General features: G+C 41.1%; 2 protein-coding genes across 3 annotated transcripts in view; one reads left to right on the forward strand and one right to left on the reverse strand.

Moving 5' to 3' along the window:
- Positions 1–1,887: 1,887 nt before the first annotated feature.
- Positions 1,888–34,897, reverse strand: LOC139623536 (protein crumbs homolog 1-like). The gene is made up of 13 exons (XM_071481813.1): positions 34,634–34,897; positions 22,991–23,686; positions 21,638–21,833; positions 19,485–19,624; positions 18,044–18,229; positions 17,839–17,952; positions 11,894–12,847; positions 10,742–11,283; positions 8,836–9,001; positions 6,545–7,406; positions 5,087–5,203; positions 4,803–4,929; positions 1,888–3,109 (listed from the first exon to the last, which is right to left on the reverse strand). Exons 1-13 carry the CDS (start codon positions 34,701–34,703, stop codon positions 2,888–2,890), a joined length of 4,392 nt encoding a protein of 1,463 aa, XP_071337914.1. The 5' UTR covers positions 34,704–34,897; the 3' UTR covers positions 1,888–2,887.
- A 35,124-nt stretch (positions 34,898–70,021) lies between these two features.
- The window catches only part of LOC139623537 (Golgi-associated plant pathogenesis-related protein 1-like), a 2,787-nt gene continuing 719 nt past the window's right edge, over positions 70,022–72,089 (forward strand). The window contains exons 1-5 of one of the 2 annotated variants that reach the window (XM_071481815.1): positions 70,022–70,149; positions 70,343–70,369; positions 70,466–70,675; positions 71,103–71,180; positions 71,490–71,639. In XM_071481815.1, the coding sequence (XP_071337916.1) occupies positions 70,363–70,369; positions 70,466–70,675; positions 71,103–71,180; positions 71,490–71,639 (445 nt within the window). In that variant the 5' untranslated portion in view covers positions 70,022–70,149; positions 70,343–70,362. The remainder of the gene's footprint in view (positions 70,150–70,342; positions 70,370–70,465; positions 70,676–71,102; positions 71,181–71,489; positions 71,640–72,089) is intronic. The other variant, XM_071481816.1, reaches the window with a different exon arrangement.

Raw genomic sequence — 72,089 nt, forward strand, 5'->3', positions numbered from 1 at the left:
TGCATCTTTATGGACCTTGTTTTGTGCACACTGTCACACTGAAACAGAAAGGACAAATACAAACAGTTCCCACAAGCTGGAAGCAAAAACTGCCCAAAAACGTTCACCTCAGCATGTGGAAAGTGGAGTCCACATACTTTTGGCCACATCATTTATCTAATCTGGGCTGCATGTGAGCAACATAGGGTCAGTTGTACTTGATCAGATGAAATAAAGTCAATGTACATTTTAAAAGTTGGTGCCATTGGCACCAACCCAGCAGCACACGACTGTTTTACCCCTTTAAAGTGACTTGTAACACTACATTCAATGCTATTGACCAGTACTTTACCAGTTCATACAATTCATATTCAGCTGTGACTGCATGTAACTTCCCTTTCACAAACTTCTACAGTGTCAGTCTGAATTTGTGTCACATCAGCACCTTTAGTTAACTGTAAAAACATCCTGGTTAACTGGTTTAGTAAAGTTGGCAGCACTGGTGAGTACAGAGTGAAAGGCAAGTGAGTGGTGGGACTGGAGTACAGATGTGAGACTTTAAGGGCTAATTCTCAGTTTAAGAACTCTTAACTCAGATTAAGAACCCTTTACATGACTATTAAGGTTAAGGTCGGTCTGATCAGTATTTGTGAAACAATGTCCCAAATATCCAAAGTAGGTTTTTCCCAACAATGAGACAAGGAGCTGAATATCAATCTCATGTCTGTGTGATGGAGTTAAGCACAGAGCTGGAGTAAAAACATGGTTAGCCTAGCTTAGTGTAAAGACTGGAAGCAGTTAGCCTGGCTCGGCCCAAAGTTCGAAAGCATGCTGTTTGCCAAGAAAAAGTCCCCCTGTAATTACAAATAGTCATTAGTTCATTTTTACCTTTTACCTGCTTGTGTGCAGATTAAAACAACTGAGACGTAACATGTCCAGCATGAGCATGAGAGGTGTTGGTACAGTAGATGCATGTATTTCACTCTGGGCATTGAACTTCAATACTTTTAGGGCTGAACAAATTGATTTGATTCTATGGAGGGTCGAAGAACACCTTGCCAGTCGATACCAAATTTCAACACCGAAGGAGTAAATCAGTAAATCTCATCAGCATTAGTGAGCCAATAAGAATGCAGCATGCTTGGACCAAGATCTAACAATGTTGGTGATTGGCTGTCTATTTACAAGCACACGTTTCAGTGTGTAAAACTAAAATTTGTACCATTATGTATATTGTAATGTTCTTTGTGTTAAAATGGATTTGGTGTAATTGGTATCGGAAAAAAGTATCATTATGAATTGGTCAAGGTATCAATATCAGTATCAATATCAAAGATGTTTGATCCATACCCAGCACTACTCTGAACACAACCAGGCTATCTCCCCTTGTGTTTCGTTTTTATGCAAAACTAGGCTAACTCTATTTGCTTCCATATTTTACACATACGGAGATAGGTTTGAATCTTCTTATCTCTCTTTTGCAAATAACTGAATGCATGTATTTCCAGACAATGTTGAATTATTCCAAACCAAGTACACATTTTTTTTTCTTCTCTGGTACTTGAAGTTATTCAGTCCACAAATACTGATGTGACCAGCTGTGACCAGGACCAAAAGATACACTTAAATAGTGTTTCCCTTGAAGATATTAAAAAAAAAAAAAAAAAAAGAAAATACAGTGACTTTTGCAACACATTATACACAACACAAAGACATGGATAAAACACTCATAGGATACTTAGTAATAACAAAAACTGGGTAAATTGGTTAGCATGTTAGCCATACAGTGCACATTGACAATATAATACAGCAATTATTAACATAGCAGACATGTTCCATCACCTTTGCACGTTTTCATTCACAGTGAAGACGGACATAGGAGATGAATGAAAACCTGCACATGATGGAAGAGTACTGCCCTCAGCTGAAGAACAGTCTTCTCCCACAGACGTGGACAGTATCATCAAGCACCAGTGCTCAAGACAATATTGTACAAATTAATTAAAAAAAAAAAAAGACTCAGCAAAGAAAAAAAAAATTACATTCCTTCAGACCAAAAAGTTAACATCTCAAATCAAGTTGCGAAACCCATTATGGCGGGAGAGTTGAAGTCATGCAGAATTTGCATTGTCAAGGGAGCTCTAAATAAAACAAAATAAAGACTGAATTTAAAGTAGTTTCTGTCTCCAGACAATCTAACCAGTTAACCAGAAAACCTCTTGTACATGTAAGAAATACTACTACAAGGAATAAACTGGTGAGAAAAGAGCTCCCTTGATAACACTCTGTACTTTATTCCCATGCAAATTCAAATCTAATTCAACAGAATTTGTTTCAAATATATTTTTCTCCGTCTGCACATTTCTCTTCACCCCTTCTTGCCCAAACAGTCAGTAGTGGAATCTGCAGAGGATGGTTTTGAATTCAAATAAGGTTTTTGCTTTGCTAAACCATAAATGATAAATTACTTGCCTCTACACAGCTGCATGGGGGGCGTCAGAGAAATCTAGTGTCTGTGATGTTCAGTCTGTGTGACCAGGCTACATGTCTCAGGACCCACAGGTTTGTCTTGAGTACATGTGCTCCTCTTTGGATTTTGGTCCCATACAAATCAAGCTTGATATCATCTTCAACATTTGACCTCACAAAGGGGAAATCAAGGGTCATACTGTCCTTTGACCACACTTGGCAGCTTGAGTAGCCTCTGGTCTTTACCTTTACCTGTCCACCTCAAAGGCTTCAATGTCAGTAGTTTTCCCAAGCAGAGAATCAGTCATTCACTTATCCTCCATCATGTCTGTGCAGGGCCGGAGAGCCCAGCAGTGTGACACTGCAGAGCATACGTTCTCTAGGCCCTGTAGACAGATACACCCACTGGATGTAGGGCTGTGAGGCCGGGCTGCAGGACTCAGATCAGCCTCTCCTCTGGGGGAACTTTGAGGACACTGCCCATCTCCAGCCTGGCACCAGCCACCTCCTGTGAGCTGGGGCTGTACGTGCCCTCCGACTGACGCTTCTTCCGGGCCGTCATGATGAGGAAGAACACCACCAGGATGCCCAGTAACACACACAGGGTGGTCAGAGGGATGGTCACCGCAAGCCAGGGAACCCGCTCCCTATGCTCCTCTTTCTGCAAGAGCACAGGGTGTAAAGTCAAGTGTCGTTTAGACCAATCAATCAAATCTGAAGCTATACATTTCAATAAGTTGTTGATGTGTGGATTTTAGTCCAGATGTTTTGCATCTCTTTTCTAAAAGGTCACAGTGACTGAGTTTTGCTTGTTTGCACAATTAAACATTTAACAGAAGTTATACAATTACAGTAACGCGAAAAACTAAGTACAGGCCTGAAAGGGGTCATTGAAACAAATACATAAAAAATAAATAGTCCCTTATCAAACAGTGGTGGGCTGTTTTATTTGATTGTCTCTTGCCATTTCATGCATAACATTTATCAAATGTAGTCAAATCAAATTAGTATATTAAAGGACCGGTGTGTAGGATTTAAGGGCAGAAATAGAATATGTTTTCATTAGTGTATAATCAGCTGAAACTAAGAATCGTGGTCTTTTCGTCTGCTTGGAATGAGCCCTTCATATCAACAAGTTTCTACAGTAGCCCAGAAAACCAAACACTGGCTCTAGAGAGGGACTTTTTGTTACATTACCAGGACCTGTGTTGAGATTGTTTTGTTGGAGTTAACCATAAAGACGAAAAATGGAAAGTGAAGCTGCATTTGTTATTTCATTTAGTAAAATTAAGCACTTTATTATCATTTTGAAAAGCTCTCTGTTATGTAGTTATTAACTTATTGCAGCTGTTATTTTCCTTGTAATGATAAAAGACCATACTTAAGACATACATACAATTTTATAATATACATATAATCATGTATACAATTTCATAATTTGTTATTTTTACTATTGTTATACTTGAGGAATTTCTGTCTAACTGGACAGTTTTTCAGTTTTAATAGAATACCGCCCTGTCCTACATGCTTGGAGGGGTCGGGGTGAGGGGATGGGTTGCAATCTGTAACTTTACCACTAGATGCCACTAAATCTTGCACACTGGTCCTTTAATGTAAACACTCTTCATCTTAACATGCTACACTTCAGGACATACACTATGCTGTAAATTCAAAACATTTTAATTTCATTTTCTTTATTATATCTTGCATGTGAATGTTAATATTTTTCACATATATCGTACTAAATATAAGTGTTTGCTGTTTTTGTTTACCATAGATACTGTAGAGTCATGTGTTGCATCTTTGTCTCACTAAATTTTGTTGCCCATTTTGCTGTATATCATGCATACTGTACACAATACTTCTGTATGATAAACTGTATTTTCCATCCTTTTCTCATATACTTATACATGTAAAACATTTATTAAAAACACTGGACCTGGGGAAAACACTATGAGATTAAAGTGTATTGTTATTTTGCTATCCTTTGTGTTTAAAACCACACGTTGTCATGTATGTCTGTGTTGTGTATTATTTCTATATCATGGTTCTGTGGCAGCTTCTGAATCTAAACATGCACTGTAAATTCTATTTATAAGTAAAGTGGAATAGAAATGGGATGTTGTATTAACAAATGCTTATTTAGTGCAGTACACTTGCACCTGAGTGACTGAAAAGAAACTGTGTAATCTACTTGATAATTCATTTCAGATGAACTCTCAGACTCAGAATTACTACTTCAAACAAGTAAATCATTGCAAGTGTGGATTTTAAACCAATGACTGAGTGCATGTGCTGTGCCAGTGAATGAACTCAGAGCCTGTGTTGGTGATGAGAACCTGTCTGTCACTTACGTTGCTCTCACACAGCGTGCCGCTGAAGCCCGGCACACACACACACTGGAAGTGGTTGAGTCGGTCCAGACAGGTGGCGCCGTTGAGACAAGGGCTGGACTCGCACTCGTCTATTTCTGTCTCGCACCTGAAACACATCAGCAGGGTTTTAACACAACGCTGACTGACAGAGCTGCAGCTCACACACAGACGCTCCTCTGACCTTTACACTTGGCCGCAGTTCAGACACATATTCCCCCCCGCCGCAGGTGTGCGGTGAGGAGTGTGCAGAGTGCTGCTCTCACCTGGCACCAGTGTATCCAGGCTTGCAGGTGCAGTTTCCTCCAGAGTTGCCCCCGATACAAACCCCTCCATTTAGACAGTCTGTCTTTGCATCGCATGCCACTGGAGGGAAACGCCACCTATTGGACACACAAACATATTCTCTATTAGAAACTACACTCCGTTGTCAGTTTATTAGGAACACTGAGCTAAAACTAATGCAATCGAATACAACATGCAATAAATCCTCCTCCATGAAGGTTAGAATGTTCATTTTGTGTTGAAACTGTTTCAGAAACGTGTTGATGATCATTCTGGAGAATGTAGTCTCTGATGCTTTTGAATTATACTCATGTTCTGAAACACTTTTTCCTTGATTTCACTGCAGCCAGGTAGTATCCTTTCACCTCTGCTACTGTATAACTTTGTGGTGCAGCCGAGGTGCATGAACAAGAATGTAATCAACTTTTATTTTCTCAAAGAAAAGGGTCAAATGCCACCCCTCCTCTCAAACTGGCTGCACATCAGAAAGCGTCAGGACTTTGTGTGCCAAAGTTCAGTCAGATTAAACTGCAGGACCAGTGAAGCAGGGACACCTCATGACTGGAAGCAAATTCATCTTTCCTGGTTCCTCAGTGACATGAATGGGGAGCAAAATTAGGTTTTGCCACACCTTAAGAGACCCTTTTCTAATTTCCATGCCTGTAGTTTATAGCACAGATTTTTTTTTTGAAAAAATAAAGAGAACTCTCCAAGGCCAAACCAAACAGGCTAAAGTGACGTCTCTTAAACCCTTCCAGAGCCACAGGCTAAATAAAACTCTCCATTAATTTACTTTGTAAATCAGTGGATTGTCCCTTTAATATCTACCACTGTACATCTGCTCATTATTTAAAAAAACAACTTTGTTTTGACAGTATTCCTGTGACTGTAGAATGATCCTGCAAATAGTTAAGGCTGAACAATTAATCGAAATATTATCAAAATCGCAATATGGCCAATATGGGCAGCTGCAGTTTTTTTAATAAAAGTAGAACATGTAACAACAGACTCTAAATGAAGCATTGTGGCCTACAGAATATACAGATTATATTCTCTGGATATAAGGAAATGTGCTATTTTTTTTTAAATATTTTTTTCAGTGACTGTGAAAAACAAAAATGATCACTCCAACTGAATTGTTACCCATATCGCAATTGCCAATTCTCCCACAATTGGCAATTGTATAAATATATATATATATATATATATATAATTATTATTATTATTATTATTATTATTGCATATCATTCAGGCCTAAAAGTAGTTGTAGAAAGAAAAAGAAGGAACTTTCACTCATGAAAGCAACAGGAGGGGAGGAGAGGGGAAATGATTAATGGGGAAAAAAATAATGGGAAACAACAGAAAACATGACTTTTCAGCCTTTTTCCAACCCAAAAAACTCAAAGCGTCTGCAGAGAAACAGAAAGGTGTGTACTCACTGGCAGCGCTTGCCGACATATCCAGGAGGACATAAACATGTGTGAGTTCCCACTGTTTCCACACAGGTTCCTCCGTTCACACAGCTGAACTCCAGACAGTTGTCCACCTCCTCCTGACACTCTTTCCCTGTGTATCCAGGCTCGCAGTCACACTGGTAGTCTGCCAGGAGGTCTTTACACGTCCCATAGACACAGGGACCTGAGGAGCACTCGTTTATCTCCGTCTCACACAGCTCCCCCTCCCATCCAGAGCTGCAGCTGCAGTTGAACTCATAAAACTGGTCCAGACATTCACCCTGATTGAGGCAGGGCTGGGAGTCACAGATTGGTGCACCTTGGCATCCTATGATTGGCTCATGCCCACCCAGTCTGGAGAACCGGCTCACCTGAGGGGTATCTGGTACATTAATGAGCGGCAGGTAGACTCCGCCCACTCTGACCTCCCCTAGACATCCCGTGTATTTCTCAGCCAGCCAGATTTTAGTATCATTTAGGAAGTTGAGGTTGCCGCCAACGCCGAAGCTGCGACCCACTCTCTGCCCATCCACGGTGAGGCACCAGCGGGATGCTGAATGCGTGGGGTCGACCATGGTCAGCTGGACGTGGTGCCACACCCCGTCTGCGATGGTCCTGTCACTTGTGAAGGCCAGCAGTTCTGCGCTGGCCCCACTGTCCAGTTTGACCAGCAGGGAGGAGTTGAGCAGACCCAGGCAGAAAACCTTGGCTTCGCTGGTGGCCCGCAGCAAGATCCCGTTCTCGTCCCGCGTTCGTATGTCCATGGTGATGCTGGTTACAGGGCTCAGCAGGGAGCTGTTGGCAAAATACTGGAGAGAGTTGTCCTGAAAAATGGCTTCAGTTAAACCTGTGGGAGGAAAAGATTGTGTGAGCAGCACTGAAATATTACTCAACTGACCACTGTCACAAGCCTATGCAAATCTTAATTAGTTAAAGGTCCATATTTTACATTTCTCCTGTGTTGATCTCCATCAGAAGATATATTTGTGGTTTTAAGAACCAAAAACCATCTCAGTGTAGTTTTACATCTCCTCTCACAGGCTTCTCTCTGGAGCTCTAATAACAACAGAGAGGAGCCTGTGAGCCTCTCATCTGATTGACTGACTGTTTTCTCAGTGACTGTTTTGTTGTGACATCACAAAGTTCCAGAAGTCCTGACGGCTGGTTTTAAGGCTCAGTTTCTGAATACAGGCTGTGTGCATTTCTCTGTGGACTGAGGCTTTGATACTTTCACAGTATTAATATAGAACCTAGACCTGCTTTATAATCAACAACACATGGACATCTACCTTCTATAAAATATGGGACCTTTAAGTCTTCTTTTGCTGTCCAATCAGGCAAAATAACCCTGATGATGTCATCATATTGATGATAGCTTCTCAGTTTGGACTCAGCTTGGGACTCAAGATTTTTAAGGGAAAGCCACCATTAGTGGGGGTGTGGAGATAGAACGGCACTTGGGCATTACCATGCACAGATCTAATGAAATACTGAATCATGGCAATTGTCAGATCCAGCCTTTTGGGGGAAGGGACAATTTTTTTTGCTGTATTGATTTTATATATTCTTTTAATCTGTTTTCACCAACTTCATTACTGAAGTACTGTTTTAAAAGGCCATTTCAGAAATACTGCCATCTTGGATTTTGACCAGCCAGTGATGTACATTGCAGGATGCATTCCATGAAAAGCAAGCTGTCAGTTAGAAATATATTCCTCATAGCCAAAACAATCGAAACTCAAAACACATGACATTTTCAACAGAAAAGGGTAGAATTGTAGGTATATAGCCAAAATATCCCACATTGCATTCCACCATCATCAATGGCAGTACAGAATCCTGGATGGTGGTCTACAGCAATGTATAAAAGCCTATAGCCTATTGTGTACTTAATCTACTAAGGCATAAAACAAATCTACAACTAGCACAGTCAAGAGTTCAAATCCCACTGTAGTCACATGAAAATAAAAAGTAAGCTCATCATGATGTTTATATATATTAAAGCTTGTTGTATCTTTCTTCTCGCCTCCTGCAGGACTCTTGGGTCTGAGGTCATGGAGTTTCTTAACTCTCTTGAACTAAGAAGCTTTACCTTTGAAGTCAGTAAGGGTCTAAGGTTGGCAGGTTGTCCGTACCATTTAATGTTCAATGACCCTTCAGAGGCTTTTCAAGACTTTAAGTATAATTAAAAAAAACTAAGAGCTAAACAAATAAACAGTGTGTTAACTCGCTCTGCCTCCATAAACAGAGATAATCACTGCTGAAGGATTACTCACACTCATAACCATCCTGCAGGTCCACACAGCGCACTCCATCAAAACAAGGGTTGTCCACGCACCACAGTCGGGTCTCACACAGCCGGCCCGAGAAGTTAATGGAGCAGTCACACCTGAAGTCATTCCAGGTGACCTGACACCGTCCACCATTGAAACAGGGCTCATCCTGTGCACAGACAAACACAGATGGATGGATTACACGATCACTTGTGAAATCTTTCACCTGATGCGACCGCAGGGTTTAAAGCTGCATAGGACTCAGCGGTAACTCACAGATCAAAGGGGATTCAAAACCTGAACAATGTTAATAGGGATGAGGCATTACAGTGACGCTCAGCTATCAGACGGCACTGTAAGGTGCTAACACAATTAGCATGAGTTCAGTGTCAGAGCCACTCACTGGCTAAACATGGAGCTTTTCATTAAAACTGAATATTCGCCCGACACTTTTCTCCATTTCTAACATGTTGGATATGGTGCAGCCTGATTCATTACATAAAATGAGCAAGCCGTAATAATAATAGTTGGTTAGTATCTCTGTCCACCTCTGGACTGTAATGAAATTTGGTACAGATTCTAGAGCTGTGTTAATTCCCTAAATTTACATCTAGTACCACCACCAGTTCAAAGTGTCTGCGTCCAGTAGCTGCATGTGGACCTGCTGACCATGCTGTTATTTCACAGATCTGGGGAAAACTGCATTTTTTTATTATGCACCTTGGACATAAACCGCAGAAAGACCTAAAATTAGACAAACTTATCATAAACAACTTTAGGGTCATCATAAAGAAAGTGATAAATGAGACATGTACTACTCAAATTGCTGTCATGTCATATATGTGGTATTTTTATGTTTTGTGCTCAATTTAAGCTGCTATTCTGGCCAGGTCCAAAGAGATTTTTTTTAATCTTAATGGGACTTCCTGGTGATATAAAGGAAAAAAATTCAAAGAACAACCAGAACCCTCAGGGTCTTCTAGGACCCTGAGGGTTCTGGTTGTTCTTTGAATTGCTGCTGATATGTTTAGAAGACCAAACATATCAGCATTTTGAATGTCATATTTAACCTCTTTTATTTAACAGTTATTCACTCTAATTATTCTAATTTTCTATTGAGTTTGCTTCAGACATGAAAGGGTTACTGTCCTAAAACCATGAAAATAAAGTTATCATATCAGATTTTTCCTAGCCAGAGAAAAGATTAAGACAGAAGGCCTGAAGCTGCCGCAGCCTCAGGTGTTTAGACAGTGGCAGGTGAATTAACCATCCCATTTTGATTTATAATGGGCAGGTCCAAAAATCATTGCCCTAGGCCTTCTGAAGGCTCAAGGCCAGAGCTATCTAGCTAGAGGTTTAAGCTAGCAGACCAGGACTTCAGTGGGTGAAGGCCTAGTTCTACTACAACTGCTGTAGAGTATCAAAAATGGAAGACATCGACACCACAAAAGACCAAGCTTGACATGTAATTATTTGTATTGTTAAACCTTATGCAGGTTGCACATAAACATGCATTAACTGTAACCATGTGTGTTTCACAGCAGCAGTAATGGTGGTTGTAGTACTTGTAGTGGTAGCAGAAGCAGTAGTAGACATAATAGTAGAAACAGCAGAGGTGGTTGTAGTGACAGCTGAGCAGCAGCTCCAGAAGGTCATTGTCTGAGCTCTTGGGGATAGAAGACCTCTGATCTGAATCCTGTCTGGAATTACCATGGAACCCTAGAAATTATTTTGAATCTTGTAGTCTACAAACAGTCAGATTTAAATATTCTCAATTGTAATTCAGTCCCATTATAAAACTCAGTTCAGCCTTTCTCTATATTTCACATAGATGTCATTTCAATTTAAATTTTTGTCTGTTCTGCATTAACGTGATGATCATACAGCAGACTGTTCATTTCTCTTTTACCTTGCAGGTGTCATCACTTTGACATCCTGGCAGCACGTTCTCCTCCGTGCTTGCCTGGTAAACCTCGACCCTCTCTGGATCGTCCTCAGCGGTCAGGTGCTTGTGGTCCAGCCGGACATCCTGCAGGCAGCCCTTGAAGTTTCCACCCCAGGGGCTCATGCTCTTGCCTACAGGGAGCCCTCCAACATACGCCACATCCCCTGCCTCTACACTCACATTCCCTAAGGCACGGTGGTGCCCCGCTTTGGGGAAGACCACATGGCCATTGTGTACCTTAACAGTTACCAAATTATTGTTGCCATCAGTGGCAAACTTGGCCTCCGACAGCAGTGTGGTGTGAGGGCTGTAAATAGCAACAGTGCCCTCCTTCAGATAGATTGTCAGGTAGGGGTCTCCGTCCCGACTGAGCTGCAGGAGCAGGCCGTTGTGTTTGAGGGAGCGCATTATAAAGGAAATGGTGAAGTTGTTGCCATGACTTTCCGAGATATTGTAGGCAGAGTAGCTGGTTGTGTTCTCACGGCCGAAGGTCCGGGATGGGTACTCTAGGGTGGGAGTGGGAAGCACAAAGTTGTCAGTATCTTATCCCAACACACTGGTATATGCTAAACTTAATTTTATTTCCCTTAAAGGGGCTCCCAGTTTTAATGAAACATCACTAGTATCCCAACCTGGGAAGCTGTTTATAAAGTCTTGTGTGGCTCTGGAGGAGACACCACACTTGTGTGTCTGGGCTTGGACTTGAACATACACATTTTAGAAGAATAAAATTAAAGATATAATGAAAGTTTTTTTTTTTTTTTGGAGCTAGGCCCACAGTAATGACAAACTCTGCAGTTCACCTCACATTTAGCCACTATCAGATCACTTTTTCAGATCTTTTTTGCACCAAACTGTAATTTTATTCGCTAACCTAATTAGCTTTGTCATACCATCACCAAACAACAGCTCCATCACTTTGAGAGGGATACAAAAGGTTTAGGCTGTCTTAAGTATCGGTCGTAAGGTCAAGATCCCGCCTTCAGAAACATTACAACAGTTTCACAGAGACCCCCACCCTCCACCCACATTTCCAGTGACCCATCAGTTGTGGTTTTGCTGTAAGGGTTGAGTGTATTCCTGTCAACCTGTGAGGTATGCTGTGTGTGCTCTCACCTCTCTCACAGCTCTCTCCGTAGTAGGGCCGGTGACACTCACAACTGGCACGAACCCACATGTCCACACACTGCCCGTGTTGCCTGCAGGGGTCCTCCTGGCACCAGTCTTTTTTAGTGCATCCCAGTTCCAAGCCATGGTTCTCCTCTCTGATTAGGTCCTGAGGCAGAAGCAGCTTATGGTCAACATAAAGGTCCTCCATACACCCAATGAACCCCCTCCCACTGGACGTATGGGCTAAATGCTCTTGCGGTGCCCCTCCAACATACAGCTGTTGAGAGGAGCTGGGCTGGAGGAAGATCAGATGGTTGTGGCCTTCGTTCTTCACCTGACACCCTTCCTCACAGCCAGGTCCTTTTACAGCCAGAACCAGTCTCTCGTCCATGGTCACAGAGACCTGGTGCCACTCTCCATCATTGACCGGGCCAGGGTAAACGACCTGCAGCACCTTCCCTGCCTTCACCCGGGCCTGGAGGGAGCCACTAACCAGCTCCAGGGAGATGAACTGCTCCATGGTTCCCCGGTAGTACAGCACCATGTGAGGCAGAGTGCTCTTGAACCGAAGCTGCATGTGGAGCCCGTGGTCGTGGTCATCAGCCTCTCGCCTAGTCCTGTTCTTGGAAACAGGCAGCTGCATGTGGATGTAGCCCTCGGAGTTAAAGGAGAAGGTGGTTGAGGTGTTGCAACGTTCTCCGGTCCAGCCGGGCGGACACAGGCAGGTGTAGCTCTGCTCTTCAGCGTCGGTCAGTATGGGGACACAGCCTGCTTCGTGTTGACACTGATGCTGTTGGCAGCCAACCAGACGGACGTCACAGTCTCGCCCACCCCACGGCTCCTGGCCAGGCTCTGGCATTGGACAGTGACACCTATAGGCGTTGGCGGCGTCTTCGCACGTGGCGCCATTCTGGCAGGGATGGCTGTCACACTCGTTTACATCCACCTCACAGTGTACGCCTGCAAGAGGAGACACACACACAGTTAGTACTTCAACAACAGTGGCTCAGCCACAACGCACACTTTACATCAAAATGGAAATCATCTTTTATCTAATTATTTAATCACATCAATCGATCAGACGACAAGGCGACTGCAGTGGGAGCCTGGAAAGTCAAACTCAAGTAAATGACCTCATCAGTGTCATGTGCAGATCAGGAAGTGACTGGAGGAAATAGGCTTTAATTAGAATTATTAGAGGTGAATTGGATTTGCATTCGTCCTTAATAGAATTAAACCAGTATATGTCGTTGAAATATTGCTCTATACGCCACACTCATGTATATCCACCTGGCAGTTATCTCCCTCATACACACACACACAGACACACACATATAAACACACACACACTCACAAATACATGTTTCAAAGAGAGGTTTTGACTTTTTTCATGTCTGTGTGTAACATTCAGAGAACCCACACACCGTCATACAGCCTGGTTTCTGTGGTCAGAGCCGCCTCATCAAACTGCATTCAACATTAAGCCCTGGCAGCAGCAGTCAACTTGCATTAACATAGTCCTTTAAAATACTCTACACCCAGGGAACCCTAAAGCTGTTCATCCTCTCGCTGCCAACACATCACCGTGACACACCAGCAACCAACTTTCTTCTTCTTCTGTTGTGAAAAAGTGCTGTACCATACTGTACCTGTCAGCCACCAGGGCCCACAGCAGCAGCACAGCAGCAGCAGCATCAACCTCCGTCCCTCCATGATCCACTGAGTCAACGGCCAACACACTGCTCACACTGCTGGGTGGCAGAAGTGACACATCCAGGTGCTCTCTCTCTCTCTCTCTCTCTCTCTCTCTCTCTCTCTCTCTCTCTCTCTCTCTCTCTTCAGCTTACAAAGCAGAAATGCTGTCCCTCCTCCACTTTCTACCAGGCACACAGGCAGGACTGATTAAAATGCAGCCCTGCCCAGTTTTTCTTTACCTCCCACTCCTTCCCCCTCCCTGAATCCATCCTCCCTCCCTCCCTCTCTCCCTCCCTCTCACCCCTTCTCCTCTCCTGTCTGCAGCCCAGCCTGAGCAGAGTGGTAAGCCTCCAGCCTCCAGCTGGCGCCTGTCAGTGTTTGACAAGAGGAATGCAGCGCTGCAGTCCCCTCTGCTCTGTCTGCTGGCCTGTGGATGCCCACTAGTGGCAGGAGCTGCTGGAGGGAAGAGGTGCTGCAGGTTCAGGCCTTCAGGTGGACCAGGGCCTGAGAGCAGCTGGATACATACACACAGTCAGTACTCATCTTTTATTATTGTTTGTATATCTGTTAGTTGTTGTCTTCCAGTTCTGTGCTTGATTATTTCACATTTGATTTATTGCCTATAGCAGGATGTGAACCTGAACTTATTGTAAGACGTTTTAATTAGATTCAGCACTGGTATATTTCAATATGCTCTAGTTCTAATGCTAGTGACAAAGAAATAGGATTAAAGCCTCAGATTTTAAGTTATAATCTGTAAATTTTCCATATTAAAATGTCTGAAAACAACCAGACCTCTGTTGTATATGTTGTTGAGTTGTGTTCTTACATTATCCCAAATGTTTCCATCAATTCTCAAACCACAGAAAACTGTGATTTTAATAATGGCAACGCTCTGTTTCATTGGTCGCCTGTCAATGACATCATATCCTCTGTGCTAATGTGTCAATGTTGTGTTTGTCTGCCAAAAGCTCAAATTGACTTTTATCCAGTTTTAAATCACAGCTTTAAGATCCACTTTTTACACCTTGGTGGTGTTCAGCTCTTTGTCTGAACCAGATGAAAGATTTTAGTCATCGGACATCTGGATCTCAAGTTATCAGAGAAACAAGCTGAGGAAATGTTAGACAGCTCAGCTCCAGCCAATCAGAGACATCCTGCATCTGTGAAACACTGACTTTTAATATGAATATGAATTTTTTCACTGTTTCCACCTGTTGTAATCCCCTGGTCTGTTTGTTCCGGAGAGGAGGAGACCTCTGTGGATAATTCAGCTCCTGAATCCAAACCAGGGGAAACTGACACCAATAGTGGTGAAGACAACAACTCCCATGATCCCATGCTACTTCATGAGAGACCCCTAGTGGCAGACGTTACATACTGTGCATTTAATCTTGAAATTTTGTGGGAAAAACTGAATTCTGACTTAAGATAACCATAGGTCACAAAGTCACAAATATTGTAATGTATCAATTTTATTGTAACATCAGTTTTTAAAGTGCGACTCCTCAGAATAATAATTTTAACCTTCTAATCCTGACCCTTTTCTTCTGAGTTACTAAAGTTAAAGAGACTTCAGAATGAAATTCCAATTTAATAAAATCTTATAATAATAAAATCTTTTTTAGTATTTCAGAGATTGTGTCTTACAGGATTCCTGTTCCAACTTTTTCACTTTGACTTGTGATCAGACTTATACCTGACATTACCTTGACTTTAAGGCTTGTTTACATTTTTATGAAATCATGAAATATCATTTTGTTACACGCTCTTGTTATCATGTTATATATGCTTATTTAAAAAAAGGGGGAAAAAATGACTTGAATCCCTCAATTTGCTTCAGTCTCACAGTTCTTACACGTATCCATTATTTCTGCCTATATCCACATGATGAGAGCTTCATCTGGACATCATCTTCCTCCACAACAACACTTACATTACTCCCTCACAGTATCTGGTGATATCACTGCCTTTGAAAGAACATTATCAAACATAATTCTGAATGATTTCAGCAAATGCATCAGCAGTTACAGAGGTGGACTCATAGCTTATGCAGGTATTTTTGTCATGTGATCTATAATTGAATAAATAACAACACACTTAAGGAAGCCACAATGTTGAATGTTATTGTCTTATAGATATGTAAATGATGTAAGATTGAACCTGTAACTGTAATAACCCTTAACCAGACATTTCTAATGCATCAGGCTTCAAAAGCTCAGTGAAGAGACGGAGGGGTTCATCTCCACTGGATTAACAACCAGTGTGGACCACCTCCTACATGTGGAGGTCAGCCTGTTAATACAGTCATAGTTCTATGCCATATGTTTTCCCGTCTCTGCTGGTCATTAGTAATAGTGATATGTTTATATACGAAGTACCAGTGGAATGAGATGCATCATTTGGAAAAACGCACAATGTTTTGAATCATCTTTGTCTTTTTTCATCAGGCTTTAATTAGTCTCCTAAGAAGCTTTGCTGTAATCTCCCCTCCCCTTGACAAATTTCCCAGGAGACCCCCGTTTAATGCCCAGGATGGATGCCTGACATATGGCACCTTTTATTGGCTTTCTTGTTTTCCTTGCCATATGCCCCCTCATCCCCTGCTATCCTATGCTCTGTTGTGGCCTGAACATCTCGTGGCTAAAAACAGGACCTGTTCACTTTTCACTATTCACTTCTCGTGGTGTTGACAAAAGCTTTGGTTGAATTCCTCATTCCTAACTCCACATCTTACATTTCAAGGGTTCAGCTTTTGGTGCAGTTCCTCCTGTTTTGAGTGATGAGGAGACAAATCTCCTCTAATGAGGAATTAATACTTTGTGAGGCCACAAGGATTGATCAGCAGGAGGAAGATTAACCCTTTATTGTTTGGCCAAGGAGATTCTGAGACCTGGTGTGAGGGTCACTACTGAGACACTGAGGACATTCAGTTCAGTTCAGTTCAGTTCAGTTCAGATCAGTTCAGATCAGATCTTTATCACCCCACAGAGGGACGACCTTTTAGCAGTGAGACAAACATAACAAATGAAAGGTAATAGTAAAGTCCCAGTACAATAATTATTATGACTAATTGTTTTTCTTTGTATATGAAACAGATTTGGTTTGTGACTAATTCAATGAGATAAAATAAAGGGAGGAAAAGTAGATCCTAAGCATCTTGAGTTTGAATTTAGCATATTTATAGTGCATGGAATTTATTTTCTTTATCAAATCTTCTAGCAGTTGTTGCCTGGTTGCTTTGTTTATAAAATGAAAAAAAAAGGAAAAATGTTTATCACAAGTGAATATTTTCATATATCCTTTGGTGTCTAACCAACAGTCCTGTTTTACATGTCTATCCTCACATTAGAGAAACATTGCTGGTTAATAATGTTACCGGCCACCTGTTGCCACGGCGCCCAGTTAGTTCCTGCTGTGCTGTACCAACAAACCAAGAAAAAGAATCTGTAAAATTACTTAATGAATCCATTTACTTTCTTAGTCATTAGTAAAACAAATACTTTGTATAGTTTCTGCTTTCTTACATTGTGCCTCGCTGTGCTACATTTTGCCCAGTACATATAGATATATATATATATATATATATCTATATGTATATAGATATATATATATAGCCGAACCGGGTTGGGGGGGGGCTGGAGCCAATCCCAGCTGGGGGCGGGGTACACCCTGGACAGTTTGCCAGTCTATCACAGGGCTGACATAGAGAGTCACCAGTTAACCTAATGTGCATGTTTGTGTGAAAATGAAATTAAATGAAGTGTTTTAATGACCTGAGTGTTTCCAAACATAGCAATTAATCATACAAATCATCATCAAATCATCATTATCAAAAAACAGTGGTCACCTCTGTGACCTGACTATGTGCTAACACACAAGAGGCACAATCTGGGGCTACATCACACCGCCATACAACCCTACTGACCACACTGTTAACAGGGAGCACATAGGTCCTCACATAGATACCCAAGCCATCTTCCCCTAAACTGTGACAGCTCCATAACCTGAACACATGTTTATTAATGTAACCATGACAAACATCCAGTAGTATGTCCAGGAGATAGGTTGTTTCAGAGGGTAGGGAAAAATGACATATGAGGTTCATATTCAGGTCGGAGGAGTTGTAATATTTACAGTCAGTGGTGCAGAGGATGAAGAGTGACGGGGACAGACACCACCCTGAGGGCTGCCGGTGAGGGAGGATGTTTTGTTAGGAGATAAGAGAAGGGGAGCAGATAAGAGGTTCCTCCTACCTGTGAAGCCATTCGGACACACACACTGATAAGAGTTGACCAGATCCTGGCAGCTTCCTCCATGCTGGCAGGGAGCAGACTCACACTCGTCCACATTGACTGAGCAGTTATCTCCTGCAAGAGGAGGAGACTGATCAGAGTCATATCTATGTCCTCCTCGCTTCACAATGAGAACCTGAAGGGCCTCTGCTGTGAACTGGCTTACCAGTGAACCCGGGCAGACAGCGGCAGATGAAGCCAGCAGCTCCATCGTATGTGAAACTGGCTGTGGTGAGTTCGGGCAGCATCCCGTAGTTCAGGGCATCTGATCGCTGGAAACACTCGCCACCGTTCTCACAGGGATGCTGCTCACACTCATCTACATCCACCTCACAGTTATCTCCCTCATAACCTGGACACACACACACACACACACACACACACAAAGACATGTTTAAAAGATAGGGTTTGACTTTTTTCAAGTCTGTCTTAAGAGTGAGCATCCTGGCCACAACAGCGATGTGATGCTCGGACTACAGTAGTAGTATAAAAGCATTATTGTTGTTATTATATTGAATCAGAATAATTTTTTTGGGTGGTCCATATAGTAGTCAATGATTGACTGGCATCATGTTGATAGATGACGTAACTGAAGAACAGCACTTAAACGAACAGTGGAGATGTGTGTGTTCTGGCTACGAGAGACTATTGTTTGAAGTAGAATTTATGAAGTGTAATATGATTATCAGCTGCTGGTGACCCTAGTTTTCCCCTGATGTCGTCACATTCCCACTCATTGCTTAAAAAAGTGATTAATACATGTTTGTATAGTATGTTAAAATAGTTATCAGTCAGTGGAATCATTCCTTTCCTCCATTCCTAACATTCACACCAACACACACACACACACACAGGATGTAACTTGTTGGTCATTTTATTTGACTGGGACTATTGAAGCCTCATTTTAGCTTCTTGCACTGAGAATGTATCTTGCTAACTTGACCTTTTTTAACTAGATTTAGCTTTAACTTTTAAGACGCCTGTAACAAGTCTCTAGTGACAAAGTTTTCTACTTTTTTGAAGCCCATGCGTAATTTCCAAGAGTATACAATCACCATTTTATTTTACTTTTATCCAATGTACTTTAGTTCTACAGTCTATACAAATGCCTCCTTCTCATTTGTGAAAATACAGAAATATTTAGGTACATATTGATAAGATGAGGGTGCCTGAAACATAAGAGCTAATGTTACAGGTGCTAGGAGTCGGGCACATGGGACTCAATCAGTTAGTACAGGGAGAAGGAATGATTACAGGGACAGATATGTGAGCATCCCCCCCCCCCCCCCACCCAAACTCAGATGAACTCTTTTGTGGAGTTTGATTTATGTGTGGGACTCCTCCAGCCTCCGGAGGACATTCCTCTCGCCCTCATCCCCCTGCAAGGAGGCCAGGACAGGCACACACTGAACAGGCCCTGCTCTAGTTCTTTAAACATCAACAAGCACAACCCTCGATCCATGGTGAGCTCATCACAGACCTGTTCACACTGGGGTTATGTCGACTGTTGTGGTGGTGGGAGGGGTCATGTGTGTAGTTCAGTCAGTTCAGTGATGTTTAAGAGTCGGGTTACATCAGGTCTAGTGTTGAAGTACCTAACCCTGTACCTGGCCAGCAGAGGCACTTGTACTGGTTGATTCCCTCCAGGCAGGTGGCTCCATGTTTGCAGGGGTCAGAAGCACATTCAGGAATATCTTCCTCACAGTGGTCACCTACGAAGCCTGTCCCCTCACAGTCACACTCATAGCTGGGAAAGAGCAGAGGTGCAAATGAGTCTGTCTCATTCTGTGATTGTCAACACACTGTCACATAGGAAACTACACAAGGCCACATTTTAAATTCACACATTTTCTAAATCAGTGGCTCATTTTGTAGTGGAGGGAGAGAGATGAGGATAAACCATGTATAGTCAACTCAGATTTAAAAGAAGCTTATATTACAGCTTCTGCTGAACAGTGGATGCTGTGGGAGTTACAGGATGATGACACACTGAATTTCCCTTCACTTCTCAACTTACTCTAAACTCTGTTGATTCTAAAATATATCATAAGGCAGCGTGAGCAGGAGACGACTGGAACAAACATGTCTCCTGGTGAAATATGGCAGATTACGTCATACATTTAATTTTTACATTTTTTTATTGTTTATCTACTGTAAAAACATATTGTAGTAAAAGGAGAGAGGACCCATATATAACATACTTAGCATTATACTTAGCCTAGCAATAGCCACCATAAGCTACTGGTCATACCAGACCAATTAGTAACAAAACTTATTAACTTGTTAAATTGAACTAATGTGTGTTTTATAGCTTACAAATTCACTGTTAATATTCAAAGATAATAAAAATACAATCTTTTGAAACATATATTAAAAGAAATATAATTAGACAAGTAGAATATTGTGGCATTCGCTGCAAAGATTGTGACTAACATGGTTAAAAGAAAAGAAACAAAATCATAAAACTTCAACACAATCAAACATGAAAACGGTCCTCATTCCCCCACCTTCCCGACACCCTGCTGTTCCAATCGGTTTTACTGCTGCACCAGGTATTATCAGCACCTCCAGCCCTTTAGTGACTCATCACTGTGACTGACACTGGATTAATTCTTATCCCTGGTCAACTTTAATGTGTCAGGCTGGCACAACACACTGCTGGATGACACATCGGCCTTACCAGGCTCAACACGAGGGGGACATATAAACATATAAACAGAGTTATAGACTGGTACAGCAGTTTGCACTAATTAGCACCAATTCTTATATTAGTTGTGTGATCTGAGGAAAGCATTTCAGATCGTCTGTCTGCCTAAAAACAAGAGCAATAAAACTCCTCCCTAAATCCTCAAAAACATGTCAGGAAAACATCTCAGAAAAGGACTGATATCAAATGACCATATGTTTCACAGAGAAACTGGTCACCCAGCTCGTTTTCTGACCACAAAAACTAATTTCTGTTAAATAAAATTCTTTTGGCTCAACACACTGCAAGTGCAACACACTGGGACACTCTTGTTTTTCAATTCTTTGTGACTTTTGAAGTTGAAAACACTGAACAACAAGTGCACATGGATGTATTATCATACATCCCTACAAACCAATGAAGCTGTTTTCTGAATGTGTTTGTGTTTTGTCTTTTTGTATGTGTTTTCTTAAGTTGCAATGTGTTGAGCTCTCTGGGCCACTGTAGAAAACCCTTTGCTTTAGTCTCGAGCCGGACTATAACACCTTCAATACCTTATCTCATGAATCTGGAGTCAAACCAACCTTCATAAGTCTTTAATCCTGTTTCTGTCATTGGGATGCCCATACAGTACAGGGCAGAAAACAGGGCAATGGACACAAGACTTAAAAGAAGATTTAAAAAAAGGGAACAAAGAGGACGTAGAAATCATGCCAAAAAAGGCTTAATCATTTTCTGACAAGATTAGTTTTGTATCAATATGAACCCCAGATATTTCTAAGAGGAAATAATTTAACTTCAGTCTGCTAATTTAGGATGGAAATTGGCATTTGCAACTTTTGCATTTTTTCTTTAGCTCCTGTCTAATACAAAGTGTCAGATGACACATCTGACAACCTCAGCTGTGCAGGTCTAAACGTCCTTCCTTCTAAAAGTACTTCAGCTACACCACAGTCCATACACTGTGTGTATGTATCAGTATGTGTAACTGTTGAAAAAACAACCCAAATCATTGTAACTACACTAAAGTTGTGTGTGTGCTGACAATGTAAACACGCAGGTGTGTAATCCCACCTGTTGACCCCGTCTCTGCACCTGCCCTCGTTCAGACAGGGCACGCTGGCACATTCATCGATATTGACCTCGCAGTCTTGGCCCTGGAAGCCGAGCACGCACTCACACCTGTACGAGGCGACGTAGTCCCGGCAGGTGGCACCGTTCTGACAGGGCTGCACCTCGCACTCGTCGATCTCCACCTCGCAGTTAATCCCTGATGAGGAGAGAGGTAAGAATGGCAGCGGGCCAAGGTGTGAGGCAACACCTAATTATCTTAACACACAGAGACGTGCAACCTCTTCTCATGAAGGAAAGGAGACGTGGTGTAAAAGCTATACTGTGGTATAGTCTTACTCTATACCACAGTAAAAATGAACAAACATACTGTCTATACTCTCTGTTCACAGGAGGAGAGGCCTGCCTCTGTCTGCACTGCAATAACTCTTCTGTACCCCCTGGAGAGGGGCCCTACAGTTTGAAAGAGGGCCTTGGGGCCAAACTGAGCTGTGGCTCAGTCTTTGCAGTTTGTATGTGTCCCCATGAAGTACTAATGGAGTACTAAACCACATGACCAAACTTATCACCACACAAAAACATTGATACTGAATAATTCCAGGTGCTGAAGATGGAAATTAGCTCATTGCTAAAACTGTTCTAACTAGGGATGTTTTTTTGCCACCAATACCAATCATATGAGTGAGATCTCTTACTTTGAAGCAGAGCTTTTAATCAGAGGAATGCAGTTTCTTTTATTCTGGAAACGTGATGGACCCTACACTGTGTTCATCACGGGAGAAAAGACCCAAAACAAAATTTGTAAATGTTTGCTGTCTTTATTACTATTCAACTCCATCACTACCAAATAAAAGAATAACAAAAATGACAAAATTGTTAATTCAATTGTGTTTTTATGGTCATTATTATCTTTGTATCATATGCTACAGTCTTTTTATTCCACAGGTTGTACAGTCGGTCAGTAGGTTGTTTTGGAGTCATCAGGTTCTGTAAATGCAGAACAATACAACAATGTGTTGACATAAAATGTACTTTTGAATACGGACCTATTTCTAAAATCAAGTACTCCAGTACTTTAACTCAAGTAAGAATGTGACTGAACAACTTTATTGTGTTGGAGGAATATTTGACCAGATGCAGACTTTAGACAGGGACAGATCAACCATTGAGCTAAATGTGTTCTCTTTTCTCTTTTTTACGTGAACTGTCAACATTTTAAAACTCTCAATATCACTGTATGAAAACGACAGTCCTTTTTTTTCCAGCCTGAAATGAATAAAATAGTGTACTACGTAGTGAAATTGAAAATAATAAAGTGTCAACTTATCAGCTAAGATGTGTCTTACAGTGTTTTACCTTTGAAGCCTGGAGCACAGGCACATGTGTAGTGATCCACTTCATCCAGACATGTGCCATTGTTCTGACAGGGTCGGGAGGCACACTCATTGATGTCCAAGTCACAGTGGTAGCCTTGAAATCCTGGCACACAGAAACACTGGTAGGCGTTGACCCCGTCTTGACAGATGGCTCCGTTCTGACAGGGCTCAGACTGGCATTCATCGATGTTTTCCTCACAGTTTGTCCCCTGGTACCCGGAGGCACACTGGCACTGGTGCCCAGAGTCAGGGATGTCCACACAGGTGCCACCGTTCCGGCACGTGTCCTCTGAACAAGTGGTCACGTTATCCTGACAGTCCTCACCTCCTAGTCCGATGGGACAGTGGCAGGAGTACCTGTTGATTCCGTTGACACAGTGGGACTTGGTACCATTGCATGGGTTGCTGTGACATTCATCTACGTCCTGGGTGCAGTTGAGCCCCATGAAGCCGTCCGGGCATTGGCAGGTGAACTCATCAGTCCCAGGTTTGCTGGTGCAGTTGCTACAAGGTGCCATGATACAGGCATCATACAGCTCATCACAGTTTTTGCCCATGTACCACACTGGTCCTTTGGGGCACAGGCACACATAGTCGCCCAGGTGGTCCAGACATGTGGCACCATTGTTACAGGGAGATGAGAGACAGCTGTCTGCTGCCACTATGCACAGAAGTCCTGCAAGATGCAAGAGGCAACGTTAAAATGTCTTTCTTATAAGCTTGGATCCAAAAATTAGTTCCCTACTGCTACTAAGTCAGACATTGAAACGTCATGTTCTTTGTTCATATTAAATTCTTGTTAAAGGTGCATTTACTGTTTCCACTGAGCTGATAAGTGACAAATGAAATCATATATTCAAATACAAATTAATCTCTTCAACATATAAAAGTGAGCACTGGTCTGATATAAATATCCTTACAGAGAATCAGAGTTTACCTCACCTTTACCTTATAAGATTTATGGGTAATTGACTTCTAAGTTCTTTTAGATGTGTGCTTTTTTCCTTATGACCAACAAATAGCCAAGTGCAAGTACATGTTTCTGATGTGTATTTACCTGCATCATACAGATCATTTAAAACATCTTGTGTATAATAATAAAACGGACGGAGGAGTCTTAAAGGTCCATATTTTACACTTGTTCTGTGTTTTATCTGAAGTGTTGAGATCCATCAGAAGATATATTTGTGGTTTTAAGAACCAAAAACCATCTCAGTGTATTACATCTCCTCTCTCAGGCTTCTCTATTAAGCTCTAGTAACAACAGGTCAGTGAGCCAGTCTTGGAGTCTTGGATCCTCTCTTCTGATTGGCTTTTTTACAGGTAAACACTCAGAAAAACCAAATCCTGCAAGGTTGGATGGTGGGTCCAGGTGGGTGGGGCTTGGGTCGTGGCTGAGAGCAGTGACTGCTTTGTTGTGACATCACAAAGTTCCAGAAGTCCTGACGGCTGGTTTTAAGGCTCAGTGTCTGAATACAGGCTGTGTGCATTTCTCTGTGGACTGAGGCTTTGATACTTTCACAGTATTAATATAGAACCTAGACCTGCTTTATAACCAAAAAACACATGGGCATCTACCTTTATACACCATGGGACTCTTCAGTTGCACCACTGAATATTTTGATATTAACAAAGGACAAAAGTACTTTTGAATAATGCGAACAGCATCAGTCATAGTGATAGACCTACAGGAAATCAGTCCTGATTCTGAGACTACTGCTTTGGTTTCATGTCTTGTACTTATATTGTTTGGTTGTGCTCTCAGTGCTCTGATTCAATCGTTCCTAATTCTTCATTTCCTGTAACTTTTTTTTTAAACTCTGATGAACCCACTATATTCTACCTGCCCAGTAGTTCTTCGTGGTGGAGACCAAAAACAGAGCTGAACATAGTGAAAATTAGATTTCATTTTGTCAGGTGGCCAGAAACATGATTAGAATGAATGTTAATGTTGCTGTGTGTTTATTGGAGTGAAAAAATATTCTATTTTACATTTTATTTCATTTATTTCATTTCATTTAGTCATTTAGCAGACACTTTTATCAAAAGCGACTTACAGAAAGGGGAACAATCAAGGTTAAGTGCGATAAGAAGTGTTAGCGCAGCAATAAGTGCTAGTGACGATTCTTTAAGTGTAGATTTGTCCTGTAGTGCTAGGAGAGAAGGTACTCTCTGAAGAGCTGGGTCTTCAGGAGTTTTTTAAAGGTAGAGAGGGACGCCCCAGCTCTGGTAGGAAGTGGTAGTGCGTTCCACCAACGGGGGACAACGTGAGAGAAGAGTTTGGATTGCCTTGAACGAATGGGTGGCAGAGCCAGGCGTCGTTCGTTACAGTAGCCTAGTTTTGAGATGACCACAGCTTGTGTCAGGAGCTGAGTAGTATGTTGAGTTAGGTAAGGTCTGATTTTTCTGATGTTGTAAAGTGCATAGCGGCATGACCGGGCAACTGAGGTGACATGATTGGAGAAGGTTAGTTGGTCATCAATCATAAACCCTAAGTTTCTCACCACCCTGGTGGGGGTGAGCCATAGGGAATCAATTTTGATGTTGATGTCATGGTGTATTTTAGGTTTAGCTGGGAGAACCAGCAGTTCAGTTTTTAAAAGATTCAGCTGGAGGTGATGTGCCTTCATCCATGTGGCGATGTCTGAGAAGCAATCAGAGACCCGTGCAGAGATTGAGGGGTCATCAGGAGGAAATGACAGATACAGCTGAGTGTCGTCTGCGTAGCAGTGATAGGAAAAGCCATGTGAGCGAATGATCGGACCCAGGGAGGTGGTGTAGATAGCAAATAGTAGGGGGCCCAGCACTGAGCCCTGGGGGACCCCTGTGGTGAGGTGATGCGAGGTGGACGACTGTCCAAGCCAGGATACGCTGAATGAGCGCCCTGTCAGGTAGGATTCAAACCAGGAAAAAGCCAAGCCAGAGATGCCCATGTTAGAGAGAGTAGAGAGGAGGATGCGATGGTTAACTGTGTCAAAGGCAGCTGATAAGTCAAGTAGAATGAGGACAGAGGACTTTGCAGCTGCTCTTGCTTCTTTTAAGGCTTCTGTCACAGACAACAGGGTAGTTTCAGTTGAATGACCGCTCTTGAAACCAGATTGATTTGGATCAAGAAGATTGTTCTGTAGGAGGAATTCTGAGAGTTGTTTAGCCACTGCCCATTCAATAGTTTTGGATAGGAATGGAAGAAGCGAGACAGGGCGATAATTCTCGACCTCAGCAGGGTTGAGAGAGGGTTTCTTGAGTAGAGGTGTTACCCGAGCTGCTTTGAATGCAGTGGGAAAAGTGCCAGAGGTCAGTGATTCATTTGTCACATGTGTGATAGCTGGCGTGATGGTTGGGCTAATGGTTTGGAGGAGGTTTGTTGGTATAGGGTCCAACGAGCATGTAGTAGGACGGCTACATCAGAATCAGAATCAGAATCAGTTTTATTGCCAAGTATGTTTCCACATACACGGAATTTGTTTTGGTGATTGGTACATGTCAACAGTTTGGATACCATACTCTCAGAGAGGGGTGTAAAGCCAGAAAAAGAGGTGCTAGCAACTGTGCTTGGTTGTGAAAGTGCAGAAGCTGATTCAGTGCCACCCAGATATACCATTTATATATTCCATTCTAGTTTTATTGTCATTTTGAAATCCTGTCTTTATTTGTTTCTGTAGCATTTGCCTGTGCCATCTTGGCCAGGTCAGTGTTGTAACAGAGAAGTTGTTCTCAGTGTTTCTCTGGTTAAATAAAGACAATAAATCAATAAATACAACTGTTGCAACTGTTGGTTAATACATTGTCCGTAAAATAACCTTAGGTGGTCACTTGTCAATGTTGTATTTACAACATCTTGTGCTGGCCTCTGGTGGCCAAAAACACAGTCAGTACTGGTTTAAGTAAAGGCTATTTTTTCTTATATATGTAAGTTTTGGTACTAACTATTGACTGGTTATTACTGACAATTGACATTAGCATAAACAACCATGACTGAACAGACCAGGGTGCCATAAATAGAAACTTAAACTTTATCAACAGAAATGAAATTCTAAGTTATCAAACATCACACCCCTGAAACATGACCTTGGTATGAGCTAAGAGAGCTAACTTCCAATAAAACAGACAAACTGACAACTTCAGTTCTGTTGATTCAATATGTCTCTAAGAATAAAGATAATGGTGCATAATTAAAAAATTTACTAAAAGCCTGAAAGATACACAACTGAGAATGAGCATCTCTATGAGCTGTTGTAGAACTGTGTAGTGTTCCTCCCCTGTGAGGTTTGGCTGTATTAGCATGGGGCTTATACAGTGGGTTAACCATGACTCTTTATAGGTGCTTAAAACCAAATCGGGTGATGAAGAGTAACAAGCCCCTCTTTCCTCTGGACTTAGGATCACAGCAGATGGTGTTACAAGTAAACTTATCACATGACTGAGCTGGCAGCTGTCAGTGTTGTGTATGAACATGTCACTCACTACTGTTTGTACATGGTGTAGGCTGTAACAAGCACATCAGTAGTGACATTAAGCGCTTCAAAAATGCAATAATTTCCTTCAGCTTCACTTGTGCAAAACCATAGAAATGCTTTTATGTTATGCCAGAGCTGAGGCAGGACTTAAAGAGACTGATGTCCGTACATCTGTCCATCTGTGACACTCCACTAACACCTACTGACCTATCTGCTTGTTGCGGATGTTAATTACAGGAGGATGATTCCTAATTCCATTCTTATGTAACCACCTTCCACTTGTATACAAGAAATACAAAGTACTACTGGAAACTATGAACTTTCTTCTTGAGCTAGCCCAGTTCCAGGAGGTGGTTGCACAAAAAACTTTAAATTAAGATTTTCCTTTAAGTCTGAGTTAAGCTTTTCTTAAAAGAGACACAGTTGCACAAAAGACCTTAAGTCTAGTCCTTGAGGTTTCTTTAAACTGTTCACTTAAGTATCGAAGGTTTTCTCCTTATCTCAGTCTTATACTCGTGAATTTCCCTATAGGGACAAATAAAGTGTTTCTTATCTCATGTTGTGATATGTTACTCAACTCATTTAAAGTCAGTTAAACCATTGGACAAAAGACCTTAGAGACTAAAGTTAAGAAAAATACAGCTTCCTCTGACTCTGACTCAACATGACTAAGTTTATGGTGATAAATGAAGAAAATTTTCCCAAGAAGAGAGGGAGAAACCCATAACCATGAGGAACTGATTTTACAGATCTGACCTGCAGTCAGTTCATGATTTGACCGACTGCCTGGAGTTGGATCACTGGACTTTCCACAGCATAATGATCGCTCTACAGTTTTATGTCACATGATCTTTGTGGTCAGGTGTAGTCAGGGTGTTTTATGTCCACAGATCAGCTGGGTCACTCACTGAGCTTAAACACTCTGACTGTCTGGTGACAATATGAAGCTCCCATCAGAACAACAGGAGGATGAGGTAGCAGTGCACTACTTTAATGTTAATGGCTTCCAAAAAGTGAAAACAGATATCACAACTGCTAATGGCAGCAAACAAACAGTCTCCATGGAAACAGCAGGATTTTACATTTTACGGCTGTAAATGCCTTAGCTTTTTTCCTTAACTAAAGAAACCTTTAAAGAGATTCTGTGCAACAGCCTTAAGTAACTCCCTCAGCCTAACCTTAAGTCTCATACTTAAGGAATTTTGTGCCCCAGAGTGTTGACCTTGTATACAAGATATATGATGGCTGGTTAGCTACAGAATTGCTTTTGGCTATTCATAGTCCATAAAGAACAAAATCGTACCTTAACGGACTTTCCAGTAGCACTTAACATCTAAATCCACGCAAGGCACCTGTTTAAGGCATTCAGAGAGAGAACCTCCTGAAGTTGACTACTACTACTGTTGATGCTAATGCTAATCATATATGTAGCTGAATGGAATGAAGTGTAATAAAGACTTCCAGTCTTGTTTCTTGTTTCTTAGGGTTAGCCTAGCCCTAGGAAGTAACACATCATCATCAGGTGACTTGACTGAGAGCAAGTAGATGCAGACAGGAAACGAAGATGCTTCCTGGGCCAGTGCGATGTGCAGCAAGATCCTGAAATCAAACTAGCTCGAGCTGGAGACCTGTAAGCTCTTACCCCTCCCTCTCACCCCTTCACCTGCATCGTCGTTGTGCTCATTGTCTCAGCTGATGCAGGAAGCAGGAGCTTTCCAGCCTGTGAGTCAGCCATGCTGACGTCTTCCAGCAGCTAATTACCAGCTCGAAGCCGCAGTGCCGGAGGAGTGGTAGACCAGAAGAGCATCCATGTATTGACTGACAGCTGTTAGCACCCACCCCCGCCATTGGCCTTCTCTGATTGGTTAGAAGAGGATTGCTCAGAAATTTTAGGAGGGAATATCTCTGCACTGCTGCCAGGCTGTTCATTGAGCCTGGGTCACAGAGGCACATCTCAACATTGAGATATGTTTTGGAGCAATTCAAAAAATTTTTTTTTTAAATGAACACACTGCAGCTTTAACATTAGCCACCATAAGCTAATGGTCTGTGTACAGCTGCCAAATTCAGAATGTAAGAGGAAGATTGTGTTATTTTTCCTTTCAAAAGTTACACAGTCTGGATATAAAATTCTTCTCTACAGGCCCCAAGGTGGAGGAATCACATGACAACAAGACCAGTTCGGACTCCTTTTTCTCTTCTGTCCCCAGACAAGGTGTGTGATTTCCTTCACAAACACCCACACTCACACTACTGTGTGGTGATTTGGATAGTCTCATCCAACACAACAGCAGACAATCTGCAATCGGCAATGAATCAGTTCAACAACAACAACATCCCAGGAACAATGAGTTTATATTTTCCCTGCAACATCTACATTCTTCGTTTTCCACTGCATCCACTTTAACACCCCCAGTTTCTTTCACATGTGCCTGCTGTCACACCCATTATCTTCCTCTCCACATCGCTCTCTCACCTCCACCACCACAACACTTTCCATAACTGATGAATCCTGAGAAAAGCTGGTGTTGTTTGTGCTTCCTCTGTTTTAATTTGAAAGCTGATAACAAGTACCACTATAGTGTGTGTGACCTAAGCTGGAGTTTACACTTTTAGAAGTTGCAGTGACAACAAGACCTGAGTGAATGAATTTATAATGACTGGAATTACTTCCTCAAGCTTTTTAGCTTTTGTTTGAATTGTTTTTGGATTTTATTTTTCTAACGAAGTTTAGGTTTTTTAGTTGAATAAAACCATGAATTGATTGAACATAATAAATTTTATTATTATGAAGTAAAATTAATCTTAAAAGGTGTTTCTTTTGTGGTTCCATTTACTGATGTAAATGTGAATGTGCTCTGATTTAGCTGGCAAAAGTGTTTCTGTCATGATTACTAACATTAGCATGCTAACTCACGCTCAAAGTTTTTGGTAACCTCACCATCATTCTCTGCTCCCTTCTCACTATCCAGGGAGCCACGTAGAGGAGCTCACAATAAGAAACAACAGCAGACACCACTCAGCTAGTTAAACACAACACATGATGGTGTATGTTGCTTGTCAGTCACCACTGGGTGTACACTGCTTTTCATAATAATTATTTGGTGAGCGATTTCGGACACAGCCCAAGCTCACATCTGTTAATCAGCACTAAAGACAAAGTACATTGGAGGATGATGTCTGGAGGAACATCATTAGTCTTTCAGGTATTTCATCACAAACCAAAGTAACTGGACAAATTGAAGTTTTGACCTGATGATGGCGCCGGATCAAAAGTCAGTTGATCACCACAGTTGTTACGATTCATTCACAAAGGGACAAGAAGAAGGAGATAATATTTTAGTCTGGATTAAAATGGGGGAGCATTTGCTGTGCAGGAACAGGGAGCTCATTGAAATTCAAATGTAGGTGAATGTAATTATATATATATATATATATATATATATAGATAGATAGATAGATAGATAGATAGATAGATAGATAGATAGATAGATATAACATCTCTATTTATTAATCTATTATGATTGAAAGTTCCAAAGGTAACTAGATTGTCCATCTCTTATAGACAGAGACAGTATCACTATCACATGAGGGGTCATTTTTTCTAAGAACCATGAAGTTTATATCAGGAGAGAAAGACTACCTAAAGGCTTAATGTAAATACAATAAATCTATCATTTTGCTGTGTTTCCCAGGGCAGCTGGATGTTACAGAATGTGTTAATTTGATGGTAAAGCTGGTGTGTTTGCATGTTTCTTTCTCCTTATCTGAGCCCAAGCTGTGATGTCTTCCTCAGATGTGTCATTGCCTCTGTCTTACATCATCTTCATACATCTCCCTCTTCCACCCCCCTCTGTTGGTTGTCACTTGTACTGGAATCAGTTTTACTCTTTCACCTCCCTCGTCAGGGAGAACCTGGATCCTCCCCAGGACTGACCCGTAAAGCTTCATGCACTTTAACCTCCGCCACCTGTAATCTCCTGAACCCTGTGGGATGACTAGGACAGCACGGGTCTCCTCACTCTTCACCCCTCCATCCAAACCCAATCAACCCCTCACACATTCCAGGGAGCTGATAACCGCTCCTCCTACACACAGCCCATCCCCCTGCCTCAGAACACCTCATACATTATTGCAGGACAGGGTTGAGTCCTGGCACTGAGTGGTACCAGCATCTCAAGCCAACAATAACACTGAGCAGAGCTGCTGACTGATCAAACCGCTGACGCTGTCCAGGGACCTCAGCCTGGCTCTGCCAAAACTGGACAGGTGAGGGCTGGGTCCCTGCAGATCGATTTTAAAACTCTTTAAATTGCTGTTAAGGCTCCTCCTTCTCATATCTCTGAACTGCTTTCCCCTTATAACCAAACACACTGCCTGAGATCCTCGGGTATGGCGACTGTGTGTTTGCTGTTAGCACCTCCAGACTTTGGTTTGCTCTGCTAGAGGAGATCAGGCGCTGAATCTCTGTCCCAGTTTGAATCACTGCTCAACACTTACTATAAAGCTGCTTTTAATTTCTGTCTTTGATGCTTTTGTTCTTGGTTTTAATCAACTTTTATTTTTTCTGTTTTATAGCTAATTGACATTTTGACTCTTCTCTTTTGACCTGTTTTTATGTTTATAAGCTCATTGTAAACTGCTGTATATGTAAAGTTAATATCAATATTACTGTAATTAAAGTAGTACAGACAGTAGGAGGAGCGGAGCATTAACAAACACTTTCAACATTATTATTATTTGTTACATTCAGTTGTGACTGTGGCAAATGATGTTCTCAGTTCTGAAGAATTGTTATCACTTTATGAAATAGTTCAAACAGAAGTCATCATGCTTAATATTCAAGTTCTGCAGCTAAAAATAGTCCCCAACAAATGCAGTTTCTCCCTGTTAGACTAATTTTATATAGCATATTAGTAGCATAACCCCAGCCTTTTCTTAATATCTATCTAAATGTCTGAAAACCTTTTTTTCAGAATCAGAATCAGAATCAGAATCCGTTTTATTGCCAAGTATGTTTCCACATACAAGGAATTTGTTTTGGTGATGATTTTATGTAAGGCACCACGAGCAAACTTTCTCCCACCTAAACATGAATGAATGAACCTCCCTTAGGGAATAATGCAGAAATATGAAGTTAATGGCTGCTGCATTTATAATACTGATGGGATCCACTTTACTAAGATGACTCACAGTTTTTTTTTTTTATAAAAGGTTGTAATTTGTTTCTGTCTTTGCAGGTGTGAAAGGCAGGGGCAGAGAGACCGTGTTTACCTCGTGTCACGGCAACAGCAACACAAAGTCAGCAGAGTCACGCTGCAGGGCAGAGGAAGCAGCAACGCTGAATCACAGAGAAAGGGAAGCCCCTGGCTAACATGCAAGTTGAGCTCAGAGGAATTTTATTGATTCACGACAAGAGACTGGCAGCACTGCCTGGCTTCAGTGCTGTGCCCTAAAGGCTCGACAGCAGTTTGTTGCTTTGCTTTATCAAAAAAAAAAGCACATATCCTCCCTGAATCAGTCACAGTTACACACTGAGTCTGAGACAACCATCCTTTTGTCTCCTGGCTGAGCTGCATCACCTCTAACACAATGTATCGTTTGGGGGCAAACTATTGACAGGATATGTGCTTTTTAAGGTAAAAGCACTTCTTCATCTAGACTTTTCTGTTTTTCTTTTTAGTTGAGACACCAGAATTGTAAAACTTGACATTACAGTTACAGTCAACTCCAAAATCAGTGTGTTTCTTTCTGGTATTAATGAGTCATTGAAGAAGAATCATCAGTTGGCAGGTCTTTTTACAAACACTCACTGTCTGCCCCATACTTCTCAGTCTTTGGGTCACCAGTTTCCAGCACCTATTAGAACAAATTCTCCTTGCATTAGTCACAGTTTTACACTGAATGCCTCACATGCACTTGTCTCGCCTGTGTGTATCATCTGGAGATGGCGTCCCTCAAGAGGCCCCTGAAGTAGAGGGAAGATGGTTCCTCTGGTATTTTTTCCACTTTCATATAATATCATTAAAGCTAAAATCCCTGCATTTGTGGGTCCTTCCCCACTCTGAACAGGCCAACCCTGTCATCCTCCTCTTCATCATACATGTGCCCTGCTTCCTGTTGGTGTTTTCGGCTGCCGTCTGTTTCTTTAAATCCTCGAGAGCTCAGTGTGCCAGGTCTCTTGTCATGCTCCTTAAGACCCATCATTCCTCGCTTTCAAAGATGAGACAAAAAAAGCTGTGCAGCAGTGCAGCTGGACGCTCGGCTCGTTACCATGGTGATCCTTAACAATGCCACCCACAGCCAATCCCTGCTGCCGGCCCGCCACCTTTTAAATGAGCCTCGGATGCTTCACATAAACGAAGGTCGCGGGAAAACTGGGTCAACAGAGTTTCATAACGTGACTGGGTCGACCCCCCCCCCCCAACTCAGACACACCCCCGAGACTGGTGCTGCACCGGCTACACATTCATCACACATGAGTGAGTCATGAGTCAAACGAGCTACTTAGATCCTGTTAAATTAGTTCATTATCTGTTATAGTCTGAGAAGAGGAGTCAACACTTCAGACATTTAGAGCTCTACTCATGGAAACCTAGAAATCAACAGGATTCACTATAAATCACATCACCTGGTTCAAGTCACTGACACTGACGCTGAAGCTACTGTTTGAAGATGGATTTCGATTCTTTGCAATTAATAGTAACCTTTGGTGCTGTTCTAATAATTTAAAAAAACATTGTATGGGTTTATAATTTCCTAATAATTCCCTAGGATGAAAGAACTAATGATAGGGAAATATTTATTTCATTGTTTATTTATAGTTATGATACTTCATGTCATGTAAGACCCTCTTGGTTGCCCCAGCGACTAACTGGAGTATATAAATTGAAAGTCTACAAATTGAACATTGTATGTTTTCATCATATTTAGAGTCAGATTAAAAAGTTATTAACTGGAAACTAATTATGAATTGTTATTAAGTTATTAGTGAATGATTCTACAAAGCACAAGTGCATGTTGCACACGTGCTTCACACACAAACAAAGGTTAGAGCTACAGATGTGGATGAAATTAAAACAGGAAAAGTTCCTCTGTTGTTTTTATGTTTATATTAAAGTGAGCTGTTCATCACAGTGACCTGTTCACTGAGGCTGATGACTTACCCAGTTTGAACATCATCACGGTGATCAGCACCGTCCTCTGATATCTGGACCAAACTCTTCCAAACTCCATGCTGAGGATCCGTCCGCTGAGGTTTCCAGTCAGAGCAGAACGATGCTGTCAGTCCACAGGTTCTCCATCCAGGCCGCCGCAGCGCTCCATCCAGGCTGCTCCAACTTTAGCTGCTAAGAGTGAGTGGCAGCGCCTCCATGCCGGACCACTCTGTGCATGAGTGTGTGTGTGTAAATGTGTGTGTTGGAGTGTGAGTGAGTCTCCCTGGGGACCAAGCTGGGGCTGGAGTAAAGCAGAGTAATCACCCCAGCAGAGAGGAAAACATGGGATGGACAACTGGATTCCACTCATTCAGCCACTGGTTCAGTGATTGCAGATTACTCATATTATTTTATATCACATATAATGAAAAATGCCATCACAGTTTCTATGTTTCAAAATCCATAAACTGTTGTAGATTCATTTCTTCTAAATTGACTAATTCCTGTTGTACTTCCGTAGAAAGAGCAGCAAAACTTATCAATAATAACAATAATTATTATTAAACGTATAATAAGCCAGAAAAACTAACAAAAAATATTTATTTATTTATTATTTAATAGATTATTACATATAGGTGATACCAACTAGAAACTGATTCAATTCAATTCAATTCAATTCAATTCAATTCAATTCAATTCAATTCAATTCAATTCAATTCAATTCAATTCAATTAAGAACTGATCTGTTGCTCTCCCTATATATCAGTGCATAGACAGTTTGTGTATGTAGATTCACACATGGGAATACATGTAAATTTAAGGCCACTTGCTTGAACAAAAGATCTTAGATATATTCTAGTCTGATGATATCTCAATGTTGTCAATAATCCAAAACCACAATCATCATCTAGATTATTTTATGAGATGGTCCTGAGTGATCCCATAGGTCTGGGATCTGTGGACTGTTGCTCCTCAGTCCCCTCAACTTCAACCCCCACCTTCTGCAGCAGAGGTGGAGGGGACTTATCCAGCCCTATCTGGTTGGCAGAGGCCTCTGTGGACTAATGCCTTACTCACTCCCACTCCCCACCCCCAACCCCAACCCCCAGCCTCCATGTCCTGAGCCCAGCGTAAGGCTTAACTCTGACCTGCTGCGATCACAACAAAAAAGTTTAATTAAACATTTGGCGTGAAGGAGGAGGGAGGGAGGGGCGACAAGCCTTCTCACTGCAGCGCCTCCAACAAGCAACATGCAAATGTGTGAAGTGGTGATTCACAGCAGCTCCTCAGCTTCACATTCCTCAGTGACTGGCTGCTGTTTTCATTAAAGCTGCCACACAATAGAGAGATAGACAGCAGGCTGACGTGGAGTCTCAGCCGGGTTGTCCTCACAGACAGTTGCCTGCAGTCTGTCTGTCAGGGAATATGGAGGTTTAATCATACACACTGTAGTTTAAATCTTATCTTAGATTTGTGACTCCCACCAACACAGCAGATGATTCTCACGCACCAGAAGGTGGAGCTAATGCACCAAAAAGCTGTTTGACAACCGCCAAAAAACATCAGAAGAAAGAACTGCGTTTTATGGAAGCAACTGAGACTTAATGGCAACTGAAACCACAGCACGTCTTTCAGCAGTGGTGGAGCCCATACCAATCTGAAACCTACAGCATGTGGTTGTGAAGCAGCAAAGGTTCCCGCTCCCCTATTTTCACTTTGTGCATCATAAAAAACTGCACACAGAGCTGAATTACATTTGTAAACCACCAAGTGGAAAAACATGCTTTGTTTTTGCTTGGATTTTAAACTGAATCTCAGCCTGTGACTCCACAGTAGTTTACAGTATTTCATTTAGTCTGGGAAGTGGCAGTGACTGGGGTGCTGGGGATGGGAGTGGATTTTAGGAGGAGGTTCTACTAAAAAAATTAAAAGCTCAGAGCAGCTCATTTTAAATAAATGTAGAAATGTTCATTTTTTTGGCACTGTGAACTTAAAAATTCAAAATTGTGAACCATAAACTTTGAGCTCAGGATCCAGCTGAGGTGGATCCTTTGTGGATCAACCATCCCAAGACGCAAGTATTTGGGTTCAGCTCAGTTCAATGGCTTTCATGTTGTCAAGGTTGCTAGGCAACAGGAGCCACACTTTGCGACGCAACAGTAGGGGCAGGCACAGCCAGTGAAAATCCTCCACAGACCAGATCATTCAGTTCAGCCTCGGTCTATGATAGCCACAGTGGACTACACCTTCGCATAACACATCCTCTGAAGGATGTCGCCCCTGAATTGGTACATAGCTAATGAATGTGTTTCAGTTTTGGTTTTTCTACTAATAGCCTCTCATGCCCTCTGTGATGCTGTTGTATACAAATTCAAGAATTTTATCCTTCCATAAACCATCACTGTCTCATGCTTCTTTCTTATCTATTATATGTTTTCTCTTTCTGATGTCAGTTAACATTTTTTAAAACAACTTATGTGCATGAGTAATAGATGGTGGGAAGCACTGTCACCACATAGCCAGAAGGTTCTGGGTGAACCTATCAACACAGTTTGCTCTCACAGTCCAAAACCACACATTCATTGGTTATTATCAATTGTGTATAAAGATGAACAACGTCAACGTCGTCGAAGAGTGGAAGAGTGGCTCTGAATCTCAGCGTGAGCTGCACTGCTGTCACCATCTTGGCAGTGCCTGACTCCACCAAACTCCCGGCTCATCCAAAGATGGGCAAAGAGGTGGGACTTTGGTGTTGCCGGTTTGTGGCAAACATATGGTCACCGAACTGTCACTCAAAGTGGCCACACCCCAAATTATGCATAACTTTAAGCCTGAATAAAGCCTTGAATGACCTCAAGTGGTCATTGGAGGAACTGCACTTTTTAGCACTTCCATCTTGGCTTCATTTTTCAGCCCCTAGAGTTTGCTGTTTGGTTATTCTGCACTGCCCATAGGTGTGAATGGTTGTCTGTCCTGTCATAGACCAGCATCCCATACATGGTGTACCATGCCTCTCACCCCAGTATCAGCTAGGATCAGCTCCAGTCCCCCCACTGGTCTTCATGGGCTAATGTGTTAATGAATGGATGGAGTTATAAAATCGTGTTCCTGCACACTGATGTTTGTTTATAGTTTGTTTCTACTGGTGACACTGCAATAAAAAGAGTGATCATCTTCAGATTAATGATTGAAACTAATCATTTGGATGATGTAATAACATGACGGTATACTGGGAATCTGTGTTCTTGTCACTTGACCAGTCAGACAACCCTGCAAACTGTGGTGTGTTCCTTCAATCCAGTTTCATCCAGGGCTCAGACAAACCACGACAGGGGGTCGTCATCTCTATACACAAATACTGTCCACATTAACAAGAGGACAATCTGTCCCTCAGCTTACACTGGGTACCATATGGAGCAGTGATCTGTGGGTGAACACACATGCTTGCTGTTGCATTCTGAGTATTAAAGGAAAAACTCCCTTTATGTTTTTACTTTCTCCGTGTAGAATCTTTTCTGTTGCTTTTTTAAAAATGAACCAATCACAATCTTTGATGTAATTTGCATGATATTAAACTTTCAGCTGTGTTTAATCACCACATGTTCCACAAGACTGTTTACACACAGTAATTTGCATCTAATGGACAATGAATGGGGGACATGCTTGAAAAGGCTGTGAAGGTCAAGTGACACTCAAGGCTAACTTGCTTTAAATCATCACAATCAGGAAAGTGGTTTCCTTGTATTTGGTTGTATTTGGGAATTTTGAAATCATTCTTAAAATGCAAGTTGGGACAGAGTGTGGGACTTTGACACAGGAGATTGTTAGGATCCCACTTCCTACCAACAGTCAACACTCATTTCTTTATAGCCATGGACACAATCTTTTCCTAAAATTAAAGAGGCAATTTTTATTTTGCTATTGCTAATGTAACATTGTGAGTTCAGCATCAAACTTCATTCCTTTTTCTTGCTAAGACCCATCTCCAGAGGTGGAAAGCAAACCTTTTGTTTTGCTTCTATTTCTATTAGTTCTTTTCACGAACCGAAGCTAGCATGTTCATCTTGTCACTTTGTGAAACCAAGTCACTGAGCGTTCAGTCTGCCCTGTAGAAGTAGAGGTATTATAACCTCTTGCATTGTAAACGCAATGATGGCTGAAGCTCTTAGCAAGACTGGTAAGTAAACAGTTGTTAATGCTAATGTTGGCTGGGTAGCAATAGCGAATCTCACAAACAGCTTCTTTAACCGTTTTTTTGTGAAAGATTCGAACCAAACTTTCAACACAGTGGAGACAGATCAGAAAACGCTCATATGAACAGATACAGTTTGGAAAGTGCTGACAAACAATATAGAGCATGTGACAGACAGTCAACAGCACTTAAAGGTAAAAGATGGAAATATTTTAAATCTTTCTTCTTTGTAAAGAAACCTCATGAAAAGATGAAAACTAACAGTAGGTTGACATTCACTCAAAACCTGATGTATCTTATTCCTCTGTGTCATAGAGCTCCATTGTTTCCAAAACCTACTAACAACATATCAGTGAGCTACACTACAGAGTGACATGTTCCTTCATTGCCACGAACACACACATTGTAGTTTACACTCACCAGTGCATCAAATGTGAATTAATCCGCCCCTGAAAATAGTCCCCAACAAATGCAATTTTTCCTACTGTTTGTGTAAAACTACTGCGAGACCACATTGTTAGTTTTGATCTTGTCCTTGGATTTATTGAAATTAGAAAGCTCTAAAAGAATTCTGCTCTCATCTTTTACACATCTGAAAACCTTTTATTTATTTTTTTGGAAATTGTGAACTGACCCTTTAAAGCAAACATAACACAAATAAATTCCCATGAGGCATAGTGCACATATTTATGGGTTATTGTAAGACATGTATCATTTGATTTGATTGTAATTGAGTCCAAGTAAAGAGCAGACCATGTGTATGTTTTGAACGATAATAAAAAAAATGTTCACATTCTGTGAAACTGCTGGTGATCTCTCAGGTGTTCAGTGCACTTGTTCTGTCCAAGAGCAGTTAAAGCAGAAACACTGTTGGTGGTATTTTACAGGCTGTGGGAGGAGCAGCAGCTGGCTGCTAATGGGCAGCCAGTACTCACTCTGCTGTTGAATTGTGAGTGACGTTTATAACAGTCTATCACTGCACACTGAGGTGCAGCTATTAACACTCTGACCACAACAGTAGCCGAATAACTGATTCTGACAAACTTAATTCATGGAGGTTTTATGTGATGTCAGATGTTATGTGATGATATGTTTCAAGTGGTTTCAATTCTGTAGTTAACAGTGGTGTTTGGAGCACATGAGAAAGTGTATGATGACCTCCTATTTTCTGTTTTGCTCAGGAAAAAATCCCAGCAAGTGTTTTGCACCTTCTCTATAGAGAGGAGGGACGGGGCTGTTTATAATTTATGAGTCTGCTTATAAACCTCCAGACAGGAGATTTGCTGTGGGTTCTCCATCTCACCCTCTCTCTCTTGCTCTGTGTGTGTGTCTCTCTCCCCCGCACACATTCCCCTCCCTTCCACATCTTAACATCCATTTCTGTCTAGCTCCTCCACAACAATGGCATCTCAAAAGAACTGCAATTGCCTTGTGACCCTTAACTTCACCCCCTGACTCCCCCTTTTTAAAACTCTGGTGACAAAGAATGCTGCCAGAGCTCAGATGAGGAGGTATTCAAACTGCATTTACCACAACGCACACAAAAAGAGGTAAATGTAGGGAACTGAAGGAATACATGCAAAATACAAAAGCAGCACGTAGCACTAAGGACGAACAAAGGTCTGATACCAAACCCTAGAGGCTGAAATTTAATTGTTTACTATTGGCAGGAAACTGGCTAAAGTTCATGAAAGTAAAGGGTCAGTCTTCCAATTTAAGATGACTCTTCATGCTCTACTGTTTGTCCTCCGTGGCTCTGGATGGGCTTTGTCATATAACCCTGGTGATGTCATCAGGGTTGGATACAATGAATGACTATGATAAGCCTTCGTTAAAATCTGGGGAGGTGGAGTTGAAAGACAAGAGCATTAACCAAGCACTAAGTACCAAAAAATTGACCCTGTTGTATTGCATTATGGGAATGTAGGATGAGGTTGAACCATAAACTTTAGTCCTCCAACTTTATGGAAATTCTGTACTAAATTTCAAGAGTGCCACTTAAAAGGCCTCACCATGAACATGCCAGATAAAGCTAACTCTTCTTTCATAAGTGGCTCATTGGTCTCGCTTCAGGTGTAAGAGGGCCTGGGTTTAAATCCCGGACGAGCCCTCAAATGCATCTCTGTGTGAGTAAAACTGCTATAAGATGGAATATCTTTGTAAGTAGGACATGTACTATATGGTCTCATCCTACTATGATAGGATCTAATGTGCAGGGTGTTGTTGTTGCTTTGGACCAAAGTCTTAATGTCAGTGTACTTGACCATGATAGGACTAGGTCCAAACCTAGTACATGGCCAGTCTGTGAGCTATTTTCATTCAAGCAGTCAGCTGGTTTCAGTTCTTGCCCTCCTCTGCTCTAAGACCACACGTTACCCAGCAGCCACCTCCGAGCTGCTGCTAAAATCCTGCTTTTATAATAATCTGACAAAATCACCAAACACAGCTAAGACTGTGCAGGGTCACATGGCATTCAGGCGACCAATGGTGTAACTTCATCAGTCAGTCAGTGACCAAATATATTTAGCTCTCTGGCAAAAGCTGAATTTTCGCTTTCACTTTTGTTTCCATCAAACCTTTTACATGAACATGATAATACAAGGGTCATAATAATATATATAATCAAAATGAAGCCTAATGAACTTGATAAATAACATAGGTGAATGAGATACATTTCAACAAAATAGATTTGTGTCAACAACAGTGTTTTCACTCAGTCATAAATGAACCACAGTTAATCGTGTGTATAAAACCAATCAATTGCATCTCTTGTCTTGTTTTACAACGTCTCTTTGCCCAATGAGGAATAACATAAGCTGCTGTAACTCCATTAGCCCTTACTTACTAATGGGGATTATAATATTTGCTGCCATACAGAATCCAAAAACAGTTATATTGAAATGAATTAGAAGAAATACACAAATTATCTTGAAAACATACATACCATGGTTCCATCACACCCATGCCAAATAAACAATGCTGAAAAAAACTGGCCCATGGTTGATCCTGACTGACAGCTAACATATACAGATTTCATATTTTGTCCAGTGGCAGAGGACAAAGCTCACTGAGTCTCCAAAATTGAAAAGAATTGAGTGAAATCATGAATGCCCTCAGTGCATGTTGTTGATATCTATGTTTTTTCACATTTAGTTTGATATTTCCTGTGTTCAAGTGGAAACTTTAACCCACTGTTGTCACTTTGGAACCGGAAACTTGAGAATTCATCCTCTTCGGTCCATTAAAGAAACTGCAAATTTGGGATCTTGTCATGGAGAAAAGGGTTGAGCAAGGGAATATTTTTATATAAGTGGCACAGCAGCAAAACTCAGAGGTTTGTCATTAAGTCATTAAGAACCTTCCATGAATATCTGCACAAAATTCAATAGAAATGTTAGCAGTGTAACTGGATGACTGTCACTGAAAAGGGGGAAGTTACAGAGCAAAGCCTCCCTCTGCAAAAACAGGTTAAATGAAAACAGGGTTTACTGACAGCTGAAGTCACGATAAGAGGCTGTGATACCTACAACAATGTGGTTGACCTCTGGAGAATTAGCGTGGATGGCGGGAGTCCCAGTAAGAGGATTCTGGCCCTGTTCAAGCATCTTACAGAGCAGCCGCACCAGATCCACGACCAAATCTCTGAGGTTTCTCACTGAGGGAGAAATGCTGTTGCCCTTCAGCAGCTCGCCAAAACAAATCTCTGGTGTGACTTCACTAATTGCTCTGGTTGTCTCTAATACCTAATTAGTACCATAAAGTGATTTACATGCCAACTGGGGCCTCTCTCACTACCTCACTGTGAGAGGGTCTTTGTTCTCCTCTGTCCATGCTTGCCTGGACTCTGCAACATACTGTACAATATACTTTATTTCCAATAACGTAGCTGGTTGTATGGTTAAACCTCCAGGCTCAGCATGTGAATGTCTGCGCTTCAGAACAACAGATGACCTCTTCTCTAATGATGTTTTCTCTGTATGGTATAAAGAGATTGTCAGGCCTCAATCTGTTGTCCTGTCCCCTGGCCTCCTGTCTGCAGTAATCTTGATGAGGAGCTAATAAGCTAGAGAGACAGTGGCTCCCAGTCGTGGCCCCCCAGTGGGCCCCCACAACCTTTCAAAACATCCCCCATTAACCCTTCATCACCCAGACCTGGTCTGAAGTATGCCCGCTCAAATGCTCAAGTAATGAAAGGGATCTGAACAAAGCCAGGAGGGATGAAAGCAAACTTCCTCTAGTAATATTTGGAAAGTAAATATAAGAGTAAAATAGTGCATTCCACTTTTAAGATTGTGTCTGCCTGTCAGCTTAGCTCTGACATTACTTCAAGGAATTCACAGCAGGGGAGTCAGAACAGGCCAGACATGTCTGTTCTCTGCAGTTTGTGGCGGATCTTATACACTTGTCATAAGAGGATACTAAATGTTTGATATACAACATTACATCAATGAAAAATCACATGCAAGGTCTGTAAAATCTAACTTAAAGGTGCACTCAGCTCTGCTTTGCTTGGTAATCCAGGTTTAGCATTAGTCATCATTAGTGTTTTGGCTTATAAACATTTTGTGGACAGTGGTCAGTTTATTTATATAATATCAACTTGAGACAACGTTCAGATGGCTGAATATATATATATATTACATTTATATATTGATATGCTGTATATATATATAGTTGACTTAGTCACACATAAGATGATACTGAACACCAGTAAAATGTGGACAAGGACAATGTGGATATTTTACTGCGAAATATCAGATTTTTCAGAATAATACCTGAGACTGTCGTCCTGTAAAAAACAAACCAATAGGTCATCTGTCAGCTGGTTATTATGACCCATAGTTAGGTTTTGTTGCTAGATGTCATCTAGTGGCCATAGTATGGATATATGGACAATAGAAATAACATAATTACTACAGCCACTAGATGTTGCCTAGCAACAAAACCTAACTATGGCTCATAATAACCTGCTGCACAGACGACCTGTGGGCTTGTGTGTTTTACAGAAGACAAATGGACCAGGTGATTAAATCTGGTAAAAACTATGAATAAGCATCGTTACTGTTCGGTGACCACAGAATGTCTCAGAGCGGCTGGGAGCTGAGACGCTGCCAACGTTTGCTCAGCTTGTTTGTTTTTTTTGATAAGATCCAAATGTCTGATGAATAAAATCCTTCATCCAGTTAAAATATAGTCAACTAATCAGTAAAATAGTCGATCGAGTAATCAACAGTCAATAGTCAATAGTCAGGCAGCCGTACATGGGTTGGTTAATACTTGTTATGGTAATTCTCTTACAGTACAGAATGCCAAGAACTCACTGGCCCATGGATAGGGATTCAAGCATTTCATTTGACACATGGCAGTAAAACCAGATGTAGTATATGTTCAGGAAACCTGGTGAAAACCAATTTTAGACTTTGTGGTGCATGGATGTACCATAATATGGAAAGAAAGAAATCATGGGGAAGGAGGAGGTTGTGCTACTTTCATCAAACAAGATATTCCATATAGGGCACTGGGATGAGGAGACGGTCAGGAATACATAGTGGTGGACATGTGAGGAGGAGAGGAGGAGGTAGTTATAATTACCTACTACAATCCTTCTAAAAGGTGGAATTTGGATAAATTACTAAAGACAGAAACAAAGTAGTAGTATGGTGTGTAGATTTCAGTGTTTACAGCACAACATGGTGGGTTGCATACAGACTCAAATAGAAAGGTAACTGAGTATTTGATGGATGAAAGATTCAGTCTGTATGAGTGATGGTAGAGGAATGAGGGTAAACATAACTACAGGTGCTGAATCAGCATTAGCTATCATTTAATGTCTAACCCCTCAGCTGGAGTTAGTGAATGGGACGTTTGGACAGCCGCAGGTAGTGATTACTACCCAGTCTCATGCTTGGTGGGAGAAGAAGTGTAAGTGTGGCCAGGTGGTCGGATCCCAAAACAGGTCTTTGGAAAAGCAGCCTGGGATAAGTTCCAGAAGTTTAGTGAGATAATTATGACAAGGACTGATGATATACCATGGAGTCCGATATCCAGTTATGTCACCTGAGGAGGAAACAGCAACCTCCAATAGGAACAAGGCAGAGATTATGACCAGGTCATTTGCAAAGATACATAGTTCAAAAAAAATGTCAGAAGAAGGGAGAAGGAGAAGGAAAAGAACAATGAGTCAGCATCCAGGTGTGTTAGACAGGAGGGAGGAAATCAGTGATATATTTGATTAACCATTTTCTTTGGCAGAGATGATAATAGCATTAAATATATCAAGACCAACCTCTCTGGGGAAAGATAAATATGCTCTGTCATGCTAAAACACAGCAGAGTAAGTGTCCTTGAAGCTGTTTTGGCTTTATGACAGTGTGTGGGAGGAGGGAAGACTACAAAGTGCATGGACAGAAGAAGTAATGATTCTGATAAGAAAAACTGCCAAGGATTCATCTCAACCCTCCAATAACAAGCTCAACAGCATTAACATCAAATACATGGATATGCAAGATAATGGAGGGGATGATAACAGAAAGGCTATCGTCTGAACCTGAGAAGAAAGGACTGCTGGCAAGTCATCAGTGTGGTTTTAGGAAAGTGTAAAGGGCTAGAGAGTGAAAGAAGACAAGGCCCAGGCAAATGAAGAGTCAGTAACTGCAGTGTGTTTTTAATGTAATAAAAACATGAGAATGAAGGTTATTAATACATTTCTGTATTTCTACATTTGTTAATTATTTATTTATTTTTACATTCATTCACTTATGTATTACTACATTTATGTATTTAATTCTGTATTTCTAGATTCATTTATTTATTCATTTCAACTTTTATTGTCATTTTTTCTATATTTATTTATTCATTCATTTCTGTATTTCTAGATTTAATTCTTTACTTATTCCTAAATTTGTAAATTTATTTATTTCTGTATGTCTCCGTCCTCATGTTAAGGTAGGTATAGTCTAAAGTCAGGTTGGCTGAAGTTGTTCAGTGTAATTCAGTTTTTTACATATTGCCAAACCATAACATACATGATCTCAAAGCTCTTTACAGAGTGAAGTTGAGAGCTTATAAATCATAGAGGGAAACCCAACAGTTCCCTCCATGAGGAGCACTTGTAACTGCTCGTAAACACATAAATAAACCTGAATCGTGTTTGAAATGACAAGTGAAAAGCTTTAGAAACAAAATTTCCTGAATCTGTTACAGTAGTGATGTGACCTCACTGATGCTCTTTTGTCTTCATTGGAGCAAACCCCTGCAGACAGGTTCCAGGTTCTGATGGAAAGCTTGAAACCAACAGAGCAGCTCCATATACTTCTGACTATATAATGTATTAAGGTTATTAGTTGATGTTGTTGTGACACCATGAAGAAAATAGCCTCACCCACAGTAACTACTGTATAGTACCAACAGGCCACTATGAGCAACTATTGAACAGGAAAGGTTAGATATTCATCTATCCATCCATTATCTACACCATGTACAAGATCCGGGAGGGGGGGCTGGAGCCAAGGTTCGATATACTGAAGTAATATATATAAGGAAAGAGAAAATAAAACAATGTTAAGTTTAAACCAAACCCTACAAGGGGAAAGTGGCTACAAGCTCATCATCCTAGAGACTGACTACAGTAATCAACAGCTATTACACTGACAGTTCAGGTCAATCTTTTCTGACCTTCTATAAGTCAGCTGAAGGTGCCAGATGTTTCAGTCCTCCCCCACCAGGTACAGACCTCCGGACACCAGCACAGAGGCATGACCTGCCTCTGTCAGTCTGTCAGTGATCCAGCAGGAGGGGTCCGCCCTGGCTGTTCTCCCTGGCTGATCCACTGGAGGGCACTCAGGATGCAGGGGAGCACCTGGCTGTGACTCACAGAGCCGGCCACCAGGTGGAGATGGTGGTGCCGTATTGAAGCATTCAGCCTCTGCCAGCTGCTCTGTTTTCTCTGCAGCAAATAGGTGCTGCACACACACACACACACACACACACACACACACACACACACACTGATGCTGTGATGAGTGACAGAACAGCAGCACTAGAAATGCAGAAGAAAATATGAAAGACCTTGGTTTGAAGCTGCATATAAGATTTAAAATCACATTAACAAGAAATATTCATGAACTGATGACTTTTGACGTTTTCAAGAATATCCACCATGGGGTACACCTGTGTACCATCAGCTGTCAGTCAAAGGTTTTACTTTTAAAATGTGCATGTAGTGTAACCATAGTGTTACATTTTTCAGATCACAGTGAATTTTCCCCTGAACTGTAGTGACAAAAACAACTTTTCCTTATTTACTTAATGTTGTTTTTGATGTTTGTATTGTATATTTTATATGTTCTGTTATTCAGTTTATTTACATTGTGGTATTGATGAACCTTCCCTTGAGGATCTGAGTAATTCTGCCACCAATTACACATAAATTGCACATCAGAGGTTTTAAAGACCAGTTCTATCCTCACATTTGACTGCTACCATGTGACTAATGAAGGCAGAGTGGAGAAGGCTCTGAAACCGCTTCAATGTTGGTGCCTGAACCTGAAGGCCCACAGGTTGGTATCAGTCTCTTGTGTGTTGAGGTTTACATGCTTGAACCCTAATGGGTCTCTATCTGGAGGCTGTGCAATAAACTCAGTTGCCAGCATGTAATCTTATAATTTCATGTCACATGTATGGTGCCAATTTCAGCTCTGCTTTCAAAGTAGCTTCACCAACACTGGGCACAAGCTTCAGCATCTGGTTTGGTCCTGACCACAGTGTTTCCTGTAGACCTGGAGGTAAAGGGGAAGGGACAATCATGTGATGAGATGACTACAGACAGGTGTGGAGAGTTACCAGGAGCCAGGTAAGGCAAGCCGCACACACACGCACACACACACACACACACACAGAGAGAGAGAGAGAGAGAGAGAGAGAGGCAGAGAGACACAAGGGAAGGAAAAAATCAAACTATCAGCTGGAGCTGTGACATTAGACAAGATATCAAAAATACACAAAGCAGCAAAAGATGGGGGAAAAAATGAAAATGACACATAAATAGTAATTTCATAAGAGTCAAATAAAAGAGAAGATAGAAATAAACTAAAATAAAAGAAGGCAGATTAAACAGCCTTCTGCTACGCAACCTTCTCCGGGTGAACTGTAGCAATCAAAACCAAGAGATGTGATCTCACACATCCATGGCTTCCTGTGGATCAAACATAATGTGTAACTAGAAAACATTTAGTTTTGTTTAATTAAGCAAGACAGGTAACTAACTAATTTTACATCTAAAAATATATAAATATTATATTATCCAAAAAAATTACCTGATTATGTTTGTGGTGGCGGCACTGTGGTGCAGTGGTTAGTGCTGTCACCTCAAAGCAAGAAGGTTCTGGTTTTGAATCCTGGGCCTGGGGCCTTTCGGTGTGGAGTCTGCATGTTCTTCCCGTGTCCGCATGGGTTTCCTCCTGGTATTCCGACTTCCTCCCACAGTCCAAAGACATGCACATTAGGTTGATTGGTGATTCTAAATTGTGAGTGAATGTGAGTGTGACTGGTTGTTTGTCTCTATACGTCAGCCCTGTGATAGAGTCTTGTCAGCCCCGCCTCGCCCAGAGTCAGCTGGGATTATTTACTTATAGTTTTGTTTATTGTTAGGAAGAGAGAAGAATCACCAGCTTACTGCTATGCAATGGTGCCTCCTTAAATGCATACAACACTGATTTTACATGTCAGTCACAACATGTAAAATCAGTTTAACAAGACTGACATTGTGGGTTTAATGAAAACTGCCTTTGAGTTGAATTCTGGGAAATGTAGGATCTGATGGGTTTAAAACTTGACCCATCTCAAAGACTACAAGTCTACGGATATGAAGGTCTGATGTTACAACTTGATTTTTTTTTTTTAATTATTAATTATTATGTCTGTGAACATACACAGAAAACAAATTCATCTCCTGATCTAGTTTAAGTTTCTCCTTTGAGCTATGATTCATCCTTCACATATATCATTTTCCACTGCTGAGTGCTGTCATGTGTGGACTCTTTGAAGAAGTTGAAAGACTATGGACATTATTGTTACCACCCAAAACAAAGTCAAGGTAAACTCTTTACTATCTCCAGACAGGCAGGCATTTAACAACAGTGTCAGTTAACCATTAATCAGCTGCAGCGCAAACCGGCCAGACTGCACCTCGACATGTCTGAATGCCAGAATCAGCGTGGATTTTTTTCTCAGATACCACAAAATTACTCTGAAATATACATACATTATATATTAAAATATATACAATACATACTGAAATATTTCAACCTGGAAGATTTTATTAATGAATTAAAAAAAACTAAAAATAATGTATTTATAAAACCCCTTAAAACCCTGCATGAAAGCTGCATAATAATAAATAATTATTATTATTATTATACATAGTGGTGTTTCATTGTTAAATTTGAGTCCAGCAGAATAATGATTTTGCTGTTTCATACCTTTTCTTTGCTGTGTCCCAACGATGGTTTCACAGCGGTGCAGCTAAGCTGTCCCATTTCAAAGGCTCCTGCAAATGCGACCTAGAAATGCATCCTCATTTTACCGGGCGATGAAGGCTCCAACAGGTGGCTCCTTCATGGCCCAACCTATCCCAAGATTCATCGCACACTGGCCATGAAACAACACCAGCAGACCAAGGGCCAGGTTTTTGTAAAAAAGTTATGTGTTGTCAGTGTTGCTAGGCAACAGAAGAAGCACAATGGTAAGGGCGGCACAGCTGGTGAAGCAAGAGCGATGAGACCAGACCGTCTTATGTCAGTTCAGCCTTTGCGGTCTTCGACGGCTACAAAAGGCCACACCTTTGTAGACCATGTCCTCCGAAGGATCTGGTCCCTGAATTGGGACACAGCTCTTTAGAAGTGAGGGAGGGTGGCAGAAGTGTACGGGAACGAGGGATGGAGATTGAAGCTAAATGAAGATTGTTTCTTTATTGGATGACACTTGATCCAGTTCACCCACCTAACGTGAGGATGGTTCCAGGTCCAGACACAGTAGTGAGCACAGGTCCTGACCATCCTCACTATGTGGCTTCTGTTATTCAGATGTGTTGTAATGCATCCTCTGTGTTAGGCCCCAGTTTTTACTCATTCTTATAACAAGAGATATTGTTGTTAAGATCGGTCCTGCAAAAAGGAAGACAACAGTATGCTGGCGTCGAGAACATTACGTCATAGAAAGCCTACGGCGCAAGTGTGTTCAAAGACACTAAGGAAACACCGAAGCCAAAACTCTGGTGCTGGGTTGACTATAGTAATATGTCCCACGCAGGCTGATGTATACCTGCACGCACACTGGCGGTTATACAAACATACATCATGTGCATCAAGACCATCTGCTGCAGATAATTAACTAACCAAAACTGAAGAAACTGGACACTGACCTAACCTCACAGGTGGTATCAGTTATACAACACACAGAAGAAGATAGTGCGACGTCAGAGGTCTCCATGACCCAGCAGCAATTCAAGTAACTGACTAAGACTAACTGTTTGTGCAAAACATCTGTATGGTATTGGACTGTTCTCCAGATCTGGGTATGTGCCTGTCTAACGGTGGTTTTGTCCTGAAAAGTTTACGAAGGTTTAGGTTTACTAAGATTTATGAAGGTTTATGAAGGAAAAAGTGTTTAATTAAGGGAAAAAAGAAAATCCATCAAACTCTTTTACACAGAAACCAATTAAAATCACAAGAGGCAAGAGCGGAAACTGCTATGGCGAAGCAACATATAATTACACAGCACTGTGGAGGGGGGCCATTCTGTATAAAGAGCACTTTTCCTTTTTTGTTTAAACCAACTCTGCTGTTCCTCTCAGGTCTACATGGGGTTTTAGCCTCTTTCAGCTTCTTGTTTCAGTTTTATGTCCCTTAACTTTACTGTTCTGGTTCGGTGTCACTGCTCTCATCACCTTTGTTTTGTCTTCACTTCGTCCGGTGAACCTACCGTGCACTAACCACTCATCACCACACAGTAAACACAGTGAAGCCTGTAACAGCTAAAGAAGCAGACATTTTTCTCAGAAGTTGGTAGAGACCAAAACAGAGAAGATGGAGAGATAATAATGGATTTAAATATATCAGGTGGACACCAACAATTCAGAATGAATGTTACTGTTTAAGAATGAACCTTTCAGCTTTATAAGGTGGTAATTGTTTTTTTATTTTTTTATTAATCTATTGATTGTTTACTGAGTTGTCATATAATTTAAAGAATTCCCACACTCCCACCTGGTTGAGCTCTCACTGTCAGCATGTTCAGGAGTGTGAGACGCCATGAACAGTGCGACGCATCAATGCATTCCACGCAAACTGATGTTGCCGCCATAGCGGAAATATATTAACTTTGTGTTTAAAGCCTCTTGACCAGCCTTCAAGTTGCCCAAGTCAACTAATGCTACATGAAAGTACATTTTGCTGATAACACTTCTATTTACTATTTAATTAAAATTTTTAGTGCAGGATCTTTACTTGTAATTGAGTACACTACTGTACTGTGTTGCCACTTTTTCTTAAGTGAACTAACCAAAAACAGAGTATTTCTGGGACAAGCTAACTCAGTAGATAGAGTAGCTAAAACAGGTGATAACCTGAGCTCTTTCATACTATTCAAATTAGGCCATTGAGTGCTCAGCCACTGATATTGTGAGTCTGGCTCTGCACACTGAGGTGCAGGAATCAAATATATAAGTCGCTCGGATGATGATGGACTCATTGCTGCTGTTTGTATGTATGTTACTGTCAGAGTGATGGATGAATCTCTGCATGGCCTGGAGCTGCAGGCCTGGAGTCTCCACCACCTCAGCACTATTCTGTTCAAGGCACACACACACACACACACACACACACACACACACACAATGACACTTTTAGGGACTGCAGTTCAGCTAAAATCAGAGCAGGTTAACAAAAGTAACCTTTTCTTTTACAGACAAAGTAATCTTGAATGTACCTCTATATTGATATTATATAATATTAATACTACTAATAATACTCATTTAAAAAGTTTTGGTCCTGTTCATGACAGCAGTTTGACCCACCAAGATTATCAATAAATAAACAGCCTATCACTACAGTAAGCTACAGACGTGTCGATTTACATGCAAGTGACATGAGTGGAATGTTGGACTGAGCATGAGAAGTCTCACACTGGAGTGATGAGGTTTGGTTATTTTTCAGGCGGCTGTTTGCACAACATTTCTGCCAGTTTATGACCTCATAAAGACACTCTGCCAGAGGAAAGACACCTTATCTATAAAGAGAGAGACGGAAGCCCACCACTGCCAAAACATTTATTTTCACATATTAATGACTCCATGCTCAAGTCTGAATGAAGAAACGGAAAATATTCAAACTTCCTGCCTCATAATTTTAGTTCAGTTTTTTTTTTATTAAGGACACTGCAGTTTAACATAGTTCCAGTGCAAAGCACGAAAACTTATTTTCAGACCACAATACACTACAGATATGAAAGTAGACTAAAATACTATATTGAAATGCACTGATTGTCGTGTATAGTCGAAGAGGACACAACAACAGCAAAAACAACGCAAAACAGACAACACAACTGATATTATCTTACAGTTAGATAAAATATACAGATGTACAGTCTACACAAAGATAACAACAGCACAACGAGCAGACAAATAGTCAAGAAAGAACAATTAACAGTAGATACAATTGCCAAGAAATGGGTATAGTGTAAATTTGTCATAAAACTTGTCTCTGCTGGTCTTGGATCAGTTTGGTTGGCAAGTCCCTCTGTCTGGTGGTGGGTTACTTTAAAGTAAACTCAGAGAAAATGAATAGATTTTTGGAGACAGTGGTCAACCACCTGAGCTGAGCTTCACATCATATGAACACAGTGGCCTTATCTTAATTTACTTTTTACTTGTTTTCTGTAGAATTATTTGTCGACCTGACTTTAATTATTTACTAGATTTACAAAATAATATCTAGTTGGTTGTCAGTCAGAAAAATAAAAGCAATGTTCATGTTGGCATTTTTATTTTGTTTTTTGTTTGTTATATATATGTTACTATAGAAAATCTAAAGCACCCCCTAAACATGACAAACAAAAACTAAATTACATGTTGTATGTTGTAAATAGCAGGGTGTGTTTTTACTGGGGTATGAAAATGCTTTTGACATTTTAAGCTGAGAGCTGGGAGCTTTAACTACCAAAAACTGTAAACCAGTCATTTGTGCTGCCGAAGGCATTTTTCTCTCATGTAAAGCAGGTGACACTCAACAAGTCCAGGCCAGGCTGTTTTCTACTGTTTCAATGCAAATGCAGCTTGGCTATAGGTAGACTTTAGTGGAATGTTCTGTTCTATTAATGTCAATGGACACACACATCAAGTGTCACAATTAACTGCCCACAAGCCAGCTCCAGATTTGAGGCCAGTGCCTTGCTCCGGGGCAACGGCAGTATTCCTAACACCTAATGTCTTTTGACTGTGGGAGGAAATTAGAGCATTCAAGTAGACAACATGCCAACTCCACACAGACAGGCCATGGTCGAACCCAGGACCCTCTCAGAGTCAGGCAACAATACTGTGTAGTGAATTTCCTCAGTGATTTAAAATGATCATTGCATGTTGTGATTTAGTTTCAAAGTTTATGTTGATTTACTTCTGTTAACACCTGCAATCGTTAATTCTCTCTGCAGACAGGTCTATCAGAAGAGACAGAAAACCCTCTCTAAATTTAACTCCTTAGAAAATAAATGATTAGTATACATCATCTTTGGAGTTTTCATATAACAATAACAATTACTACAAAATGCATAATGTTGGTCAGAAAATGTCATTTCATGGACATTTAAATGTGTTTTTATAATCTACAGCCTCAGTGATGTTGTACATTTTTTGCATATGGTATGGCTTTGTGTTAATTTGTATTAATTCTATTTTTACTGAACCCTGTTTTCGCATTGATTCAGACATACTCAGTAATGAAAGTTTTGAACAGGTACTTGCGTCATGTATTTAGGATTCTGCACAGATGGCTCCTCCACCTTTGAGCTGCTTTGCCAAACTCATGGACAGAACGTCCAGGAAAACAAGGGCAGTGTTTTATATTGGTCTGATTGTGCTGTTGGTTTAAGATTGGGAGGACAAAGTGATGTGACACATTTCCTCCAGTTCCCTTCTCACCTATTTTCATTTTTACTAGGAACTACTGTTTTCCATCATGAGGCAGGTTTGAGTTGGACTGTAGAACTGTAGGCACCAACACAGGATTTGTAACCGAGGTCAAGCCGCAGGGGATGTGCAGAGAATTTCCTGCAGAGCAGTTTCATCTCCTCTTTCCTCCTCTTGTCTAACATGATGCCTCCTCGCTGCAGTTCAGATACTGGGATTTGACTTGGACTGTAGTCCCTCAGATGCTCCAATAAAACAAATCAATAATAATTTCTTGAATGTCAACTTCAATTTTATTCACACAAATAACAATATCAGTGGGGTTAGTTGTTTTTATGTGATATAATTAGCTAAGAGCTGTGCAGCAGATATGAGTCAGATTTGACTTTTCCTTACTGTGAATATATGAAAGTGAGCTGAAATAAGCCCTGGGGAAGATGCTGTTATCCTACATGTTAATGAACACTATGTGGACCTGTGCACACCATGGAGAGGACGTAGCCTCTCGTCACCCACAGGTTTCTGAAGCTCTGAGTGAGTTGCTCCACTGTCGCCATCTTGGCAGTGCCTGACTCCGCCCCTAACTCCCAGCTAATCAAATAATGGGCAAAGAGGTGGGACGTGCGTGGACATTTGAACATGGGAGTCAATGGGGACTGACTCACTGTTAGAGCCAGACTCTAGTGGCCATTAGAGGAACTGCAGCTTTTAGCTCTTCACTGTTCATGCTTCATTTTCAGCCTGGAGGTTGATGCTTGGTACAAACACAGCATTTGTTACATTAAGGTCTGATGTTACTCACTCATATTGATGTCATCTCCACTGCATCCAGGCAGGGAAACATCATATCTGGGAGATCTAGGTAGATTTTACATTTTACAGCTGTCCCATAACTTGATGTCCACACTGACATTTAAATGTTGTTACTTAGGCTTAAAAATCCAAACAACCAAAAACAGTGCAGCCTGTGCCCAGACATCAGGGAGCTCAGTGGGGACTCTAGCAGTGTTGATTAATGTACACAGTCATTCTACATATAAGCATAAAACAGTTATAATGTTAACTCATTACACCCCACCTTAAAGGGTGAGTCTGCTGATTTTCTATGATATTCTAATTATTTCTGTTATGGTCAACAAACTCAATAAAACAGCAAAATATCAATAAACACATTTTGTCTGTGTATCCAAAGCCTGATTATATGGCACAGACCCCCTGATGCACTGTTTTCCTCGCTGACAAAAAATACAGCAACTAGAACGAGAGTTAAGGCTGAGTGCTGTAGACTGGGTACTGAATCTCATGTGTACTGTAAGTAAACTACCTGACAGATCACTGTGGCTGGTTTGGTTGGGTGGGAACATTCATAGTGAGGTATTTGGACAGAAAACAGTTTTGTTTTTTTTTTCATTTTCATCAGTTTTAATTGTTGTGAAAGCTTTAATGGGCATAATATAAGAGTATGTGGTAAATACATAACAACATTTTAATGATAACAGCATCCTCTTTCTTTTAATAATACAGGCTCTGTTATTATTGCTTTAGTAATTTGACACCCTGGCTGAAAAGGGATCATAGTGAGCATTAATACTGAGGGGTTGGGGCATGTCCTTTTTCAGTAAAAACACTGATGAGCTACTCAACTACTGGGGCAAAGAATTCTGTTCTATATGTTTATTACTGTGCCTCTTTCTTCCAGGTTAAACTTCATAAAAACAAACCAGGGTAAACCTCATCTGACAGTGTGAAGATCACATTTTGGTTTTTAAAAAAGTCTTGTGAGCTGTTCATATGGAAAGTGGTCCCACATAACAACATGCTGTACAGCCTGAAACCCTTCAGTCTGAACTCCAGAGTCTTTAATGTGGCTCTAACAGCAGGTTTAACTGGAGTCTTCATGTCAGAGAGCTGCACAGAGGCAAAACAAGCTCCACACAGGAAAGCTTCCACTTTGTGACCAAGGGGTCATTCACTCCAATGCTTCCAGGATTAGAAAGGGCCGACACACACAGGTCCTGTGGTACTGTCCATTACTCAGCTTCTTCTTTGAATGTTGAAAAACAAGACAACTGTCATTTTGGTATCAGTTTTTTCACAGTGCATGGAGTAATGGAACAGTCAGAGAGCTGTAGGTGACAGGCTACACATCTCCAGCTCCTTAGGCTCAAACTAACAAACTCTTCTCACTGTATCCTGCTGTTGTGTGGGAAACTACTCACACCGTGTTCAGCATGAGATCTGATTTTGGCAAGTGGCAATCTCCAGGGCTCCAGGGAAAATGAAGCCAACAGTGAAGCGCTATGAAACCTACAGTTCTTCTAATGGCCACTTGAGGCTGGCTTCAAAAGACAGACCGTCCCCATAGGGTTTGGCTCTGGGTTCTTTATTAAAACAACTTAAGTTGGTTTTGCTGCTCCTCTGTTGTGTTTCTGACAAAGCAACAGCTCGGGTACTGTTTGCTGTAGTACTACAGTAAATTGGCTGTTACTTCCAGTAATCACAGGTGTTATCAAATTAAGCAGCCCCCAACCAGCCCCTTGAGCCTGGGACCCAAAGGCGGTCTAGTGAGTGGAATAGTGTAATTAAGCAGCCAGGGCCCAAACCTGAAGAGGGACCTTAAAACACTTGAAATGAAAAGTTAGTTTTATCAGCAATTTTGAAATGATATATACACCACATACAACCCCATTTCCAACAAAGTTGGGACACTGTGTAAAATGTAACTAAAAACAGAATGTGATTATTTACAAATCATGTAAACCCATATTTAATTGAATATAGAACAAAGACAACATGTTTGGTGTTGAATTAAAATTTAACTGTTTAATAAAAATATCTGCTCAATTTGAATTAGATGCCAGCAACAACTTTCAAAAAAATTGGGACAGGGCAACAAAAGACTGGAAAAATTGTGTAATACTAAAAAAAACACCTGGTTGAATTTCTCACAACTAATCAGGTTAATTGGCAACAGGTCAGTAGATGACTGGGTATACAGTGCTAATACTTCTGTACATGTGATTTTTTTTTTTTTTTTTTTAATATATTTGCAAAAGTTTCAGTTATATATATATTATGTATATATATACAGGGGTTGGACAATGAAACTGAAACGCCTGGTTTTAGACCACAATAATTCATTAGTATGGTGTAGGGCCTCCTTTTGCGGCCAATACAGCATCAATTCGTCTTGGGAATGACAGATACAAGTCCTGCACAGTGGCCAGAGGGATTTTGAGCCATTCTTCTTGCAGAATAGTGGCCAGGTCACTACGTGATGCTGGTGGAGGAAAACATTTCCTGACTCACTCCTCCAAAACACCCCAAAGTGTCTCAATAATGTTTAGATCTGGTGACTGTGCAGGCCATGGGAGATGTTCAACTTCACTTTCATGTTCATCAAACCACTCTGTCACCAGTCTTGCTGTGTGTATTGGTGCATTATTATCCTGATACACAGCACCGCCTTCAGGATACAATGTTTGAACCATTGGGTGCACATGGTCCTCCGGAATGGTTCGGTAGTCCTTGGCAGTGACGCACCCATCTAGCACAAGTATTGGGCCAAGGGAATGCCATGATATTGCAGCCCAAACCATCACTGATCCACCCCCATGCTTCACTCTGGGCATGCAACAGTCTGGGTGGTACGCTTCTTTGGGGCTTCTCCACACCGTAACTCTCCCGGATGTGGGAAAGACAGTAAAGGTGGACTCATCAGAGAACAATACATGTTTCACATTGTCCACAGCCCAAGATTTGCGCTGCTGGCACCATTGAAACCGACGTTTGGCATTGGCACGAGTGACCAAAGGTCTGGCTATAGCAGCCCGGCCGTGTATATTGACCCCGTGGAGCTCCCGACGGACAGTTTTGGTGGAAACAGGAGAGTTGAGGTGCACATTTAATTCTGCAGTGAGTTGGGCAGCTGTGGTTTAATGTTTTTTGGATACAATCCAGGTTAGCACCCGGACATCCCTTTCAGACAGCTTCCTCTTGCGTCCACAGTTACTCCTGTTGGATGTGGTTCGTCTTTCTTGGTGGTATGCTGACATTACCCTGGATACCGTGGCTTTTGATACATCACAAAGACTTGCTGTCTTGGTCGCAGATGCGCCAGCAAGACATGCACCAACAATTTGTCCTCTTTTGAACTCTGATATGTCACCCATAATGTTGTGTGCATTGCAATATTTTGAGCAAAACTGTGCTATTACTCTGCTAATTGAACCTTCACACTCTGCTCTTACTGGTGCAATGTGCAATCAATGAAGATTGGCCACCAGGCTGGTCAAATTTAGCCATGAAACCTCCAACACTAAATTGGCAGGTGTTTCAGTTTCATTGTCCAACCCCTGTATATATATCATATCATATCATATCATATCATATCATATCATATCATATCATATATATATATATACACTCACATCTGTCCATAGTATCACACCTGAAAATGCGTACATATATGACCATTGACGTACACTGGGTATCTACAAGGCAGTGTACACAGGAACTACTAACGAGGAACAGCAAAGACAGTTGTAGTGTGAAAATGCAAAATTTAACTGCACAACAGCTACTGGCAAAAAACAAGGCCAGTAACACTTATAATTCGTTATCCATGTTGCTTTCAGCACAGGTAGTCATGACTGATAAGACCCAATCAGGAAGCAAAAATGGGTGTCTGTGTTTTTACTTGTCCAGACTGCAACAAAGCCTCCAAGCTTTCAAAGCAAAATGGATCCAACAGCATTTCCAAATGTCTTTGTTTAAGGCGCTCCAAAATGCTGGAGTAGTGTGGACGCCAGGTGCAAACGTGGAAAAAGAGATGTGTTTTAAAACTAAAATGTAGTGGTGTGGACATAGCTTAAGTCATGCAACTTTATTTTGCATGACTATGGCATTAGAGGTATGTGTGAAAATGTGACATTTCATATTACATGTCAACAAAGGACTTGCATGCTTCCCACATTAGAGAGGTGTAAAGAAGTTTTCTTCAGTGTTCTGGACAATAAACAGTTGTTGCTATTGCTAAGATGCTTTAATCAAGTTGTATGAAGTCAAAATATTTTTGTGCACATGCCCATTCTAAGTAGGAATGCTACACATAAATTGTCAGAAAAGGACAGTCAGCAACACTGCTGGAAATTAGGCAGGAAAAATATATATGTATATAAATCCTTTTTCTACAGTTTCTGGCAGTACTGTCCTGCATTTGGCTCTCATCTGTCAACATAACACAAAAGAACTAGTGGCCTGGCAACCAAGAGATTTGCCCTTATTCTGTAGAAAATCTCTTTTGCACCTCTCAGCTTTTGTTCAAAGTTGTCCAATTGCCCAACATTTGATCAACACAGAAACCTGAGCCTTGTCACCGCACCAGTCCCATTTCTAAGACAGTTCGTTTTAAACTGTTAATTCAAACACAGGAACATTTCAATTGGTGACACTCAGGTAGTTGAGTAGTTTTACCCAAATGATTTTTTTAAGCCAAAAAGTAGAGCTCACACTGGGAATCCAGCAGAACACAAAACATGTGGATCCTGAATATCAGATTCTTAATATTATACAATTTTATATGATACTGATGTTTTTTAAAACAGTATTAGGATGATGTATACCAATATTTATCCATATACAGATAAAAGGTGACCATTTGTATTACATTTTGAATGAAACTTTACAGCCTCAAACCACATCATTTCCTTTAGTAACTGACTCACACACGTGTCTGTTAAACTAAATAAACTAGATTATTTGGGTAAGGCTGCTAATGACATAACAATAATGAGGTTCCTGTTATTTTTTTTTCCACATTCAAGACATTGTTTGCTCAAGATTTCTGGCTCTTTACATAAAACTGTGGTGCCAAATACTTTGAGTGGTCATAGTGATTCTTCTTTCCACAGAAGTGAACTGGAACTGTCAATTATAGTGTTGTTTTCCTGTGAAGGAACTGCAAAGCGATAGTGAAAACATGTCAATCTCAAGAGATCGACATCCTGATAACAGTCCATTCCACGGAAAAGATAAAAGAGACAAAGAAAATAAATGGTGAGAAATAAGACTTCTCATCAGGTTGCATGTATGAATAAATGATTAAACAGGTGGATAAAACAAGGATTAATAAAGCTTAAAAACTGAAATAAAAAATTACAAATTAAGAATATAATTCAAGAGTTACAGAAGCCCAGAAAGGGAAAAAAAAGAGGTGAAAACTCAGGAATTGAACCTGGAAAAAAGTCATTTTCACACATAAAAAAAAAAAAAAAAAGATCCTGGCATTAAAAAAAAAAGAAAAATCACTTGCCTTTCAGGGCTTCCATAGACTTCATACATATTGTTGGTTTTTAGGCACAATGCCACTGCAGACCTTGTGTCCTTATATATTCCCTGTATACTGTAGGTGTGGACTGAACTGTGTACACTTTGTGATGGTAAATACATGTACATTAATCTCAGAGTGAGGCCCTTTGGACTTTGAAAAAGATATTTAAAAAAGATTGACTGAATGACTGACGACCTGTCCACGGTGTACCCCGCCTGTAAAACAGGACAGAGATTCTTTATTGAGTTCCAGTCCAGTAGGAAGGAGAGTTAAAATGTAGAAACTCACTAAAAACATTGAGGTGGTCACAATGACTCAATGTAGCTTACTCACCAGAAACTAGGTCAGAATGAAATGAAATCAATAAGAGAACATTTTTTTATATCCAGGCTGCCAGCTGGCTCAAGTAGGCAACTGCTCAGGGGTCCCTACAGTGGTATAGCACAAAAATCTGGACCCCATGCTGATGTAGTCTCAGTACAATACATCCACCGTCACACCTGTACAAATAACTGAATCAACAAGTGTCATGTACATGTACAACCCAGTTTCCAAAACAGTTGGGACTCTGTGTAAAATGTAGATAAAAACAAAATCAGATTAACTGAAATCAGACCAAAGACAACATATCAGATGTTGAAATTCTGAAATGTATAAATATTTGCTCAGTTTGATTTTGATGCAGCAACATGTTTCAAAAAACCTGGGACAGGGTCATGTTTACCACTGTGTTCATCAGCTTGGTCTGTAAACGTTTGGGAGCTGAGGACATCAGCTGCTGGAGGTTTGAAAGTGAAATGTTTTCATACAGAGCTGCCTGAGGACCTGAAGATCACGACCATCCAATATTGGCTTTCAACCTCATCCCTTTGCCTACAGAGATTTCTCTGGAGTCTCTGAATCTTTTAATGATATCATGAACTGTAGAGGCTGAAATTTCCAAATTCTTTGCAATTTTATGTCGAGGGATATTTTTCTTAAACTGTTGCACTATTTGCCCACATAGTCTTTGACAGAGTGGTGAACTTCTCCACATCTTCACTGCACAGAGACTCTGCCTCTCTGAAGCCTCTTTTTACAGTGCATCCGGAAAGTATTCACAGCGCTTCACTTTTTCCACATTTTGTTATGTTACAGCCTTATTCCAAAATGGATTAAATTCATTTTTTACCTCAAAATTCTACACACAATATCCCATAATGACAAAGTGAAAAGAGTTTGCTTGAAACTTTTGCAAATATATTAAAAATAAAAAACAAAAAAAATCACATGTACAAAAGTATTCACAGCCTTTGCCATGACACTCAAAATTGAGCTCAGGTGCATCCTGTTTCCACTGATCATCCTTCAGATGTTTCTACTTGATTGGAGTCCACCTGTGGTAAATTCAGTTGATTGGACATGATTTGGAAATGCATACACCTGTCTATATAAGGTCCCATAGTTGACAGTGCATGTCAGAGCACTAACCACGCCATGAAGTTCAAGGAATTGTCTGTAGACCTCCGAGACAGGATTGTATCTAGGCACAGATCTGGGGATGGGTACTGAAAAATTCCTGCAGCATTGAAGGTCCCAATGAGCACAGTGGCCTCCATCATCTGTAAATGGAAGAAGTTTGGAACCACCAGGACTCTTCCTAGAGCTGGCCGCCCGGCCAATCTGAGCGATCGGGGCAGAAGGGCCTCAGTCAGGGAGGTGACCAAGAACCCAATGGTCACTCTGACAGTGCTCCAGCATCGCTCTGTGGAAAGAGGAGAACCTTCCAGAAGGACAACCATTTCTGCAGCACTCCACCAATCAGGCCTGTATGGTAGAGTGGCCAGACGGAAGCCACTCCTCAGTAAAAGGCACATGACAGCCCGCCTGGAGTTTGCCAAAAGGAATCTGAAGGACTCTCAGACCATGAGAAACAAAATTCTCTGGTCTGATGAAACAAAGATTGAACTCTTTGGCCTGAATGCCAAGCGTCATGGAGGAAACCAGGCACCGCTCATCACCTGGCCAATACCATCCCTACGGTGAAGCATGGTGGTGGCAGCATCATGCTGTGAGAATGCTTTTCTGCAGCAGGAACTGGGAGACTAGTCAGGGTGGAGGGAAAGATGAATGCAGCAATGTACAGAGACATCCTTGATGATAACCTGCTCCAGAGCGCTCTGGACCTCGGACTGGGGCGAAGGTTCATCTTCCAACAGGACAATGACCCAAAGCACACAGCCAAGATAACAAAGGAGTGGTTTCAGGAGAACTCTGTGAATGTCCTTGAGTGGCCCAGCCAGAGCCCAGACTTGAACCCGATTGAACATCTCTGGAGAGATCTGAAAATGGCTGTGCACCGACGCTCCCCATCCAACCTGATGGAGCTTGACAGGTTCTGCAAAGAAGAATGGGAGAAACTGCCCAAAAATAGGTGTGCCAAGGTTATAGCATCATACTCAAAAAGTCTTGAGGCTGTAACTGCTGCCAAAGGTGCTTCAACAAAGTATTTAGCAAAGGCTGTGAATACTTATGTGCATGTGCTTTTTTTGTTTTTTATTTTTAATATATTTGCAAAAAATTTAAGCAAACTTTTTTCACTTTGTCATTATGGGGTATTGTGTGTAGAATTTTGAGGTAAAAAATGAATTTAATCCATTTTGGAATAAGGCTGTAACATAACAAAATGTGGAAAAAGTGAAGCGCTGTGAATACTTTCCGGATGCACTGTATATATATATATATGATCTACTGGATCTACTGGGATTTTCCTGCACAACCATCTCTAAAGTTTACAGAGAACTGTTCAACAAAGATAAAATATCCAGTGAACAGCAGTCCTCTAGGAGAAAATGCCTTGTTAATGCCAGAGGTCAGAGGAGAATGGCCAGACTGCTTTGAGCTGATAGATAGGCAACAGGAACTCAAATAACCACTCGTTACAACCAAGGTCTGCAGAAGAGTGCACATGTCGAACCTTGAAGCAGACAGGCCACAGCAGCAGAAGACCACACCGGGTACCACTCCTGTCAGCTAAGACCAGGAAACTGAGACAGAAACCGGACAGTAGAAGACTGGAAAAACATTGCCTGGTCTGATAATGCTCGATTTCTGCTGCAACATTTGAATGGTAGGGTCAACAACATGAAAGCCTTGATCCATCCTGCCTTGTACCAACAGTTCAGGCTGGTGGTGTTGGTGTAATGGTGTGGGGGATATTTTCTTGGCACACTTTGGGCCCCTTATTACCAACTGGACATCGTTTAAGCGCCACAGCCTACCTGAGTATTGTTGCTGACCATGTCCATCCCTTTATGACCACAATGTACCATCTTCTGATGGCTGCTTCTAGCAGGATAACGCACCATGTCACAAAGCTCAAATCATCTTAAACTGGTTTCTTGAACATGACAATGAGTTCACTGTACTGAAATGGCCTCCACAGTCACCAGATCTCAATCCAATACAGCACCTTTGGGATGTGGTGCAATGAGAGATTCGCATCATGGATGTGCAGCTGACAAATCTGCAGCAACTGTTGATGCTGTCATGTCAATATGGATCAAAATCTCTGAGGAATGTTTCCAGCAACTTGTTGAATCTGCGCCACAAAGAATTAGGGCAGTTCTGAAGGCAAAAGGGGTCCAACCTAGGACTAGCAAGGTGTACCTAATAAAGGTTATATCCCTCAACCTCATAAACAAGCCTGGGTTTTTAAGGGTGTAGCAACTTTCACCTTGGTCTTTGAAAACAATGGCATGAACAATCCAGTCATGCCGTTTCACTCCAGTGTATTAAGCTCTCTAATACCACTGTGTGAGGGAGCAGGCTAAATACATGGATGATGTTTTCTCTCATCATATTTAAAAAGACGATGTTGTGCACATGAATGGTGTGACCATCAACAAAGAGCCGATGGGGCCGTGAATCGATTTTTGGAAGACTTTGCAGAAACCACTTCCCCATATCTGTGAACAAGTCATCTATCCATTCCAACATATTCATAAAAGTATTCTTGGGAACACCGAGGAGCCAGTCTCCCTTCATCCACTTACCTTTGAGTATTATCATCGTGCCCACCAGCAGCATTCATGCTGGCCAGACAGGAGGCAGTTTCACCTTTCTTCTCACCATTGACCTCAAAACAGGGTGGCCCAACTTTTGTCTGTAACTTTTTCCAACCCCTTAGTCTCAGTCATGTCCTTATAGTATTTAAACTACATCATCATAACAGTGGTCTTGAACCCTGTGCCTCTGATTTGCGCGTGTTCAGGTTGGGGTTTCCTTTCAAAAACTCCTGAAACCATTTATAGCCAGCCTTTTTCGTAGTGTCACATTAACTTTACTAGTTTAGGTTATTAAGGGTTATTTATTAACTTTTCCGTGAACTTGAAGAAGATGGGGAGAATGGTCTAGTTTCCCATTTCTCCTGACTGAGTGTGCTTTCTTATAATTTGTGGTGGCACTTTATGTTGTTTTAAAACAGTACTTATTTTATCTGAATAAAAAGCGGACCCTGTAATGTTACCATCTTTTTTATTATTGTATAAGGCTAATACTAAGCTAGCTAGGTACTTGCTAACGTTGGGTCTTTAGCTGCTAATGTCAGCTATACTACATTTCATATATACTTATATATACTACTCTTTAATATTAACACAGTATGGAGGGGGACACTTTTCTGAGGCATCAAACTCACACAGCCTTTGGACATTACAGAAAAGACTCACCTTTGTCTTCTTCTAGCCTTCCATGCCCTGAAATACTAATTCTTGTTGTCTCGAGCAGACTGGGTGATAGAATTTGAGAATTGGAAGCAGCTGGGTTGCATGGTGCTGTGTGATGTGGTTGGTTGAAATAATCCAGTTAGCCCTCTTTACACTTTTGAATAAATAGTACTTGAGACTTTAATACTATTATTTTCCACAGTTCTTGCAATGGCAATGATCACATAAGGATTTGAGAGCAGAGTCTGCAGCAAAAAGACAGAGAGCTTCAGCTTCAGAGCTGCATTGTTAACCACAATATTGCATTTTGCCTCCACCTGTGTCTTTACTCCTTCTTTTATGTTTATTGGTGGTTGCTGCACTACCTCCTTAAAGTGTGGTGCCTCCAGATACATACATACTCAAGCACACATGTACATACTGATATACATAGATACTACATTAACATATACACAATCTCATACTTGTATGCAGCCACTCACAAAAATTACAAAAACAAACACAATAGCTGGAAGTCAAGCTAGCTTCCAGAGACAAGACCCTGCTGCCACCACAACTGGGCAGTAAATTACAGATGCATGCAAACAGGCAACAGATCCTTTATGGGACAGAAAGCTGTTCTGGGAACAGATATAAGGAGCGATATGACTTCCACTTCACTATGGCTCCAATTTAGCTGTAACCGGGCAAGAACTGCTTGCCTTGCTTGACCTGATGGCACGCCACTGGTACACATACATAATAGTGCTATCATACGCCTTTGGTAGCTAGGTGAATAAACAGTGAATGAACCAAAGGTGAATGAATATCCCAATGTGGTCCATTTTGAACATCAACTGGTCATTACAATGCACAGGAGATCATTTCAGTCTTGAATAGAGTCCGTTTGGCAGCAGTTAGCTGTGTAGTTCTTAGCATGCTTTGCAAAGAGGTTTCCTATGTAAATGGTAGTGTACAACCTATAATGAAAATGTATTTTATTGAACTTTTACTACCTTTAAGACACGAAGGCAACATTACTGATAAAAATCAACACCTGTATGACACAGTGCTGACAAAACTGAAAATTAGCGTGGGATTTATTAAAAGGCTGTTGCACAAAGTTGCTTTTGATTGTGAAAGGTTTTTTTTTCTGGACTCTTAACCCCTTTCATGTCTGAATGTATTGTTAAAAGCGATAACATCAGACCAGACTAACTCCCTGCAAAGCTGCATTCTTACTCATACAACCAGTTATTTTGTAACACCAGATTAAAGGCCGTTAAAGGAGAAGGACCTTTACTAAGAAAAGACAAACATGTTCTGTCACATTGCAGACAGGGCAGTGCAATTGTGCAATGCCACTCACACAACTATCATCACTTTGCAGACATACAGGCCCTCCAGGCCTCTGTCTGAGCATCTGTCAAATCTTTACATCCCATTGTTCATAATGAAATGCTCCATCTTCACACAAAATACAGAAATCTGTGCATTGTATGATTATAGTTGACATTTAAAGTAATCACCCTGACACACACCAGTGCAGGTTCCTGTCAGTCTAAATGCAAATCAGAACCTGTCTGACCAACAATGTACATTTAAATGTCTTATCCAGGTTCCAGATCAGCCACATGTGCATTCTCACGAATCACATAGTTAATAGTGAGTACAATAAAAATATGAGGTTGCCTCATGTTATGATCTCAATGCTGAAATGAAATGAAAGTGGAAGTCTAAAAGTAAGTCGTACTGTTGCTCTTCCATTAGTGTTGATGAGCTGGAGAAGTTAAATGCAGCAGAGCCCAGACAACAAAAACTAAACCAGGACTGTACAGAGTGGCTGGATGAAGAGGAGTCAAAGACACACACACATGGAGGTGACCAGAAAGAGCTGCAGATATGAATAACCAGGCACAGAAGCCCTGGATTAAAGCATACTGATTATTCAGCTGATGATTCTTACATTTTATTTATAGTCTTGCATTAAGGGGACAGCTCAGAGCCTATACATGTAGCTGCTGTAGGTACGACTATCCACTTCTACTTCCACTTGCTAACAAGCTGACCATCTGAGAAGCTGATGATATGTTGAAGTTTACAACTAATTTTCACTGGAGAAAAAAAACCTTTCAAATGCTGCCCACATGTAAATGCATCAAAAATAATCCAATATATGCAAAAATACAACAGAAAGGTCGAGGCAACTCTGCATAATTAGAACTTTGAAGAAGTACATTCTGCCCAAAATACTTATGTACTTTTACTTAGCTATCATTTTGAATGTGGGACAATGGAGTATTTTTACACATTTTACTTTAGTAAAGGATTTTAGACCATATTGTGTAATTTGTTCTCAGGTCTCCTGTAAACAAGATCTTGAGCTGAATGAGACTGAATGGATAACACTTACCTTATTTAAGTAATGTGTGCATGCATGTACAACCCTGTTTCCAAAAAAGTTGGGACACTGTGTAAAATGTAAATAAAAACCAAATGCAATGATGTACAAATCATGTAAACCCATATTTAAGAGAGGCAGAGTCTCTGTGCAGTGAAGATGGGGAGAGGTTCACCACTGTGTGAAAGACTGTGTGGGCAAATAGTGCAACAGTTTAAGAATAATGTTCCTCAACATAAAATTGCAAAGAACTTGGAAATTTCAGCTTCTACAGTTCATAATATCATTAAAAGATTCAGAGAATCCAGAGAAATCTCTGTATGAAAGGAACAAGGCTGAAAACCAGGACTGGATGGTCGTGATCTTCAGGTCCTCAGGCAGCTCTGCATTAAAAACAGATACGATTCTATAGTGGGAATCACTACAAGAGCTCAGGAACACTTCTGAAAACAATTGTCTGTGAACACAGTTCATTGATTCATTCACAAATGCAGGTTGAAACTCTACCATGCAAAGAAGAAACTTTATCTAAACATGATCCAGAAATGTCACTGACTTCTCTGGTCCCGAGCTCATTTAAGGTGGTCTGAGGTGAAATGGAAAACTGTCCTGTGGTCTGACCAATTAAAATTTCAAATTCTTCTTGGAAATCATGTACCCCTCATCCTCCGGGCTAAAGAGGAGAGCTTCCAGCTTGTTTTCAGCACACAGTTCAAAAGCCAGCATCCGTGATGGTGTGGGGGGGCATTAGTGCCCATGGCTTGGGTAGCTTGCACATCTTGGAAGGCTCCATTAATGCTGAACAGTATATACAGGTTTTGGAACAACATTTGCTGCCATCCAGACAACGTCTTTTTCAGAGAAGGCCTTGTATATTTCAGCAAGACGATGCCAAACCACGTTCTGAGCGTATTACAACAGCATGGCTCCGTAGTAGAAGAGTCGAGACACTAAACTGGTAAAAAACTTAGTGGATGTTTTGACGACCCAGGTTTCTTCATCGTGTTCCACATGACCAGTGAAGTCCACAAAGAGGACTGTAGAGTTCTTGTGTGGTATCTGTTCAAGGGCAACACCCACAGACTCCAAGAAGGCGGGATACTCCAAACTGCTCTTCAGTGCATAACCACGGATGATAATTAGAGCCTTCTTTCGAGCAGCTTGCAGTTGCTTGCAGTAGAGACGATCCTCTCCAACTCCAACGCAGTGGCCCTCAGCGGGGGGTGCGGGAGTATCACCGCACCTGCTGGGCACCTCACACCCTGGGCAAATCCAGAAATGGACAGACTCCAGTCTTCTCTAGGAGTTTGGTTCCAGAGCCAGTACTGTGAACTCCTTCCCCACCAAAAAGGTGACATTCCACTTCACTACAACCTGTTAGGTCCCCACCATTGCTGCCATTGCTTACCCTGACTCCTACGCCTGCAAGGGTTGGAGGCAGGAGGCCGCCCACCCTGAGCCCAGTTCTGTTGGAGGTTTCTTCCTGTTCCTGTTTGGCGCTATACAAATAAAATTGAATTGAATTGAATTGAATTGAATTGAATTGAATTGAATTGAATTGAATTGAATTGAATTGAACTGAACTGAATTGAATTGAATTGAATTGAATTGAATTGAATTGAATTGAATTGAATTGAATTGAACTGAATTGGGTCCACAGGGTCATCAAAAGGTAGTCACCTTCAATACAAAATCACAGGTACATAAGAGATTTATTTTTGAAGCTTTAGACGGTTGAGAAACACTGATATTGTGAAAATACAGAGTGACAGTTCACTATGAAGCTATGGCGCAAGTAACTTAGTAATCTTTGGCTGATTTGGTTATAGGATGCAAAGACCACAGACAGAGGAATGCAGCAGTGCTTGATTCATAGATGAATGTGGTGTCAAATTTGTTGTTGTGGTTCACCTGCATTTCTTAACGTGAAAAGTGATAAGTTTGTTTTGGATCTGAAACTTTCTGTACACCTGACTTCTTTCTGTGGGGATTCAGTGATTGCTGAGGGGAAACCTGTGTAGCTTTGTTTTTTTAATACTCTTGATGCCACTGCTGGATTAGTGGTAATTAAAAGCATTAAGGTCCCAGAAGTACAGTGTTTTTATAGGGATCTAATGGGATTCATGTGCTTTAGAAATCTTCAGGCCTCAGCTTGTTAAAACCACCAGTAACTGTGAATGATTGGTGTCAGATGTCAGGAGAAGAGTTTGCCACTACCTGTCAAAGGCCCCTCAACATGCAGTGACGCATCTGTCTCTGTTTACATGTTTTCTTTGTCAAAAAGTATGTCTGCAGTTTTTGAATTGCTTTATTAATCATTTGTATTTAAGAGACACTCCCCTTAATCCAGGGTGGTAACCCAGACTAAGCAGTTATTATCTGTGACGTAACAGTAAAGGGAAAAAAAACAATCACTTGATTGTTGTCCACAAAAGAAAAATATGTTTACCTGCAGCCTTAATGTGTCTGTGGAAACCACTCTTCATCAACTCTTAATGTAAATATGCATGTGCAGAATGTGGGACATCCTGCAACAGCAGCACTGTGGGTCATAAAAAAGGATAAGTAGCACAGTGAAATAATTACAAGCAGTGGCTGGGTGTAAGTCTCCTCCTACATGAAGGGATGAGGGAGGAGAAGTGCGGCTCTTGTAAATAAATAGCTGCTGCAGGACCCCAGAAGGAAAGAGCGTCTTTAAAGGGCAGTCCTCCAGACCTTCAGTAAACACGTTAACTCAGGTGAGTGCCACAGATCAGGGCAGTTACAGGAGGGTATTAGTGTTGGCTGCAGCTGCAGCAGATAAGTCTGTGATGACTTGCTTCTTTTCATCATCAATACACTGAACCTGAGCAACTGAGGAAAGCTTTTTCACGTTGTCTGTGAATTTGTTACCACTTATTTATTTTTAACACTGTTCTCTTTTCCTTTCAGCTTCCACAACCACAGACACAATGGCAGGTCAGTGCACTGCAGGATTCAGCTTCACTAACTGCACAGGCTTGTTTTGTCTCAGCACTAAAAGCTCACTGGTTGATAATGTGTTTCCATCTCCAGATGCGAGCTTTCAGCAGGAGTTCCTGAAAGCCCACAACACCTACAGGGAGAAGCACAACACCCCCCCACTGACGCTCAGCAGCGAGCTGACGGCTGCAGCTCAGAAATGGGCAGATCACCTGCTGGCAGCCGGCACCCTGAAGCACAGTGACACACAGGACGGAGAGAACATCTTCACCATGTACAGCTCAGCCACCATTACACTGACAGGTGGATCATAGTCTGTATCCATCCCTCTCTTTTCCATCCTTTTATCTTATTCTTTTTTAAAACTGGTGCTGAGTCAAATTTTCCAAATGGCACTCGTTCCTTTCTTTCAACTTGATTATAGATTGATTTATTTATTCAGCCGCTAAACCTTTAAAATCACACGATTTGATGATTGATTAGAATGAAAAGCTTGAAAAAAGGAAAAATTCTCAACTAACAATTTAGAAATCTAATTAATAAAACACTCTTGGGTAACTCATCACTCTTGCTGACCATAAATATATCTTCTTCTGGAAATCAACACTTCATTGCAGTTTGATCTCCTTTACCTTCACCCACTGAGTCAGACAGAGCAGCTCTGTTCAGGCTATAGAAAAAGAACCAATACAAATGCTGACACTGTGTTTTTCTCTCTTTCATGTCTTAGGGAAAGAAGCTGTTGATTCATGGTACAGTGAGATCAAGGATTACAACTGGAGCCAGCCTGGATTTAGTGGCAATACTGGTAAAACACAATACACCTGATCAGATTTGAAATGGGAACCTAAGATATTTATCACTGTGATTACACTATGATAATAAATGAAGTTTCTAAGTGTTATGTTGCCCTGTGATCATTTGATCAGTGGGAATGTGAAAAACAAATTCATATTGACCTTATCTTGTCATTTGTAAGAATTTACTTTCATGTAGTTTTGGATGCAGGTTTACAATATTATGCATTTACTACCACGATGACAGATCAAGTTTTCTTTTGCAAGTTAAAACAGTGGCACACTTTCACCTGACTGCACTGCTGTGTTTCCTCCCACAGGCCATTTTACTCAGGTGGTATGGAAGGACAGCACTGAGCTGGGCGTGGGCATGGCCACTGATGGCAAAAGGGCCTTTGTTGTGGGGCAGTATCGGCCAGCCGGCAACATGAACATGGCAGGATACTTTGAGAAGAATGTCCTCCCACTAGGTAACACATGTACCACAGTTTAACATAGTGTATTGTATAAACTGCAGATTAGCAGCAGTACACAACTTTACATGTTTGTGGGGAAACAGGAAGTACATGTTTAGGACTTCATTACTCTTTAGGTCTGTGAGATGCAGCAATAATATATATAATATATGTATTAATAACTGTCAAGTTGTGTCAGGTTGTGGTTTTGTCCAGATCTGGTTTGTGTCAAATCCAGACCAGTGGTGGAGTAATTAAGTACATTTACTCAAGTGCTTGAGAACAGTTTTGAGGTTTTTCTTTCATTTATTTTATCATTTCATTTATTCTTACATTTATTTGACAGCTATATAGTTCATAATTGCCTTGAAGACTCCAGCTTTACGTTAAAAACATGTCCACTTCTACAGACAGCACATTATATATGGTAGACTGTTGTAAATGTTTCCCAAACATCCAAACAAA

Source organism: Trachinotus anak, unplaced genomic scaffold, assembly GCF_046630095.1.
Source record: "Trachinotus anak isolate AG129_WGS33_773 ecotype Australia unplaced genomic scaffold, CSIRO_AGI_Tana_v1 ptg000008l, whole genome shotgun sequence".
Taxonomy (NCBI): Eukaryota; Metazoa; Chordata; class Actinopteri; order Carangiformes; family Carangidae; genus Trachinotus; species Trachinotus anak.

Bases quoted from the DNA above. Each gene is read 5' to 3' on its own strand.
- LOC139623536 (XM_071481813.1), bottom strand. From the start codon at position 34,703: ATGGAGTTTGGAAGAGTTTGGTCCAGATATCAGAGGACGGTGCTGATC. The intron at 19,625-21,637 runs GTGGGATTACAC...GCTCTTTCCCAG, and splicing joins TGCAGAGACGGGGTCAACAG to CTATGAGTGTGACTGTGAGG. The intron at 4,930-5,086 runs GTGAGAGCAGCA...GATGTGTTTCAG, and splicing joins CCTGGATACACTGGTGCCAG to GTGCGAGACAGAAATAGACG.